Raw genomic sequence first — 57,994 nt, 5'->3', positions numbered from 1 at the left:
GATTTCTGGTTGGCTGAGGATGTCAATAATACGTCTATTGATGTGTTGGTAATAACCGACCACTTCACAAAACCATGTTTGTATGTTTGACTGAATCAAACTGCAAAGTCTGTTGCCCATGTTCTGTGGAACAATTTATTTTGTATATATGGGTTTCCAGGATGGATCCATTCAGACAAGAGTGCAAATTTGGAAAGTTCTCTGATTGTGTAAATGTAGAAATTGTCATGTGTTGCCAAATCTCATACCACGCCCCATCACCCTATAGGGTAACGTTCAGACTGAAAGGTTTAATCATACTCTTGGTGACGTGAAGGTCCTTGCCTCTGAGGTCGGTCTAAAGCTAATTGGCCACATATGCTGAACACACCGACCTACTAATACAATTGCACTAGGCATGAGACAACTGGCTACCCACCATTCTTTTTGATGTTTGTCCGTACCCCGAGATTGCCAGTGGATGTTTTGTTTGAGAGTGTAATTTGGATCGGGGACTGTTGCTGTTAGTTAATATGTCCATTCTGGGAAAGATTTAAGGGAGGCAATGTTACTTGCAGAACAAAATGCACGTCAGCAGCAGAAAAAACAGGCTGAATATTATAATCACAAGTGCAAGGGTCATTCATTGGAGTTGTATGATAGAGTCCTCTTGGCAAACAAATGGGAGAAGGGGAAAAGAAAATGATCAAATCGTTGGGAAAGCACAGTGTATATGGTGGTCAGTAAGAACTGTTCTTTCTGTTTATTTGTCACCCTGTTAATGCCTGTGGGATTTTTTTACCATTGCCTGTTTTGGATGATTCCGTGAATTCAGAGTGTGAACTGTGATTCATCACACACTGACTGTCAGAATAGTGAAACTGCAGAAACAAACTGTAACGTTTTCGCACACTCTTTGGTTTGGGTTTTTTTATGCTGGGGTGCCAGACAGGTTTTCTGTCATTAATTTAGTTCAGTACAAAAACGTACAAAGGTCTTGTGCAGTCTGTTTGTCTTTCACAAAACCCCTCACTTATTTGAGAAAAGATTTGCAATGCAATAATACCCCCCAAAAAAAACACTCTTAAATAGACCACTACTGCATTCAATATGACAAACAACTAGAATTCATTCAAATATGTATATTATTAAATGTCAACACAGTTTTAAGTGTCTCCAAAATGACTTTTTGAGTTGAATAGGAAAAAGAAAAACAAAAATTAATTCACAATTGTTCCCCACAAAGGCTACAAAAAATAAACAAAATAAGCTTCAAGTCACAAGATCAGCAGTAATTCCAACAGTTTAGTTCATGTAGTTCAATAGTTCACATAGTCATATAAATACATTTCCCCGATCAAAGAAATCAGTCAAAAAGTCAAAAGTCAAGTCACTTGAAAACAGTCATCCAGAACTGGCCTAGTAGTGTACTCACGACTCCGTTTTCCTTTAATAGTCTGGTCCACGTTTTTCTGAAACTTCCCAGACGTGAGTATACAGGCTGGAGGCTCCCAATCCGTCAATTCCGCCCAGATTTTCGAACTGCTCACTCGTACTGTTAGCCCTGCAGCGTCTCAACGACCATCCGCTAGTCACACCATAACGAGGATACAATGCTTTCCTTTTAATGATCCAGAGCGCGGTTGATTAGAACGCAGACGAAACACTTTAGCCACGGATAAAACAATGAATCGCGGGAGTCTTCGAGCGGAGCTCCGCGAGTAACACTCACTGCATTGCTTCCGGCAGTCACCTCAACTTCCTTGAGCAGCGCACGTCATCCAGATAAAGGTAACTGGCCTGTAATCAAAACGTCACCATCTTCGTCGCTATCTTATGACGACCACACATGAATATACTATATACCTTGTTTTGATTTTTATGGATAATGAACTCGGATTATTTTACAAATGAAAGATGACTGATAATCTGGGATGAATGAACATTTATTTGCTTATTATATGACTACATCGTCACACTCCCCCCTCTTTAAGAAAAGCCGGCCATTAGGGTAAGGCGTCAAATCAGATGTCTTCAATATTTTTCTGAGTAAATCCAAGAAACTCCTCCTCATCACTGTCCTCCTTAAAGATTTCTAGTAATAGATGTTGTTGTTGTCTTTCAAGTTCTCGTGCAGAGGGGAAGCAAGGTTTGAGCCTAGAGACATGTACCACTCTTAAGTCTTCTCCAGTGTCCTCCAGGACGATTTCATAGTTCAGAGGTCCTAATTTCTGGACTATCCTGTAGGGGCCTTGCCATTTTGGAGCAATTTTTGCTGAAAAAAACTTAATTGCCTTGGAATAAGGGTGAGTGCGCATCCAGACTCTATCCTTCTCCTCATACAACACTTCTCTCCGATTTTTGTCATAGTTACGTTTTTGACGTTGACGTGCTGAATGAAGTTTCTTCTCAACATACTCCTTCATTTGATTTAATTCTGCCAATTTGTCATAGCAAGAATCATCAGGAGACACATCTCGTGGTTGCAATAGCACATCCATGGGACCTCTGAGCGAGCGATTGAGGTTCAACTCTGCTGGTGTTACTCCTGTGGACTCATGGACGGCAGAATTAAGAGCAAATCTGAACTCTGGTAGGAGCTTGTCCCAATGTTTATGATTGTCACTGACGTACGAGGCCACCATCGTTTTGAGTGTACGGTTCACTCTTTCAGTGAGATTTGTCTGTGGATGGTAGGCAGTTGTCATTTTGCGTCCGATGTTCCATTTTTTACAGAGCTCCTGGAACACGGAGGAGACAAACTGTGATCCTTGATCAGACAAGATGTAATCTGGGACCCCCCATCGGGTAAGTATTTCTCTGATGAGTATCTGTGAGACAATTTCAGCTGTGGCCTTGCGTAGACTAAAAAGCTCAATCCAACGAGAATAGTAGTCCACAAAAACTATCAGAAAAACATTCCCAGAGGAGCTCCTGGGGAATGGCCCCATCAAATCCACTCCCAGCATTTCCCATGGACGTTGTACAATGGTTTGTTGCAAGAGGCCGGGAATTCGACGACATTCAGGCTTGTAACGTTGACAAATGGGACAGTTTTGTACAAACTCTTTGACATCTTGGTTCAAGTTAGGCCAGTACCCCAAAACTTGCAACCTTTTGAATGTTTTGAATCTGCCAAGATGACCAGCAAGAGGGTCTTCATGAAGAAACTGGAGTAATTGAGATCGGAGAGGTTTTGGTATGTAAACTTGGTACACAATTTTGTGTGGAAACTGGACAACTCTGTAGACTTTATCCTCTAATATGGAAAATTTGGTAGAGGAATTAACAGTGATTTCTCCTGATTCCACTATTTGTTCGTACAGATGGTGAATGTCTGGATCCGTCTGCTGTCCTTCCCAGATGTCATGATCGGTGATTGGCAGATCCTCTGTTTTCTCGGGTTTCCCCTTCGACTTCAGAGATAAAGCGGTGGAACAGGTTAGAAGGCCCGGTTCATTAATGTCAACAGGAGCTCGAGACAATGCATCAGGAACCGTATTATACTTCCCCTTCCTATACTCCACTGTGAAGTTGAATTCCTGGAGTCGAAGAGCCCACCGAATTAAACGAGTGTTAGGTTTCTGTGTTTTGAAGACCCACATCAAAGAAGAGTGATCAGTAACGACTGTGAAGAATTTTCCTTCCAAGTAGTACCTCCATTTTTCGAGGGCCCACACGACTGCCAAACATTCTTGCTCGGTGGTCGTGTAATTTCTTTCTGCCGGATTTAAGGTACGACTGGCAAATGCCAGGACTTCCTCAGTGCCCAGTCCTGTTTGCTGCACGAGAACAGCTCCTAAGCCGACCTCACTTGCATCAGTGTAGATGACAAATGGTAGATTCAGATTAGGATGTCCCAACACAGGTGGAGACACAAGGAGCTGTTTCAGAGCTTGGAAGGAAGTTTGACATTGCGAAGTCCAAAGGAATTTGACACCTTTCCTTTTTAAGGCATTCAGGGGTTCAGCCACTTGCGAGAAGTGTGGTACAAACCTATGATACCAACCAGCCATGCCTAAAAATCTCTGGACTTCCTTTATGTTCTTTGGCACAGGAAAATCTTGGACTGCTCTGGTTTTCTCTGGATCTGCCTTGATACCTGTATCAGACACAATATGGCCAAGAAACTTCAGAGAAGTACGGAAGAAATGTGTTTTCTTCATATTAACAGTCAGGTTTGCCTCTTTCAATTTATCCAAAACAGCCTGGATGTCCTGGAAGTGCTGTTCCATTGATGAAGAGTATATAATTATATCATCTAAGTAGACAAAACAGTTCTTTCGCTGTAGCTCTCCCAGGACTCTCTCCATCAACCGCTGGAAGGTCGCTGGTGCATTTTTGAGGCCAAAAGCCATGACCTTGAAATTAAATAACCCCTGATTGCAAATGAAGGCAGTTTTATCTCGACTTTCCTCTTCCATTTGAACCTGCCAATATCCACTGTTGAGATCCAGGGTGGAAAAAACAACAGCACCACTCAAGGACTCAAGAATTTCCTGGATTGTAGGAAGTGGATAGGCATCTGATTGAGAGACTGAATTTACCTTTCGGTAGTCCACGCAGAAACGGTAACCACCCGTTTTCTTGGGAATCAATACCACCGGAGAAGACCATGCTGAGGAGGAAGGCTCGATGACATCAGCAGCTAACATCTCATCAATCAGCTGTTTGATGACCTTCTGTTTCGTAGGAGAAACACGATAAGGCTTTTGTCTTATAGGAACATCTTGGGTAACATAAACTCTGTGTGTCAAAACACTTGTTTTACCCAAAACCTCTGTGCAGACATCAGAATTCTGTTTGAGTTGGCTCAGAAAACGTTCCTTTCCTCTCTCATCTAGGCAGGTGTTTTGGCACACTACATGCAGAGGGTTTGGTTCTTCCTTTGAGGTACCAGGGGGAAGCGCAGAAAAAAGAGCAAGAGGGGAAGAATTATGCCATTCATGGAAGTGAGCTTCATTTTTCAGAAAAGAATATTTTTGATCAGGATGAAACCAATAGACATTATTCCGGATGTCTATTTGCAGCCCACTGAAGAAAAGATAGTCTAAACCCAACACAACAGGAAAGGCAAGCATTTGTGGGGCTAGGACAACCACTGGTAAGGGAACAGTTAATGTTTGTACGGCAATTTGTACTTCACCCCATCCTAATGGTTGCCGGGCTCCTCCATCAGCCAGATAAATGGGACCCTCAGTCCAGGGTCTGAGCTGTTGAGTGTGATAACCCATGGTTGCCCACAATTTCTCATTTAACAGTGTATATGACGATCCTGTGTCAACCAAAGCTTGGCCTTGCCAAGAGTCAATATTTACAGGAACAATCAACTGCTGAGGTAGAGATGTGGAGAAAGGATGAGCAGGTGAGTATACAGACTCCATATGAGTGACAGTGCTAACAGTTGGATGATTATCATGGTTACCTTTAACAGGATTTGGACCAAGCTGACCTTTATAGTTTTTATTCTTAACAGGCCCACCCTGAGGACAAGAATTCGGAGCGTGAGGTCCTTTACACCGCCAACAGAAGGGAGATTTAGTGGAGTCCTGTGATACTGAAGCTGGTACAGGGTTAGCCAACTGACTTGGAGCAGGATTACTTATTTTAAGTTTCCAAGGTTTTCTCCGTTGTTCATACTGCAATTGGTTTTCCTTGTCTTTTTCCAACTGTTGCCCAAGACGGACTAGACCATCAACAGAAGTAACTCCATTACTTCGAAGTTGACTTGCCATCTGAGGATTGATGTTCTTCAAGATCAACTTAATAACTTCATCCTCTTCAATTTGTGGCTTCCATCGTTTGCACAGAGCTCGGTACATGTAAGCAAAATCTCTTATGCTCTCACCTTCCTGCTGTACACGTGTTCTTACTCTCTCCGCTAACTCATCCTCGTAATCTTCTGACAAGAAGGCAGCAAGAAACTTTGTTTCAAACTCCTGCCAAGTGTTTGTCTCAAGTCGAGCAACATCCCACCAGTCTCTAGCAGTACCATGGAGCACATTCCTGAGGGTTGCTATTATTTCTTCATCAGAAAGAGGGTGGAGAGCCATGAAATCATAACATTTCTCCAGAAAGATCAAAGGATCATCACAGTCTTCTAGTCGGCCAAAGCATGGAAACTGGATTTTCACAGGCTGTTTACCCAAAAAACGTCCTCTACCTTCAACAGTGGTAACCACTTCACTTGTGGAATTAGGCTCAGAGTCACCCAGACCACATTGAAATGTTGAATGGAGTCGCTGTAATCTGGTACTCACCACCGGCATTTCCACAACAGTAGAAGCAGATGGTGACGTAATTGTTGGTACAGAAACATTGGCCTTTACTGAACTCAGCTGTGATGACTTGAGAGCTTCAATGTCTTTAGCTAATTGATGAAAATGTTGTGTGCACTGGTGGAGTTCATTCTGTAAATTACTATTTGAACCTGTCTGAGCAAGAAAGGTATTCATTTGTTGAGTGTATTGATCAGTAGTCTTTTGAATGAGATCCAGAGTATTAGCCATTGGTTCCATGACTGTATTGAAATCCTTCAATACCTCTGCATGATGATTCTTTAGTTGCCAATGCAGCATGTTATTAAACTCTTTCCTGAAATACTCAAACTGATTACTCATAAGCTGTTTTATTTCGGTTGTTTGTTTCACGGATGCAGTATCCACATGCAAGGTGAAAGTATCCATAGTGTTTTTCAGCTCTCCAACCTCAGTAAACAAGGTGTCTTTTAGACTCTGGTATTGTGTTCTGGTCATTTCACTCAATTGCTGAAGAGTCAGAGTGTCCATAAATCCAGTTAATCCTAAGGAGGGCTGAGATGAAGGTGATATTGGGGGTCTGAGATCAAAACTTCCTGTTAAGTCCATATCTAGCAGAGTGTGTTGAGATGAAATGACCTGAAAACCTTCCAAGGTGCTGCTAGGGAGGGTGCTAGAAGGAAAGGATTGAGTTCCATCTTCTTGATCTAAAGCCATAACATCCATAAGATCCCCCTTAAAAGTCTTAGTTGGGGTTTGGTTTCGATCTCCCTCCATTTCATGGCAAGACCTGCTTGGAGATGCAGCCATTTTGATTGAAGAATTGGTGTTGGTAATAGTCGTTTGAAATAAAGAAGGTCTGATTTGAGTGCATTTTCCTTCTCACAAGTGTTTAATATTTGTGTCCCATCTGGGGTGCCATTTTTATGTAACGTTTTCGCACACTCTTTGGTTTGGGTTTTTTTATGCTGGGGTGCCAGACAGGTTTTCTGTCATTAATTTAGTTCAGTACAAAAACGTACAAAGGTCTTGTGCAGTCTGTTTGTCTTTCACAAAACCCCTCACTTATTTGAGAAAAGATTTGCAATGCAATAATACCCCCCAAAAAAAAACACTCTTAAATAGACCACTACTGCATTCAATATGACAAACAACTAGAATTCATTCAAATATGTATATTATTAAATGTCAACACAGTTTTAAGTGTCTCCAAAATGACTTTTTGAGTTGAATAGGAAAAAGAAAAACAAAAATTAATTCACAATTGTTCCCCACAAAGGCTACAAAAAATAAACAAAATAAGCTTCAAGTCACAAGATCAGCAGTAATTCCAACAGTTTAGTTCATGTAGTTCAATAGTTCACATAGTCATATAAATACATTTCCCCGATCAAAGAAATCAGTCAAAAAGTCAAAAGTCAAGTCACTTGAAAACAGTCATCCAGAACTGGCCTAGTAGTGTACTCACGACTCCGTTTTCCTTTAATAGTCTGGTCCACGTTTTTCTGAAACTTCCCAGACGTGAGTATACAGGCTGGAGGCTCCCAATCCGTCAATTCCGCCCAGATTTTCGAACTGCTCACTCGTACTGTTAGCCCTGCAGCGTCTCAACGACCATCCGCTAGTCACACCATAACGAGGATACAATGCTTTCCTTTTAATGATCCAGAGCGCGGTTGATTAGAACGCAGACGAAACACTTTAGCCACGGATAAAACAATGAATCGCGGGAGTCTTCGAGCGGAGCTCCGCGAGTAACACTCACTGCATTGCTTCCGGCAGTCACCTCAACTTCCTTGAGCAGCGTACGTCATCCAGATAAAGGTAACTGGCCTGTAATCAAAACGTCACCATCTTCGTCGCTATCTTATGACGACCACACATGAATATACTATATACCTTGTTTTGATTTTTATGGATAATGAACTCGGATTATTTTACAAATGAAAGATGACTGATAATCTGGGATGAATGAACATTTATTTGCTTATTATATGACTACATCGTCACAAAACGTCTCAATGGATTGCTGATTTAGATGAAGTTGCAGGAGATACCTCTGAGTTCATCTCAGCATACAGAGATAGAGAGTGATTGCTAGTGTATGTCATAATTGGGACTATGTATATGTGACCCGTCACGGAAACCAGGGACACAAGTCGGCAGCACATCTTTCGAGCAAAATGAGAAAGAAGCGTTATTTTTTTTAAAATTGGTGATTTTCGTTTTTTTTGCAGAATCTGTTAGTTGAGATCACGAAGAAGCCTCTCCATGTTTAAGATAGCAGTATTGGTATATTTAAAAGCGTACATTTTGAGGTTGAAATCGGCTTGTTTTTCGGAGATTCTAGCACGCAGTAGGGGCGTGTCATTGTCGGTGTGTATTTCCATACTGAATAAGCCGGCGTGGCTACTTATTATGCAGCGCTCTGGCCGGCTCTATCTGATTTCAAAATTCAATGAAGATGGACGCCAATAACATTACGATGTCCAGCAATCGATTTAAATAGTAGGTTACATGGGGTTTAATTGGTCGTTTATTGAGATGTAGCCTAATACATGTTGTCAGTGCCAATAAATAGATCCGCCAACTAAATCAACGTGTATCTTAATGGTCCAGTGGTAGAGCTTTCGCCAGCCGTGTCAGAGGATCTGAGTTTGAATCCGCCCTTGTATAGGTTTTTTTTTTTCTTGTATAGTTTTTTCCTCTCATCAAAACGATTATGTTCATCTGTGGTTGTATATCAAGCAGGGACACGCAAACATTTGCATTATGTTTTGTGATTTCAACAGAACGAATAGAGAGTATCCGCAACGCAACGGATTGAGGCGCGTGTCGAGTGAAGACAATGCGGTGTGTGCGTGAGCCACACGAGAAAACACTGTATCTGCGCCACTGATCGCAGCGGCAACGAGCACTTTGATCACTTGATTTAAAAAAACACATTTCAGTGTTAGTATCTTATTTAAAAAACGAACGAAATGAATGCTCTGCCAGTTAACTGGAGATGTTTTATTTATTTGTAGAATTGGTACATTCATGTCGCGAGATGTTTTAAAAAGTGGTGGGAACATGTCCCATCCGTCCCACCCGCAAATTACGCCTATGCCTATTTCCATGGTTTATTGCTTATTATTTATCATTAGCAAAAGTTTGTTTCATGTTACACGAGTGGGCTACACCGAAGAAAATTCCTAGTCTGTGAAACCTTTCAATGACAATGGCAATAAAATCTATTCTGATTCTGATTCATACTTGGATTCATAGCCTACTCATACTATATATATATCACTATATATATATATCACATAGCACATCCTGTTTTTGATTTGAACATTATATATATCACTATATATATATATATCACATAGCACATCCTGTTTTTGATTTGAACATTGTCTAGAGTTTATCTTATTTTTTATTCAGTGTACATAAGAGTTGCCTATACAGTTTTATCGGTAGATGCTAAGAGACATTTATTTATATATTACCTGTTTGCAAACCTATATTTTTTTTTCTATGATGGCACATTTTCCTGACCTTTTTGCTCCCTCCTGTGCTTTACAGCTTTACAGGGGGGAGCTTTACAGGGGGTATGGCTTATCTAAATGAGATGTAAATGAGCCCTATTGTCACTCCCAGCTGGAGAGAGATGTGAGAACTGCACAATCTTTAGAGGGGTTTTCTCCCCTTTGAGCTTTTTTGAGTGCCTACCTTTAAATGGCCATAACTTCTCCAAATATTATTAGATTTCCTTGTGTTACACATCGTTGGAAAGCTTGGAGACTACACTTTCAGAATCTGTGAATAACTCAAAATGCACCAGAACCGACTTGTGTCCCTACTTTCCGTGACTGGTCACATATGGCATGGTTTTTCAAATGGTAGATTGTGTCATGGGTCCGTGTGTGTCACCAGTTCTTCTCTGTTTGTTATGGCCCTGTCTTGTAGCACTGTGCACACAGTCTTCTGTCTGTGTGTCCGCTGTGTGTGCGGAGCGTACGGGAACCACCATACAGAGAACCATACAGTGTCACATGAACTGTTTCTATTGTTCCCAAAGTTTTCTAAATCACTTTACTCACGTTTGTCACTGCAACTGAGTCCTCCGTTTATCTGAGCTACCAGACAGATTGGGGATTAGCTACCCTTGATTTATCTGAATATTTAACAAGTTTGCTTTAAATATGTATAACCTAAGATGGTTTATATGAAATGACATCACTGATATGTCAAGATGTTGGTCTGTCCAATAATCTAGTGTAAAACAGTGGGGGTGGATGTGTTGTGTGTATGTTGTTACACTAGGTTATTGGAAGAACTGTTAACTAATGATATTATTTTAATTTGTTTTGGAAGAAAGTACAATCGAGTAATCTATGGTCATGTGACCATAAGCAAAATATGTTGTTATTTTAATTTCTTTATATATATATTTGTATTTTCCGTGTTATTGTCTTTGTTTTACCCTTTTTATAAATGTGTTAATCTGTATAAAATGTTAAGGAAGCACCATTACGTAAGTTACGTTGTGTAAGCGTGAGGCTAAAGCTGATGGTATTTCCGGGCGCCCTCTTTCTTGCGCGGGATGTCATGGTGATGAGAGGCACAGATCAGAGTTTCTCCTTGTTAGAAGTGTCTGATGGAGTCTGTTATATTTTGATACAGAAACTGAAAGAAGCCGACAGTAAATCACATCACAACTGCATCATCGTGTGGAATCTCTTTTATTAAGAAGAAAATACAACGCAGACGGAAACCCACTACACTAGGAGTGAAGAACCTGCTTTACAGATTTGAAGACACGTGTTTTTCACACATCACACATCACTCAAACACAGAACCAGGAAACAGGAAACTCTTCTGTTCAGAGAAACTGAAACTGAAGTGAAGTTGAGCTGGTGTGTGTTTGCGTCTCTGTATTCAAGCAGTAAAATGGCAGAAGTCAGCATTTTTCAGAATGAGTTCCAGTGCTCAGAGTGTCTGGATCTCCTGAAGGATCCAGTGACCATTCCCTGTGGACACAGTTTCTGTGAGATCTGTATTACAGGCTGCTGGGATCAGGAGGATCAAATGAGAGTCTACTGGGATCAGGAGGATCAGATGAGAGTCTACAGCTGCCCTCAGTGCAGACAGACCTTCAGTCCAAGACCTGCTTCAGCTAAAAACACCATGCTGGCTGAAGTGGTGGAGAAACTGAAGACTAAACTTCCTGCTGACTGTTACGCTGGAGCTGGAGATGTGCAGTGTGACGTCTGTACTGGAAGAAAACGCAAAGCCGTCAAGTCCTGTCTGGGGTGTCTGAACTCTTACTGTCAAAGTCACCTTGAAGAACATGAGAGCTTCTTTAAAAGAAAGAGACACAATCTGACTGATGCCACTGGACGACTGCAGGAGATGATCTGCCAAACACATGATAAACTCCTTGAGGTTTTCTGCCGCACTGATCAGAAGTTTATATGTCTGCTGTGTACGATGGATGAACATAAAAACCACGACACTGTATCGGCTGCAGCGCAGAGGACAGAGAAACAGGTATGAACTATAAAGTAGACACTGATGAAATAACGCTTACTCTATTTATATTGGCACCCATATGATCAGGTAACATCATTCACACTGCAGACGTCAGCAGAAGTGAACAGAAGCTGCAAGTGGACTTTCACTGCTGAGTGTGTTTGTGCTCCGCACTGAACTTAACAGAAAATATGGTGAAAATTGCACCGTAAACACATTATCAACACAAACTGTTGTAAAACGGGCTTTGATGAAGCAACATAAAATAATAGAAAATATTCAGATTGTTTGACAAAATATATCTCTGTCAACAATAACACAAATTAAATGCAGCAAAAGACAAACACTTTTCAGACCAGCAACTGTACAAGGCATGACTTGGCTGGGAAAATAGGATCTGTCAGGGCAGGACACAAGGGGAACATTTGACGATGATCTGGCACAGGACTGCAAACACAAGGAGAATAAATAGGAAGCAAACAAGGCGATTAGGGAAAACAGGTGGGGCAAATGAACCAATGATCAGTTCCCTTACGAAAAAGAAGTTTATTCAAGTGTGCTATTAGTATACTTCTTTTAAACAAAAAAATAAAAATAAGAAAGTATACTTTCAGTCTACTTTTTATGTACTTCTCAGAAATATACTTCAAATTCCACTTAAGTATACTTGACTTATACTGACAGAAAAGTGTAAGTATATTTGGCCTGTACTTGTTGATTGAGATATACTTATATGTATAATTAAGTATTCTAGGTATTCTTGGCTTGTACTTGTGTTTACTATTTTGATTTTTTTTTTAAACATAATATTACACACTGTCTTATAAATTAACATGGTCAAGTTTATATAGTAACAAGCTTTCGGGTGGAATAGCTTATAGAGATAAATAAAATAAGCATGGAACTGAACCTGATCTGGTAATATATATACTTTTCAAAAATATACTTTATGTACTTCTCAGAAATATACTTAATTACACTTAAGTGTACTTGACTTATACTGAGAGAAAAGTCCAAGTATATTTGGCCTTTACTTGTACTCAATGTTTTGATCGAGATATACTTAAAAGTATAATTAAGTATTCAAAGTATACTTGGCTTGTAGTTGCGTTAACTCTTTTGATCGTGTAGCCTATTAAATATGCTTTTTTTATATAGTTTTTCATACACAGTTTTATGAAACTTACATTGTTTGAAAATATTGATATAAAACAGATATGTTTCTAATTCTGTGTATCTGAATTTTTGTGTAGGCTAGTCCACTGGTTGTGCACATAGGAATTTACTTTAATTCTACTTTTTCCCACCATTGGCTGAATTTTCCAGCGTAGCCCATGAAGAGAAAACAACGGTGAAGGACTCGATCTACTCCATCTGTGTTTTGATCACGTTTCTGAATCTGATCAAGGCGTAGTCTTTGACAAAAATTTGATTTTCTCATCTTTTTCGTTTAAAATGTTGCCTTTCTTTATGAAACTTACCAACATTCAAGTGTTGATAAAAAAAGGATGCATGAAGCTAATAAAATGTTTTTAAAATTAAAGTACAGTTAAAGGTATTTTTCAAGTATAAAAAAATAACATTTGAACATAGTAGTATAGGCCTACTGCAAGTGCAAAAATGCTATATATAAATAGTAAACTATAAATATAAAGTTAAGTTCACTTAAAAGAAAACTTGTAGTATAAAACTACTAAACTAGAAGTTTACTGAGTATGCTACAAGTATTAAAATAGTGAACTACTAGTATACCCATAAGTTCACTTGCAGTACAAATGAGAAACGTAATTATGACCTAGTTGTGCACTTAAAGTTTACTACTGTTATACTTATAGTACACTTAAACATATACTTTTGTTATGTACTGAAAGTGGGCCAATTTAGTCCCAAGCGGTATTAAAATAGTACACTTACAAGTTTACTACTAGTACATATTGCCATTAGTATACTTACTTCATAATGTATACTTAAACATGTACTTGAACATTACTTAAGTATATTTCATAAAATGAACATGAAGTATACTTCTTTATCGTAAGGGTTAATAAAATGGGCAGGAAAAACACTATCCACATAGCCTGGTAAGCCAGACCTACATCAAGATGTTAGGTCTGGCAACTCACCATAGACACGGCTCAATCCGAGGGGCGGGATAAACGGTGGTCTTTCAAATTCCCTCTTGAAACTTGAAACCGCATGCTTATACACAACAAGACAGAGCGCATGAGAACGAGCGAATGCTCATCCTGTGAACTCACAACAGAATACAAGAGCATGAATGTCTGAATCACGACACAACCGAAACCAGACTAGACATGAGTGCTGGAATCCGACCATCATGATTAGAATATTACACAGACAAGAGACCGTATGCTCACACAAAGAAAGACAAGACAATACAGGAGTGTCAGGACTCTGGCACAAAACCAAGAATAAACTAGACCAAAGTGACAGAACTCTGACAGATATAGTGACAGCAGTATAAACTGACATCTCTGTTATTGATCTGTGGTGCAGAAGCAGCTGAAGGAGACGCAGAGGTCGTTCCAGCAGAGGATCCAGCAGAGAGAGAAAGATCTTCAGCAGCTGAGAGAGGCTGTGGCGTCTCATAAGGTGAGTCTGGAGAAGAAGAGAAGTTTGAGAAGTCTCAGTCAGGACTCACTGAAGCTCACTGTGTGATTGTGATGTGTGTGTAACAGCGCTCTGCACAGACAGCAGTGGAGGACAGTGAGAGGATCTTCACTAAGCTCATCCGCTCCATTAAGAGAAGCCGCTCTGAGGCGACACAGCGGATCAGAGATCAGGAAAATACTGCAGTGAGTCGAGCTGAAGAACGACTGGAGCGACTGGAGCAGGAGATCAATGATCTGAGGAGGAGAGACGCTGAGCTGGAGCAGCTTTCACACACACAGGATCACATCCATTTCCTGCAGGTAACAGAGATCTAGAAGAACAGGATCATAGTGGACTTGAGCAAGAGACTCACAGAGAAACATTTCATGAGAGCAGAATGAGCTGTTGACTGAAGTGTTGTGTTATATAATCTTAAGGTAGATTCTCATCTGATTATCTTGCTTTAAAATAGACAATACTTTTAGAAGTATTACTTACAGAGATACTTGCTCTGGAAATCTCTTAGGAAACATGTCCTGAGCTCTTTCTTCTGGGAGATATATTTAGCTGCCAAACTCCACTAGTGCAAAGAACAGTTCAAAACTCCCAGAACATATAAACTTTTTGGTAACACTTTATTTTGATAGTCCACTTTAGACATTCTACTAATTATAAGTATCTTTGCAACTACATGTAGCAATACGTGGCCGTCTAGTAGTGACTACGCCACCCCGAATTACCGGGGAAATAATCTAATAAATAGGACACAAGTCCGTTTACTCAGGAGAGGCAAGAGACGTGAGTTCACATTGAAACAAGCCATTTTTATTAAAGAAAGCAATTAAACAAATAACACAATCAATTGTGTCATTTCATAATCAAAAAGGCAACCAAAACAAAAAAAGAATATGATCACTGCAGGGGCTGAGACCACAGAGAAGCAGGCTAGCTATAGCTGCATATGGCAATCAAACACACCTTGAAGAATCACTCCACTACAAAATAGTGATAAAAAGTCACACCACACTTATAACCCCTACTTAGGGTGAAGGCCTGCAGCTAAAACCACCAGCCTGCCTCCAGGAAAACCCAGCTCCTGCAGAATACAGAAAAGAAATAAATATAGAAATGATTAGAGATAAACCAAATCACAATGAAACAAATAATGAAAACAAAAATCAAATTATAAGATAAATGGTCATCTATAATAAAGACAAAGAAAATAAATATAAACCATTCGAACGGTCACAACACAAAAATCACACAATCAGTCCAACCTACACAAATGATGGAACCAGTTTGGTAGGCTAATTATCACTCCATGTAATAAATCACAGTTATTTAACAGTGATGATCATGCGGCTAAGGACTTTTAACAAAACCAGCCACATTCATACGACATAAACAAAAAAACACAAAATTATGAGACCAAATAAAGTAGGCCTAATCCTTCTGGCCCACTTGAGCCCGAAAGAACAAATAAATTGCCTGAGCAACAGGTAAAGTGGAGTCCAACAGTAATATTCGGCTTCCACAAAGCAGCAAACGTGGCTCAATAAAGCATGGATTGCTGACAGCAAGTTGTTAAAGTAGCTGCTCAGCCTGGCTTTAACACGGGCAAAAGAGAACTCCTAAACACAAATATTCATTAACTATCTAATTAAAAACAGTTGCAGATTAAAAGAAACGATCGTAAATGTACTCACCCTGATTCAATTTCGGCGCGCGCACACACACAATTACAGGCACACGGAAATCATATGACAGTCATCTGATGTTAGCGAGTCAATAAACAGCTGATACTCTGACGCAGCTATGAGGAGACGTCACACCAATGGGAGACCGAAGGCACGCCACACTAAAACGCATTGCAGGTCGCTCAAACAAACGTACTACACAAAAAGTTAAAAACTAACATTAGAACTTACCACGATGTGGGTGTCGCCACGAGAACGCGCACAGCCTCGATGGCCGAGTGTCACACTAAACAGATACAGATAAAGGCACAATGAAACATCACTTAATACTAACATCAAAACAATCGGCTGCACGGCTGACACACATTCCGCGGTCTCTTGGAATGAATGACAAAGGGGTGGGCTTTCAATGACGTATCCCAAGGGGGCATCCAAAGAGTCTATATACCCCAAGGGGCAGAACCCTATTGGCCATATATGTAATGAGGGTGACGTGGCAACGAGTCACTCACTTCACCACATACATATAAACTAAGAGTCATTAGAGTATTAGTAGACTGAATGCTTAATATCTGCTAACACTTTATTGTGATGGTCCCCCAACAGATATTCTACTGACTTAGTAACTTGGCAACTACAAGTCATTTTATTCTACTAACCCGAGTCTATTGACAGTCTACTATTGTCTACTAATACTCTCAGGGCTCTCAAATCTCACGCATGAGACACGCATTTCAACCAGTTCACACGCCACACCTTGTATTTCTCATGCTGAGAAGTAAGGGATAACTTGTCCCGCTATACAATTAATGGACGAGGCGCAGGCAAACGGAGGGAAGTTCTCTGCCAAGTTCATAGCTGCTGTCTCGAGTTATACAGAGTTATATGCCACCTACCAGCCAATCAGAAATTAGAATTTGTTGTGTGGGTAAATTACATGTTCCTGCTGAAAGCACGTTCGTTACTAGGCAACACCCGCACACACATGGAGTGGAAGTTGGAAGAGCAAGATCTGATGAACGTGGTTTGCGGCAGGTAACATTAACCACTTCATTTTGTTTTTTTTTTGCATTTTGATTTTACTATTCCTGGATGTTGAGGACTATAGCTCTAAAACTCTCCAACTGCTTTTAAAGGTGTCATCAGATGCAAAATTCACTTTTATATGGTGTTTGCATAGAAATGTGTCTTTGCAGTGTGTGGACACAACCACCATACAATGAAAAAAAATCCATAAATCCTAAACACTCTCAATAATCAGGCCGTTTGGATTTTCTGAGCAATATGGTGTCATATTGGTCATGCTCCGCCCACGACCACTGACGGACTGTCCTGTATTAGCATATTTATGCCCTCAGCCATTTCTATAGACCTTATGCACCAGAGAAACAACTGCGTAGCCATCTGTAGAATATTGTCTTTAAACTCCTTTTTATTGCGGTCGCTCTGTATATTTCTATGGCATCGCTGTCGAGGAGTAATTCACTGGTGATGTGGATTTACTTATTGTAGAGTCAATGGCAGGTTGCCAAGGCAGCACTTTACGTGTCTTGTGTTGACACGCCCCATGGCAGTTGCTCATTATCATTTAAAGAGACATGGTCGAAGCGGGTCGCTGTGAACAGAGCTGTTTTTGAGGAGGTTAAAAGGGTGTTGTTTTACACAACCATTGAGGAATTTTAACCAAAGTATGTTACAAACTTTACATGAAGACCCTAAAGAATCATACCAACTTGTGGAAAATGGGCATCCGATTTAATGGTGAACGGTTTGAGCAGATTTGGAAGGCAGATTTGGAAGGCTGTCTGTGTTCTCCATGGTGGGTTTGAACAAAACCAAAACTAGTAACAGTTTGGCTCTGGATGGAACGCTATCATCCATCATGACTGTGAAAATGGCTGGCTTTGAGCCACAGTGCTTTAAGTGGGAGCCCCCTACCCCTGTCATCAAGGCATCAAAATGTGCAACAAACACTTATAAGACAAAACACCATTCATAAGCTAAATGTGTACACTCACACAAACACACAGACAAACACTTTGAAGAACTGCTGTTCAGTTGGCTCGTTTGGGGCCAAATTTATTTGTATTTTTATTTTTTGATAAATTTGTATTTTTGAAATATATGAACTGCTAGCAAAAATTTTAGCGAATTTGGTGTGGCCGAGGGGCCGCTGCTGCAAATAATTGGGTGGCTCCTCCCCAAACAGATCTCACTCCAAACCTTTGATAAAACTTGAGAGCCCTGTGCTCTAATGAGAGTTAGTTGACATGTAGTTGCAAAGTTACTTATAGTTAGTAGAGTGTCTGAAGTGGACTATCGAAATAAACTTTTTTAAACCAAATTTTCCCTTCTGATTTCTTACATCATGGTAAAATTGATGGTACCAATTTTGAGTAATGTTCACCAAAGTTGCTTCAGGTGATCTTCAAATCTGATGGATATGCAGTTTTGATAATTGTTTGACCGTTCCATTGAGGATCACACCCATGAGAATCTCCATCTAGATCGCATGGTACACTACCCAGATGTCTCCCTGCGCGCCTTATATCACGCAAGGGACAGACAGAGGCGTGCTATTCTCTGAGTGTGTGGAGTTGCCCATACACAAAAGAAATATATTTGAAATATATTTTCAGGATATATTTTGGAATATATGCAAATATTTAAAATTGGCCCAATAAATATATTTCATACTTATATTTCATATATTTTTGTTATATTTCAGAATATATTTCAATGTATTTGGAATATATGCAACATATATTTTTGACACTTTTGGGGACCCATACAGAAAAAAATACATTGAAATATAAGTATGAAATATATTTATTGGGCCAATTTCAAATGTTTGCATATATTCCAAAATATACTCTGAAAATATATTTCAAATATATATCTTTTGTGTATGGGTGTTACTCTCTAGCTGTGGTTCCCCCTTCACAGTGGGTGAAGAGGAGGAGGATCCCTAATACGGTGGTCCCGGTGCTAGCACTCATTGACCTACATATTCTGGAATGGACTCCCACCCATGCTCCCACCCTTGATGTCTCTTCTTCTCCACCGGTCCCATCAGGCATAATGGACTTTCTGGTTCCGAATAATTCCTTCCTCTGCTGGTCCCACTCAGCCTCCTGGCTCCTTTGTGTCCGCTGATCCCATCCAGCCTCTAAACTCCTGCGTTCCAACCATGGAGGTCATCCAAAGTCCTGTCGTCTTTGCAAGTTCTTTCCGACTCCTCGGCTCATCCTTTTCTGCCGGCTTCATCCAGCTTCCATTTTCCAGGATGCACCACTGACTGTGCCAAAGTCCTGCACGGGTTCCGACGGGTGACCCACAAATTTTGCTCAAACGGGTGAAAAATATCCAACTGTGTCGGATACTGGTGCGGGTCGGACACGGGCTAAACACAGGTCTAAACAATCACGTGCAAACGTAAAAAGATATGCATATTTTTAGGAACACATCTACAAAAATATGCCTGTATTTTAATCCACATCAGTTTATTTGTGCCCACGCCCTCCCAGGAGTCTCTATACCTACTTTCACTTTTAAAAATTCCTCATAACCGCACATGCGATCTTGCTTGCAGTCGTCAAGATGCTGAGGAGTTGAAGAAAAGAATAGCTAGTGGAGATTATAAAGTTGTCGACAATACGTCATCAAAAATCAAGTCCAGTGTGAGGGAGAGATTTGGAGTTATCTGAAGAAAACAATATTGTGAAAGGCTTTGCTGCATGCATTTTTGTGTTGGACAGCTGTAAATGTGGAACTTCATCACTGAGGAAGCACGCAATAAACATTTTTGTAAGTGTGTCTATAATGTGATAGTCTAAACCAGTGGTTCTCAACTCCAGTCCTCGGGACCCGCTGCTTTGCACATTTTGTATGTCTCCCTTATTTAACACACCTGAACCAGATCATCAGCTCGTTAGGAGAGACTCCATGAACTGAACTGAGTGTGTCAGATAAGAGAGACATACAAAATGTGCAGAGCAACGGATCCCGAGGACTGGAGTTGAGAACCACTAATCTAAACTGATTTTATTTCGGTTGCGGGTCGGGTGGTCGATTCTATTTTAAGCGGGTCGGGTACGGATTTTAATTAGTGCTGCTGTCGGAAAATGGGTCGGATGCGGTTTTAAGCACTGCGGATACGGGCGGGTGCGGATTTACAAATTCGGACCCGTGCAGGATTTATTGATTTTTTTGTGATGGTTGTTCTTGAGTCTCTTGTTTGACTGTTAAACTGCCCAACGTTCTTCAGAAATATTTTGAACAGCATCTGTATATTACATATTTGAACCCTTTCCAACAGTGATAGTGTGAAAAGATGGATATCTAAATCATACAGAGGACGATTGAGGGACTCAAACACAACTATCAAAAACTTTTTGAATTTGAAGATCAAGGTAAATTGTACTTAATTTGTTTTCTGGGAAACATGCAAGTATCTTCTGTTGCTTCTGAAGGGCAGTACTAAATGAAAAAAATTTATATTTAAACAAAAGTTTAAAAAACAAAACGAAAATTATAACATTTTCATCCTGTTCAAAAGTTTTCACCCCCACATATAAGGATGCCGTTGCCACGACTTATTACCACATTCCCACAAGTTAATATGACTTTCCCACAAATTAATAACTCAAAATTGATTGATGTATCATGAAGTTGTAAGACAAACATGCATTCTGCTGAAGCATTATTTTTAAGAAGCATTATTTATTTGATTTCAAGTGAATAAACATTTATGAATGACTTACAGTCAGGAGATTATTTCATGATTTACAATTTTTTAAAGATAATTTAAATCACATTTGTAAATCATTAGCATGCCACTTATTAATAATCTAAAAATGTATAGTCATGTTTTGTACATTATTAGTTCATCAATAACTAAAAACTTACAACTGAACATTATTGTAAAGTGTTAGCAGATAAGGTTATGATTATTTAAAATATTTCATATAAGACAGATGTATAGTTGGTGTATTACTGACATTTAGATTTTATTTCCACATGTCAATGGATCACTTTATTTGGTTTCTGGACAATTTTTTTTATTTTTTTTATGTGGTTATAACCAACCCAACATGTTATTTTGCTGATGCTGTCATTCATTTTTTAAATATATAATTTCAATATACACTAAACATTTGGATTCATGATCGCAGTCTTTCTAATAACGTTTAAAAATGATATCTTTATTATGCTAATATGTGTCTTATGCTTAAATGTTCTTAGCATATGGTGATTTTCTGCTAAAATGCAGTGTCATTATGTTACCGTGTTAACTATTTCACCAGTGTCTAGAAACAGCCCTCAATTACCCCTTTTCCACCAAAAAAAGAACTGGTTCGGAACTTGTGCTGGTTCAAAGTTGGTTCAACTTGCGAACCTTCTCAGAACCTGTTTGTTTTTCCACTGATAGAGAGCCCAGCAAACAACGTTGTTACGTCACTGTGTACGTTGCCATACGTCTTAGCTTTCCCAGAAACGCTTTCGCCAACTTCAAGCATAACAATTACAATGGTGGACTACATCGTCTATCTGCAGATGTGTTTCCTGGCTTTGCGATCCTATATTGGGGTCAGAAGAAGACGTTTAGAACACATTTTTGCTGCTCGTCTGGATTACTATAGACGGAGGTTACGTTCGAGAAGAAGTTCGACAATAACCACCCACCCAGCCCCCAGTGTAAGCATGAGGTGGTAAAAGATCGGTTCTAGTCAGCAAAGAGTTGGTGCCGCTTTGGAACCAATTTTCCTGGCCGAGAACCGGTTCTTTGGCTGTCGAAACACAAAGAACTGGTTCGCGAGTAGGCACCGGCTCCGTACCGGCACCAGCAATGCCTTGGTGGAAAAGGGGTAAATGTGACACCACTGATGCGCTTGATCTATTACATTTATGTTATTGGTAGATGCTTTATCATCCAAATAATTTCCTAGAAAGTTCACATATAGTGTAAATGGCAAACGCCAGAATTTGTAGCTCTAATGTCATACAATGAATATGAGAAGGGCTGGATTGAGGAGAGTTACTAAAGATCAACAGGAGCCGCACAAATATGACTGTAGTGAAGGTTATTGATGAATTGTGGAGGTGATGTGCTCTGATTTCTGTTTTCTGTAGAGTTTCCAGTCTCTCTCAGCTCCTCCTGAATCTACAGACGTAAATGACAATCCCTTCAGTTCTCCCTCCTCTTTTGATGGCATGAGAGAATCTGTCCTTCAGATGAGAGACAAACTGGAGTATTTCTGCAAAGAGGAGCTGAAGAAGATCTCTAACAGAGGTAAAGTCCAGGAGATTCTGCTTAGAAATGATCCTCCGTCATCTCATATCATGTAGAAGATCATATTAGAAATGTCTTAGGAACAGAAGCAGGGATCATTTTCTCTCGACATGATAATCACACTCTTCACGTCTGTTGATTTCCACAGTCACTTCCACCAACATTGTTCCCAAGACCAGGAACGACTTCCTACAATGTAAGTCACTAAGAAAACAAGCAGAAAAACTCACTGAGTGTGTTCATGTTCTTCCCGTAGAAGGTGAAAGAAAACATGACAGAAAAGTTTTAGAGTTGATCATCTAATGATGATTTGCACAGGATATCTGGTAAACTGCACTGAGACACTGCTGATATATTGAAAATGAAGAGTTCAGATACACTGAAAAAAAAAATAACACTGAGTAACACTTTATTTTAAGGGTCCATAATTATGCGGTAGTTAACTAAGCATTAACACACCCATAGTTAATGGTTAACTTTACATAAATTAAAGGCACATTTGCCATTATTTATGAGGTAATTAAGCTTTTAAAAAAACAGCAATTAATAATGAACTGAACACATATTAAGGGCACATTAGCATTATTTCCAACTTATCAAACATTTGAAGGATAAATAAGCAGAAATAAGCCAATAATTAATGGTTAACTAAAATGCACAGTAAATGCCTTCTAGGTTCGTGTTCATTCTGATAATTTGTTTTTGTCTTCAAAATGGAAATGGAAAAATGAAGAAATCGTTCATTTATCACATATTCAAAACTTCTCATGAACATAAATAAACAAATCTAGCTTCGTTTAAAAAAACCAAAATGTATAGTTTTCATCACACTTTGTTCTAATCTTCCAAATGGAAACACTATTATTTTGTTGCATGAAGCTGAATAAGAGCTGATGACAGCACAGCTTTATGTTTGGTTGACAAATCAGCGGAAAGGGGCATTTTATTCCCGCCTATGTAGAGATCAAATATTCAAGCTGTTTATCCATTTTGGTTTTATTGTCATCTGATACAGTTGTATTACAGAGTTTATTGCATCTACATGTAATGTCTTTCGCATCTACAGCCACACTAATAAATGGCTCGACACAAACCGTACTGAGGCAGAGCCTTAACAGAGCTTTCTTCTGTACACACACATTTGCGTGCCGTGAAATTAGTTTATCGTATTAAATATTAATTGACGTTGCATCTGCTCTCATAACTACCCCTAGTCTACATATTTGGCACACCACCAGTTCTATTTGGCTGACCAACTCTTGAAATCTGTGTGTCTTCAAACAAATCTGTTGAGTGAGTGATTCACCAGCCATACAGCCTTTTATTACTGAATGAATCAGCGTTTCGAGAGAATCGATTCCGCTGCCACCTACTGGTGATATTTCATAATCGTTTCATCTTGTAATTTATTTCATATTTCTGTATTCAAAACGTTGTTTAAAACATAAAAAATGTATATCATTGTGTTATGCTTTTGCAGTTGCTGTGTAGCTCTGAGCAGCATTAAACTGTGTACATACATCTAAAAGCAACTTCAGATGCTGCTTTTATGCCACCTCTGCAGCACAAGATGCCTTTGGTTGAAACAGCCTATAGTGTCAAACTCAAATTTTATTGACTAAATTTAAGAATTTAAATTTAAAGATGTCATGGTCCTACATATTGAATAAGATTAGAAACAAATCGAGGTATCTAGGCTTAATTCATTTCAGACAGTAATAGATTACAATAAATATAAAAAATACTCTTTATCTCTGGCTTTAAAGTGTTATTTCATAGTCTACCCTTGAATCGATTCTGCTCTGCGCTTCACTACAATGTAGCTTATGCATTCTCTCTGTGCTGTCCAGTGCGTCGCGCAGATTTGGCATTCAGATTTTGAGAGTTGGTCAGCTAAATAAGTAGGATAATAAGTGTACCAAATATGTAGGCTAGGGGTAGTTGTGAGAGCAGATGTCACGTAAATTAATATTTAATACGATAAATGAGTATTTCACGGCACGCAAATGTATGTGAACACAGAAGAAAGCTCTGTCTAGGATCTGCCCCATTACGGTTTGTGGTGAGCCATTTATTAGTGTGGATGTTTGATGAGAGAGAGATTAAATGTAGTTGCAATAAACATCTCGGTTTACGACTATACCTGCGACCTGAGACGCTTATAGGGAACGTCTCAGCGTGACTGGTATCTGAAGCAACTGTCAAATCATGGCAATCGTATTGGCCAACGACAGCCTATGACATCATACTAGTGCGACCAGGAAGGGGCGCCTAGAGAACGTCATCCTCTTATCATTTGAGGGGACTGTGCAGGCAGTCTGGAGGCATGGCAATGAGATGCAGTGTCTCGTTCCATGTTCTCAGGGAACAAGGGTTACAGTTGTAACTCGAGACGTTCCCTTGCAAAAGGGAACTTGCACTGCATCCTGAGACGCTTATGTTGATCGAAATACCCACACAGCCATGCTGAGGGGAGTGCATGCCAAAACAATGACTGACACAAAACATACCAACTGAGACTAAGCACAATAATGGCAGTTTCAAGCAGAAGTGCCAAAAGCACTCACCCCTTCTGGTCACACACTAGACTGTCAGTGACAATACTCCGTATGGCCACTGCCCCGAGCTATCATGCCACAATGAGCTCAGTAAAGGGTGTCTTCAGCTTAGAGAGACTCTCTAGAGAGAGAGAGAGAGAGAGAGAGCGAGAGAGAGAGAGAGAGAGAGAGAGAGGGAGAGACGGGGGGAGAGGGAGAGACGGGGGGGGGGGGGGGGGGGGTCTGGGGGTGACATGAGAAAAAAACTCAAGGGTGGAGACCTGAACAATTACTCCACTCCAGTTCCAAGACAGGTTGCTGGAGGAGGTAAGCTCTGGAGGAGTAGAGGCATCAGCAAGAAGAGATTCCATGGAAGAGGCCTAACCACTCAACCCTGTGACTCGATGGTCAAAATCAAGGAGCTTTCACAGGAGAGTCTGCTCTTAAGGCTGCAGGCTACAGGTGTTTTACCATTCGTTGTACAACTGTGGACCTATTTTCCAAACGCCTCACACCCGTACATTCTTCCGTTGAGAGCTTGAATAATAGACACTCCTACAGAAAGAATACAAACAACCCCACTTCCGGCAGAGTAATAGCGTACCTCACAGCACATCCAATACAAGTCAATGGAGTTGGACAAAAACTACGATAAAACCTGTTGGAAAGCATCTTTTGCAGCGATTTTTGAGCATATCAGTGAACACCCCTGACCACTCGGTGAGTTTCACGTCTTTGTAAACGAAAGTTTAATGCGTTTTAGGAAGGATTGTTCCAGTGCACCTATACACCCATTCTGGAGGGGGAGGGGGGGGAAGCGAAAGAAACCTAAAATTCTCGGGACAGCAGCATGTGTCAAAATTTTAATCTTAACCGTTCTATTTCATCAGAAACGATCTGTAAACAGGGCTTTAAGTGTAAAATACCGAACTTGTCCTTTTTCAAAATAAAAAAAAGTTACACATAGGTCCATAGTAGACAAAAAAAAAAAAAAGTCATAAAAATGTTAAGCTTGGGAGCAAAGACTTAAGTTTGGTCTTACTTTAAAGAAGACCCTTGGCAGATTATTGTTGAAGTGAAAAAAGTGAGAAAAAAAAGTACAAAATAAATAAATAAATAAAGTTATAGAGGTTTAAGTTTTATGAAAATGATTTATGAACATTATGAACATTATTTTATATAAAATATATATTTTATGAAACATGCTGAAAACTCTAAAACTAATAGAAATTCAAAGCCATAAGTCTAAACAAGTTGTGTTCCAAATGTGAATGATATTAGCCTAGAAATCTAGACGCACCCTAGCGGCAGCAACATTTATTTTGCAGCCAGTGTGGTCTAGCAACTCTCCGTAGACTTTCGAGCTGGAAAAACCAAACTCAGGTCAGGCCAATCACGTTGTGTATGGAATAGGCGGGGTGGGCTTAACATTATGACGACAGAGTTGCGAAGGTTCCCTGCTACTTGAAAACAAAGAATGGCTGCTGCTGCTGGCAAACAGTGGTCTTTCGAATCGGCTTTGGCCGCGTCTCTGGAGGACTTGGAGTTAAGCTTTTCTTTGAGAAAAGAGCAAAGAACTAGCCTGGGTTTCCCCATACTGCCTTGAGCAGCGCGATTTTATTCACGCTGCAAGGTAGTCTGGATACCATGGACAAATTTTTCCCCTGAAATAGGGAACCAATCACAGAACGGGGAGGGAGCAGGAAGACGATGACGAAGTATATGCGACACACCGAAGCAGTTTGTTTATCTATGGATCCAACATGACAGACGTAAAAATATATGCATATTTTTAGGAACACATCTACAAAAATACGCCTGTATTTCAAGTTGATAAAATAATTTAAAATCCACATCAGTTTATTTGTGCCGACGCGCCACGCCCTCCCAGGATCTATAACGTTACCTAGGCTACTTCCACTTTTAAAAATGCATCACAACCGGCGCGCGCGCGATCTGCTTGCAGTCGTCAATATGGATGCTGAGGAGTTGAAGAAAAGAATAGCTAGTGGAGATTGTAAAGTTGTCGACAATACGTCATCAAAAATCAAGTCTAGTGTGTGGGAGAAATTTGGAGTTATCTGAAGAAAATATTGTGAAAGGCTTTGCTGCAAACATTTTCGTGTTGGATAGCCGCAAATGTGGAACTTCGTCCCTGAGGAAGCACGCAGATAACTGGTAACAAAGCAGCTATATCGAACGGTATTTTTCATATTTAACACTGTTAAGTATGTGTGGTGTGCAGGGTGTGTTTGAACCCAAAATTGTCAGATGTAGGCTAGACGAAATTGCGTGGCATAACAGTTAACGTTAGTGGTGTAGCCGCGTCTGTTCGATTTTTGTGGTAACGTTAGCCATGTTCTTCATGTATCGGCCTTTTGACAGCTTCGGCTGAAGTTGTCCTTGTGTTAATTGTCGTGTAATAACTTCTGTATGACCTGGCAATAAAAATGTTTGTAAGTGTGTCTATAATGTGATAGTCTAAACTGATTTTATTTCGGGTGCGAGTCGGGTGTCGGTTCTATTTTAAGCGGGTCGGTGCAGATTTTTATTAGTGCTGCTGTTGGAAAACGGGTCGGGTGCGGATTTACAAAATCGGACCCGTGCAGGACTCTCTGGTGTACACATAAATCTGACCCATCGTCTTCTTCGTTGAATATCTGTCGCTCTACATACGTCATCTGGTATAATTTGAAATGATTGGCTATGAGCTATGTACAGGCGCATTTGATAGACATTCGTAGCGCCCAATAAACGGCTCTGGGCATTCGTAAACCACGCCTCAAATACGAGAAAATGAACATGTAGTTTCCAGACCACGTCTCAAAGAGAAAGTGGTCTGACGTTAGCCAGGCTAGCAAAGAACGGCACTTAAGTGATTTTTAAAAAAGGACGATGTGTTCGGAGTTTTGCCGTCTGGATACGGCAAAAGTTTAACCCTCTGGGGACCAAAAACGCGCCAGCGCGTTTTGCTCGTTTTTTTTTTTAACAATGTAAAATAAACACTAATGCTCTGTTAATTTTGATCTTTCATTTTCGTGTAATACATCAATCAATCCTGTTCAGTTTCTATTTTTTTCTGTATACTCACAATAAAAATAAAGTGTTTTGCTTTTTGACAAATAAAGAAAAATTAACATGATGCAATTTCTGCACTCTCTCTGTCAGTAAACTCCCATTTAAAACGCATTCGAAAATGATCTATAACTCCGCGAAAATTCAGTCAAACAGACAAACAAACCCACGGGCATAAAGCTTGAGATCGCATCTTTTAAATGAAGTAATTTATATAAAAAACAAATATTCTCAGCTTCTGTAATCTGTATTAAAAGAGAACGATTCCAGTCGAGCTCATTCAAAAGTAATGTGACCACGCCCCGGAGAGCACGTGCTATTCAAACGCAAATTCTGAGAACCATTTCAGACCTGTGAAACGCCCACATCAGCTGTAAACAAAGCGCTGCGAGTGAGGCATAATATAGCCTACCTTATGGAGAAAAGTTTCCTCAGAACAGTGCTGATATGAGGAGCAATAGATCCCGCTGAGGAGTGAGGTAGGCTGTTATCTTTTCTCAAGTGTTAATATACCAACAAGCCTTCTTTGTTGCTCTGATTGGTTGTAGCGCTATCCTATTGCGTGCAGAGGGATTTTGAGAGACAACGGTTTATCCCGCCCCTCGGATTGAGCCGTGCAAATGGTGAGTTGCCAGACCTAACATCTTGATGTAGGCTAGGATGATATCTCAAAAAAATTGCTTTCGGTAAAATTTTGTTTGGGCGCAGTAACAGATTTTCCCCATTAGATGCCAGCATAACTCCACTGGTGCACACAGTGGTTGGTTTTTAGATTTGCACTCGAGTTTTTCACTCTCAAATATTACACACTCAGACATCCACCCACACCCACACAATTATCGCTGCATAATTTATCCAATTGGCTCTATAATATGACGAAGCAGAAACCAGGAATAAAGCAAGTATTTGCTTTATATGACAAACCTGAGTAAATGGCACCATCTGGTAAAAAATAGTAAAAATTTACATTTTGAAGCCCAACAGAATGAAAGTCTCTTAACAAAGATTGCATCATTTTATTGTTAAATGGCCCTGGGATTAAACATTTCAGTTTTAATGGGTTTCAATGCAGACATTTTTGTCCAAAAGGTGCTGAGAGGAACTGTTTTGTGCACCTAGTGCAAAAAACAATTTGTTAAAGGAAATGGGGTTGAAATAGTCAAATTCCAATTGAAATACACACCTGAGCAATTTTATGCAGTTAGCATAAAAACATAGCCTGGCAAGCCAGACCTACATCAAGATGTTAGGTCTGGCAACTCACCATAGACACGGCTCAATCCGAGGGGCGGGATAAACGGTGGTCTTTCAAATTCCCTCGGCACGCAATTGGACAGCGCTTCAACCAACCAGAGCGTTTTCCCAACAGCGGAGCTAACGTTAGTTGATAGATTCAACTTTTGAATCTGGCCGGCAAAACTACGAACACATCTACCTTTTTTTAAGAATGACTTAAGTGTTGCTCTTTGCTCTTTTCTCAAAGAAAAACTTAACTCCAAGTCCTCCAGAGTCGCGGCCAAAGCCGATTCGAAAGACTGTTCTCCAGCAGAAGCCGCCATTCTTTGTTTTTAAGTAGCAGGGAACCGTCACAACTCTGTCGTCATTATGTTAAGACCTGCCAACTCTATACACGATCTGATTGGCCTGACCCAATTTAGGTTTTTGCAGCTCAAAAGTCAATGGAGAGTTGCTAGACTACTCTGGCTGCAAAATAAATGTTGCTGCCGCTAGCGTGCGTCTAGATTTCTAGGCTAATAAAAACAGGCATAGTTATCAAAAAACAAAACTGAAAAAGTAAAAAATGTCCATAAGGATGCACAAGGGCTAGTATCAGGAGGAGTCAGCTCAACCTAGGCAGTTAGAGGAGGCCACAGGGTCTGCAACTCGCATTATTAGCCTAATGCAGAAGGCGGGCCCTGGCTGGGTGACTCCCACAGTGAGAGGAGGCGTACCAGGATCATTAGCTGCCTCTCTTGGGCTGGAGAGGCCTACTCTGAGCTACTGCAGGCTAGTAGGTGGAGATGCTACAGGAAAAAACGCCTCTGTCTAAGAGACGCAATTAGAGTGCCGATCACACACGCATTCATGACCTCCGGAGCTCAGTGGAGCGATGGCTTCAATATAGCGACTCTCTAAGCAAGAGGAGGCCAACTCACTCAATACAGGGGAACTGACCACCTGGAGCTCATTGGAGTGGTGGCTTCAGCATAATGACTCTCTTAAAGGAACACACCGACTTTTTGGGACTTTAGCTTATTCACCGTATCCCCCAGAGTTAGGTAAGTCCATACATACCCTTTTCATCTCCGTGCGTGCTGTAACTCTGTCTAACGCACCCACCGCTAGCCTAGCTTAGCACAAAGACTGGAGATAAACGGCTCCAGCTAGCATACTGCTTAGAGCCCTGCACGGGGCAAAAAATCCAGCCCTAACCAAGACCTGGCCTGTGGTGTTCAAGCCCTAATAAATTTTTCAGCCCGAACCCGACCCGAGACCAACATCAATATCACTTAAAGCCCTCTCTGACGCACGCTCTCTGATGCGCGCTGTCTCTGCTAGACGCACACACATACACACACGCTACTAGGTAAAGTTTTATTATAAGCCTCAAACATAACTACCACCACCGACAATTATGCCCACAAATATTAATACAGACTGTCCATTACAGAGAAGCATAAGCATGCAGTAGAGAATATTATATAGCCAAATGTGATCCAGCAGTAAATTTACGGCCTACCTTTTTTGATGTTAAGTAATTTTACTGAAGAACAACTTTTCAAAGAACTCTTCGCCAACTGGCTAACGTTAAAGAATAATAAAAATATAATACATTTTTAAAAATCCGTTGAACTGAGTAGGCTCATTCACTGTTTATTCACGAGTGTTGTAAAGAAAAAGAATAGCATCCACTTTTGAAGGCTTCAGGCTCATTGTTTGTTGTGGTAATCAAATCAAAACTCTTTCAAAATGCAGCTTTTCCTGAAGTATTGGGAACTTTTAGTAACTCCCCACGCTCCAACTTCTCCCTGATGCTCTGCATGGTCAACTGTCACCTAATGCGTTACTCGCATAATCGCATATTGCATTGCATATAATATCAATATAACAATATTTAGGGCCCGAGCACCGATGGTGTGAGGACCCTCTTGGAATTGCTCTGTTTATTATTATTATTATTATTATTCTTCTCCGCATTGAATTGCATTTTTGAGGGCCTAAACATGCGCGAAAACTCACGAAACTTTGCACACGCGTCAGAACTGGCGAAAATTTACATCTGATATAGGTTTCAGAATTGGACGGGGCAAAATGGCTCGATAGCGCCACCTATAAAAGTTCAACGGAGTGCGCCTCCTGCAACGTTCCACGTACGTGCACGAAATTCGGTACATACGTGTAATGACCTAATACCTACAAAAAAGTCTCTTGGAGCATAGCCCTAAACACAACAGGAAGTCAGCCATTTTGAACTTCCTCTCAGATTTTTGTGCAGTTTTTGCCATTTTCAGGCCTCGTACTTTAACGAACTCCTCCTACAGTTTTAATCTGATCATCTTCAAATTTGGTGAGTGTAATCTTAAGGCCTTTGCGACGTTAAATTGCGAAGATCTTGAGTTTTCGTCGAAGGGCGGGTCCTCGGCGGCCTTACAAATTTCGATGTTTCGCCATGAAACAGGAAGTTGCTGTAACTCAGGCATGGAATGTCCAATCTCCCCCAAACTTCACACGTTTGATAAGAGTTCTGTCCTGAACACATGGCCATGCTCATATTCAGTTATAGTCATAGCGCCACCTGCTGGCAACAGGAAGTGACATGTTTAACACTGTTATGGACTCCTAATAACATATAAAAAAGTGCCAGCAAGTGCGAAACATGCTAACAACATACTAGAAGCATGCTAAAACATGCTAGCAAACTCTTAGCTAAGTGCTAAAGCATGCTATTATTGCAATTAAATAGGAATTTGCTGTAACTCAGGCATGGAATGTCCAATCTGCCCCAAACTTCACACTTTTGATAAGCGTTCTGTCCTGAACACATCTACATGATAATATTCAGTTATAGTAATAGCGCCACCTACTGGCAACAGGAAGTGTCATGTTTAACACGTTGATGCCATTCTAGCAACATGTTAAAAATGCCATTGAGGTCTAAACATGCTAGAAACATGTTAAAACATGCTAGCAATACTTAGCTAAGTGCTAAAGCATGCTAATTCAATGAAACAGGATGTTGTTGTTACTCAAGAAGGCAATGTCCAATATGCGCCAAACTTCACACTTTTAATAAACGTTCTGTCCTGAACACATGACCATGCTCATATTCAGTTACAGTCATAGTGCCACCTGCTGGCAACAGGAAGTGACATGTTAAACACTGTTGTGGACATATAAAAACATATAAAAAAAGTGCCAGCAAGTGCTAAACATGCTAACAACATACTAGAAACATGCTAAAACATGCTAGCAAACACTTAGCTAAGTGCTAAAGCATGCTATTGCTGCAATTAAATAGGAATTTGCTGTAACACAGGCATGGAATGTCCAATCTGCCCCAAACTTCACACGTTTGATAAGAGTCATGGCCTGAACACATCTACATGAGAATATTCAGTTATAGTAATAGCGCCACCTGCTGTCAACAGGAAGTGACATGTTTAACACTGTTGTGGTCTCCTAATAACATATATAAAAGAGCCAGCAAGTGCTAAACAGGTTAGCAACATACTAGAAACATGCTAGCAAACACTTAGCTAAGTGATAAAGCATGCTATTACTGCAATTAAATAGGAATTTGCTGTAACTCAGGCATGGAACGTCCAATCTGCCCCAAACTTCACATGTTTGATAAGAATCATGGCCTGAACGCATGCCTATGCTCAAATTCAGTTATAGTAATAGCGCCACCTACTGGCAACAGGAAGTGACATGTTTAACACGTTGATGCCGTTCTAGCAACATGTTAAAAATGCCATTGAGTTCTAAACATGCTAGAAACATATTAAAACATGCTAGCAATACTTAGCTAAGTGCTAAAGCATGCTAATTCAATGAAACAGGACTTTGTTGTTACTCAAGAAGGCAATGTACAATCTACCCCAAACGTCACACGTTTGATAAGAGTTATCTCTTGAACACATGTCCATGCTCATATTTAGTTATAGTCATAGCGCCACCTGCTGGCAACAGGAAGTGACGTTTAACACTGTTCTTGACTCCTAATAACATATAAAAAAATGCCAGTAGGTGCTAAACATCCTACCAACATACTAGAGACATGCTAAAACATAATAGCAAACACTTAGCTAAGTGCTAAAGAATGATATTACTGCAATTAAATATGAATTTGCTGTAACTCAGGCATGGAATGTCCAATCTGCCCCAAACTTCACACTTTTGATAAGCGTTCTGTCCTGAACACATGACCATGCTTATATTCAGTTACAGTCATAGCGCCACCTGCTGGCAACAGGAAGTGACATGTTTAACACTGTTGTGGACTCCTAATAACATATAAAAAAGTGCCAGCAAGTGTTAAACATGCTAACAACATACTAGAAACATGCTAAAACATGCTAGCAAACTCTTAGCCAAGTGCTAAAGCATGCTATTATTGCAATTAAATAGGAATTTGCTGTAACTCAGGCATGGAATGTCCAATCTGCCCCAAACTTCACACTTTTGATAAGAGTCATGGCCTGAACACATCTACATGAGAATGTTCAGTTATAGTAATAGCGCCACCAACTGGCAACAGGAAGTGACATGTTTAACACGTTGATGCCGTTCTAGCAACATGTTAAAACATGCTAACAATGCTTAGCTAAGTTCTAAAGAATGCTAATTCAATGAAACATGACTTTGTTGTTACTCAAGAAGGCAATGTCCAATTTGCACCAAACTTCACATGTTTGATAAGAGTTCTGTCCTGAACACACATCCATGCTCATATTCAGTTATAGTCATAACGCCACCTACTGGCAACAGAAACTGACATGGTTAACACAGTAATGCAGTACTAACCACATAATTATTGTGTACTAAGCATGCTAGAAACAGACTGAACATGCTAGCAACACTTAGCTGAGTCATGAAGCATGCTATTATCACCATTATACAAAACATTTTGTAACTGACTTTGACATACTCTTACTATATATACCTCCTTAAATGTACATTTCCCAACCATGCTCTGCCTTCCTAAAGCCACCGAGTGTTGATGGCACGGGTGCGAGGGCCCTTTCATCGCTGCTTGCAGCTTTAATTCATACAGTAGCCTGCGTTCTGCATGTATATTATGGGCACGATGAAAGGAGAGAAGCTAAATGAGCCCGAGTCCGACCAAAGCTGATCTGTAAAAAAAAACAAAAAATGGCCCGACTGCTCCCAATAAGTGACAAAATAACGCCAACATTTTCCTATTTACATGTTGTGCTTTGTATAGTCACAGCGTGTACAAATAACAAGGACACATGAGACACAGCCATCGTCTAACCGTACACATACTGGGAGCTATATTCTCTGGGGGCGAAGCACTGCTACTTGGGCGGAGTGATTTGCTCGCAGCACCTGAGAAGCCCCGTGGTGAGGAGCAGAGAGTTTGCTCAGAGTTGGAGTAAATCACTCCGCAGTAGTAGCAGTGCTTCGCCTTCTGAGAATAAAGCTCCCAGTATGTATACGGTTAGAAGATGGTTGTGTCTCATGTAACCTTGTTATTCGTACACGCTGTGACTATGCAAATCACAACATGTAAATAGGAAAATGTTGGCGTTATTTTGTCACTTATTGGGAGCAGTATGCTAGCTGGAGCCGTTTACCTCCAGTCTTTGTGCTAAGCTAGGCTAGCGGTGGGTGAGTCATACAGAGTTACAGCACGCACAGAGATGAAAAAGGTATGTATGGACTTATATAACTCTGGGGGATACGGTGAACAAGCTAAAGTCCCAAAAAGTCAGCGTGTTCCTTTAAGTAAGAGGAAGCCAGCTTCACTCACCACAGGGAAATTATCAAGGTGGCCTTACCACAGGCCTCTACTTGAAAACATCATCTACCTGGAACTTAGTGGAGTGGTGGCTTCAACATACTGACTCTCTAAATGAGAGGAAGCCAACACACTCACCACAAGGTGATAGTCAGGGTGGCCCTACGATAGGCCTACACTTAAGGCAGCATACGCCTGGAGCTCAGTGAAGCAGTGGCTTCAACATAATCATTCTCTATATGAGAGGATGCCAACACACTAACAACAGGGTGATTATCAAGGCGGCCCATGGAGGACTGCGCTTGACGTCATGATCTATCTGGAGCTCGGGGGAGCAGAGGCTTCAGCATAGTGCGCTTTACTCTCTTAGCGAGAGGAAATCCCTTCACTCAACCTGGTTTACCAAGGAGGCCTCTCTGAGCACCATACGCTAGAAATAGTGATCTTGCCTGGAGCTCAGTAGAGCGGTGGCTTATTTTCCAGAATAACTCTCTAACAAGAGGAAGCCCACTCACTCAAACAGAATGGAATCAAGGCATTCCTCTCCTAAGAGGGCCGGACACTTGCCATATCAATTATCTAGAGCTCAGAAAAGCGACGGCTTTAGTAAACTAACTCTCTAATTGAGAGGAAGCCGAGTTACTCACTACAGGTGATGTGTTCCGTTCTAATGCTACCCACCATATAAGAACCTCATAAACTACTCTTAGTTATAGAGGAGACATATAGTAAGGGTGTCACGATAACCTTCCCTAAAAAGTGAGAGCTCCAGGGCCAAAGTCAAATTGGCGCTTTTTAAGAAAAGTTTTTTTTTTTTTTATAAACATCCCCCTATTCCCCTTCTATAGGGAGCTGAGGTTGCTATAATCTTTCACAGTGGTGAAGTGACCTGCAAAGCTCAACTGTGACTTGAGAAGCAGAGGCCTTAATATAAAAGAGGCCTGCCATACTCTTACAGCCTGAAAGGGTACACTCACTACCAAGCCCGGCGCCGGGCCTTCAGACCAGTTCGAAATGATTTAACACAGTCATCATTGGCCCAGCCTCAGGCCTGATGTTCTGGGTGTCTGTGGAGGAAGAAGATCACAGGGGGGAGAGAAAAGGAAGAGGAGAGGGCCGATGTACAGACCCTCAGAGGGAAGGATCTTTCACTGGTGCTAGAAGCGCCTGTGCCTCTGAGAAGGAGGAGGAGGGGCCCGGGAGGCGACAAAACCGGGCTGGGCAAGGACCCCCTGGCTGCCTGGGCGCAGACTCTGATCAGCGAGGTATATATAATCTAAATGCAACAGCTCGTCATACTCGGGGCAGGAAGGTCGTGAGAGCTCAGGTGACTCGTCTTCCTCGCCCTCGACCAACATCTCCTGCTCTTCCTGGCATGGTGACAGTAGATCACTGTCCGCTGAGCCAGAGGATGCATTGGATGCTGCATCCTCACCCAGCAGAGCGCTCTTGTCGGCAGGAGAAGCACGTGAGAGATTTACTCCTCTCTCAAACTGAATATTTAATTGGCCACCACTCTGGTCACAACCTCCAGCAGCTCTTCAAAGGGGACTGAAGTGGCGAATCCTCAGATTCCCCTGCCTCGATGCCCAACACATCTAACTCCTCAGAGCCAGATAATTCGAGCATCGGGTCCTCATTTCGGGCGGAAGAAGCCGCGGGGAGCTGGCCGCTAAATGCTGAGAAAGGGCCAAAGCTGTCTCAACATCCTCAGCCAGCTCCATGTGTGATCCCTATGATTGTAAACACTGCGCTGCTGGTCACGACCACGGGGAGCACGAGCCTGGCCTGCTTCATGAAACAAAGCCAGGCGGGAGCGCAGCGTTCTGATGGGCAGCAAATCAGTTTGCACAGACAGCACCCTCAAGTACAGCTGTGCATGCTCCACTCCCAGGCACATAAGTCAAGTCAAGTCAAGTATATTTGTATAGCGCTTTTCACAATACAGATTGTATCAAAGCAGCTTCACAGTATAATACAACAATAATACAACAAGGTTTGTTTCTAGTGGAATTTATTGATTGATAAATTAAATTAAATATCCCCAAAATATCCCCAACTGAGCAAGCCAAAGGCAACAGTGGCAAGGAACCGAAAAAACTCCATCAGGTGACCTAATGGAGAAAAAAAAAACCTTGGGAGAACCCAGGCTCAGTCGGGGACCAGTTCTCCTCTGGCGTTTATGAACTAGAGACCGGAATTAACTGTAAGATTAAAAATATTATACGAATGCCTGGCTGAAGAGATGCGTCTTTAATCTAGTTTTAAACAACACAGAGCAAGTGTGTGTCACTTTCACCTGAATACTTTCTTTTGACTGGCCATACTTTTTCTCTTTGATAAGATATAATGGGACAGACAACACCAAATAAGACATACAAGGCAACACAGAACGCTTGCTGAAGAACAGAGGCTGACGCTGTTATGAACCGGCGTCCCTTTATAGTTCCACTACGCCATCACATGTGACGTCATGACACTACACCAATCGAGACTGGACTAGTTCCGTACGGGCTTCAGGCGCTGTCACGCTGGAGGCGTTCCCCAAAGTGTTGTCTTTCAACGCAGCGAGAGTTCCCTCGAAAGGAATCTCATCATTTGAAATTATTCTGTACACTCAAAAATGGTTTGTTCAATGAACTTATTTAAATTAAGAACAACTTTTCCACACAATTAGTTTAGGTCTGTACAACAAGACTAAAACAAGTTAATTTAAACAAATAATGTTTTATTGAACCAACCTAATAGATTTAAGTTCCTGCTGTAGATAATAACTAGCAAATGCTAAAGACACTTATGTTTATTGTAATTGTGTGTAACATACAGGATGAGGAAGTAAGAAGAGACTCGTCTCAGTGCTGGCATGAGTGCAGTTTTTGCTCATTGAGTGAAGCGACACACGTGATGTTTGTGATGTCGGCCTCCCACAGCCTGAACACAAACACTGACATAACTGAAACTCTTTTACATGTCAAACAGAACAGAACTGAACATTAAACACTAACAGGCATAACACATAAAATAGCACTTAATATCAACATTTACTCTCCTGATCAAGACCTATGCAAAGCATGCTGGGAACTAAAAATCCACTGTCCAGTTTAAGTTAATTCAACACTTGTTATTCAGAAAGTTCAAATGGATTAAGTAAACTTCAGTTTTACATATTCAAGTGGATTTTACACAATAAAATTATGTAAAAACAAAATGTTCAGTAATTGTATGTTTTTAACTCATTTTAATTGTTTAACAAGCACCAAACATTTTTTACAGTGTATATTAAAAGATCAGATTCATAATTTCTTATTCTGATATGTTTTATCTCCATCAGATTCCCATCAGCTCAATCTGGATCTGAACACAGCACATAAACTCCTCCATCTGTCTGAGAATAACAAAGTGATTAAATTCACTGACACTCTCACAGTCCAGCCGTATCCTGATCATCCAGACAGATTTGATGCATGTCCTCAGGTGTTGTGTAGAGAGAGTGTGTGTGGACGCTGTTACTGGGAGATTGAGTGGAGTGGGAGAAGTGTGTGTATATCAGTGTCATATAAGAGCATCAGCAGGAAGGGACGGCATAATAAGTGTCGGTTTGGATATAATGATCAGTCCTGGAGTTTATTCTGCTCTTACTCCAATTACTCATTCAGACACAATAGCATATGGACTGATCTCCCTGGAAAGTACATCAACAGTAGAATAGGAGTTTATGTGGATCACAGTGCAGGAACTCTGTCCTTCTACAGCGTCTTTGACACACTGAGGCTCATCCACACAGTCCAGACCACATTCACTCAGCCGCTCTATCCTGGGTTTAGGCTTAATTCTAGATCTTCATTGAAACTTATTGATGAATCAGAATAGACTGTAAAGAGATTCTACCCATAATCCTTTGAGCTGCATGTTAAATCAGTGACTGTCACATGCTGCCCAGCCAACATTTGTATGTGGGGCCAATGTGGGTTTGAAATGGGCTGAAAATGTTTATTGAAATTCCCCATCATATTATGCTATATTCTGAAATTCCAGAGACAATATTTAAAGAAGCAGATTTATGTCAGATTAAATAGTATCTCTTTACAGTTATATACCTAATTGTTAAAATACATACTTTTAACCTGTATTTGACCCAGTCTTTACTGAAAGCTTTGAACACTTGAACAGGAAATAAATTGGTGACAGTTAGAAGAATCAGCAACTACACATGTATCAGTACAGCTTACCCTGCAGACAGTCATGTGTGAATTCTAGACACTGTCCTCCATCTCTTGTCCCACTATTCTTATTCAGACTATTTTGTCATTTTAATATTAGGTAGTTTCTCACAATCAGATTCTCAGTCAATGATAGAATGGGCGACAAAATGATGCATAATTAAAGTATTTTAATTATTTTTTTATTGCTAATGATTTATGATTGCTTTTTTTGGAGGGGGAGGGTGGAGGGGGGGGGGTGATTGCTTTTAAAGTAAAAATATAAATTCTTTGTGTCTTTGGAAAATAATTGAGGTGATCACAGGTGTGGATAATTCTTAAATTTCCAGGATGGCTCGACTTAAGAGTCGCAGTTTTAATAAGTTAGAAACAAGTTAAAATGAGAATCCTGATTCTTTTAGTGTTTCAGACAGAGATCACGTTTCTGAACAGATAAATTAACAACATAACGTAATTTACTAGAGGTTCTGACAAATGTTCATTTCTGCAGTCGATTTAAAATGTTTAATCTGAATGAAAAAAAAAAATTGAATGAATGATTTAATGACTAAAATACGCGTTTCATTACTGGATGAATCAGCATTTTAGAACGAATCTCTAGATTGAATGATTAAAGTTTCAAGTGTCAAGTTTCTTTTGATTTACTCTATTTTGATTGCTAATGTAGACAGCGTTTATATCTGAACTATAAACTTTTATCTCAATACTTCTGTGATCATTTGAATTATGAGCTGATGTTGTTGTAATATTATTTAAGAATATAATAAATGACTGTTGTGTCAATCTAAAATGATCTTCCCACTCATCATTCTGTGAAGTGTTTGTTTCGACTCTCATCTGCAGATGCCTTGTTTTGGGCATCTGGGCATCGTTGTTTTACTGCTTGATTAATATAAGCAGCACGGCAAAGCTTTGTGTGCTCCTCGTCTCCTAATAAGGACCTGAAATATAAGTCTGCTTTTTAAAACAATGGAGGATGGTTAGTTTGTGACAACAGCAGGAAACTGCATATTTGTGCACATCAAAAGATTAAATCAGATTTGAAGCTTGTGACTTATAAATGCACATCAACCCAATGACTTAGCATTCATGTAAAAACTATGTTCAGATTCATCAATCAGAATGATTTCATTATGATCGAAACAAAAAATGTCCATGTAAATGTGACTAGTGACAGCGCCAACGCAGATATAAATGTTCACTGTGATCTCACTTGACAAAGGTTTAAGACAAATCGTTGTCATTTAGGAAAATATTGCGTGGGTATTTGAATCGAGATCAAAATCTTTCAACAATTGCAGCTCTAATTTCTGATAATATATGTGGCTCTGTATTTCTGATATGTAGAGAAACATTACACTTAATTCAGAATCCTAACTATGTAAATGTATGTGTAGTAAACTTAGCATAAAATAAATGTTTCAAATACATTTTAGTATTTTTTTTCAATAGGGTTTTCATGTGTTTGATGCTCAGAGGCTACAGCGTTAAATACGTGCTGATACGCTAATCGCGATTAGCATCTTACTATAATAAAAGGTGTGATGAAGCACACCTTTACAGTCAATGGTACACACAGCTGAAGGTTGTAGTATGTCCGTTATCTGTGTGTAAAAGTTACACAGAACATTTCTGGGGACCCCGCGTGTTTTGCTCGTTTCTTTTTTTAGCAATGTAAAATAAACACTAAATGCGCTGTTAATTTTGATCTTTCATTTTCGTGTAATACATCAATCGATCCTGTTCAGTTTCAAATTTTTTTCTGTATACTCACAATAAAAATAAAGTGTTTTGCTTTTTGCCAAATAAAGAAAAATTAACATGATGCGATTTCTGCACTCTCTCTGTCAGTAAACTCCCATTTGAAACGCGTTCGAAAATGATCTATAACTCCGCGAAAATTCAGTCAAACAGGCAAACAAACCCACGGGCATAAAGCTTGAGATCGCATCTTTTAAATGAAGTCATTTATATAAAAAACAAATATTCTCAGCTTGTGAAATCTGTATTAAAAGAGAACGATTCCATTCGAGCTCATTAGAACTCATTCAAAAGTAATGTGACCACGCCCCGGAGAGCGCACAAGATTTGTTTATCTACATTATAGCTTCCGCTACACCGTCACGTGACAAAATGACACGTACATGCTTCAGATGCAATTCTGCTGAAGACGTTCCCCAAAGTGTCGTCTTTCAAAGCAGACAAGACGTTTTCCATGGTTAACCGGTGTTCATAAATGTTAAACTAACCATAAATCATTAAAACTCACATCAAGAATAAATACATCAAGTTTACATTATTGTGTGTATTTTTGTATATATCGTATTTATTTTTAATATCTTTAACTAGACTGTCTAAGCACATTTTAACACAATGATCATGTGCGTTTAGCATCATCACCTGACCAATATAATGAGATGAATTCATTAAACAATACGTCTTCCTTGTTTTATATGACATAATATTCAACCACAGGTTTTTCTCGTTACTTTTCTGTCTGTAAAATTAGGTATTGGAAACAGCTATGTAACAACCTTGATAGCTACTCATCAAGTCAAGGTAATGTCATCACTAAATTGGACTAATTTGGATCGTCACTCTTTTAATAAGGGTATTTTGAGGCTTTGTGTCGGGGGAAAATAAGTTCAAGTAATTTGTGTAAGAACTGCAATCTTGTATTATTTCTGACCCTGTTTTTGTGTGAAGTAAATGTCGAGGAGTTGATTCCATCGACACCTGCGGTGGGAATAGGGAGTCGACTCCAAAAAAAACTGGAATCGAACACCCCTGTGGTCAGATGAAGCCTGATCATTGAAACATATACACAACTACACATGATTATTCAATTAACCCCGCTTATTCGTTATTATTGTTATATTGTCTCCAACTATGCTTCTGCTGGGCTTCAGTTTTCCATTCAAACACTCAGCGATGAAAACAGACCTTCTAATTGAAAAGTTATAAGTGATATTATTATTTTACTACACTTCAGCTTGTGATTCTTATCAAGAGGGGGTAATTCTTTAGGATTCTTTACCTAACCTAAGTCTCTGAGATCTTGACACCTTGCTCTTCTGGAGACTCCAGGTAGGTTGTAGTTCTGGAAAATGGTGGTGCTGAAGACTAAAGGGTTCCTGATGGTTTCACACTTAATTCTTCACCTTAATTCTTCATTCTTTTGCAGTTAACGTGTCTTTTCTTCTCCACCTGTTTTTGTCTGACCCTGCTGACCCAATGAGCATTTCACTGTCCAATGGTCATCCCTTAACTGCAATCTCTAGTATTGCATTAGTATTGTATCCTTCTCATGGGCATTTAATAATTTTTGACTTTTCAGTCGTAGTTAAATCTCTTTTTTGGCTTATTTTATCTGTAAAAGAAAACTTGCCTAATAATTCTGCACACCTGAAAATAAGGCGTTTTTCATTTCAAGCCTTCATGAACAATTATATATTGCTTATAAATGATTAAATACAAAATTAATTGTAGTTATTATGATTAATATGGTTTGGAATTGGTAAAATGTGCCTGGAAAAAAAATATGATCAGAAAATCAACGTGCCTAATAATTCTGCACGCACTGTACTTCCAAGGCTGCCAACAGGTGGCATCACTAAGCAGACTGTAGAAAAGAGTTTTATATCTGTTTATGTAAGAGATCCTATCTGGATACAGATATAATACAGGGAGTGTGCCTTACAAGCAGACGCCTTCAACAAAGGCGAGTAGCTCGTTTTATGACTTATCTGAGTATTTATAATATCTTCTGGTAGGCCCTCTATAAGGTAATTTATGTTTTTGATTTTTATTATTCAAAATGTATATGTCTCAGATCTGCCAGGTTCCTGCACCAACCAATCACGACACACTGCCAATCACAGTGCAGTGCACTTTTTTTAAGGATCTTATTATAAAGACCACCCATTGGCCCAACAACAGAATCCAACGGTATAATGTGTGTATGTCTTTTCAGCGCTTAATTTATTGAATTTAGTTTCAATATTACTTTAGCTCTTCGCTTAACCCTCTGAGGTTTTCTTCACATTGTAGCACTATAAACTTAAATTACTCCGTCATTTATGGTCATACAGAAAAAAGAAATATAAAAAAAGAATCTGTGATATTTCTACTTTTGTATGTGTCCACTTACAATCAAATCAAAATATTGTGCTTTTGTAAAATAAAGAAAATAAACAGGGTGTGCGTTCTGCCTCTCCGTCGCGGTGAACTTTTTTTTCTTGAGCATGTCTATAAACTGAAACAAAACTCAGCGAATACTTGTCACACATTTATGAGCCATATACCTTTATAAACATTTAAGTGTGTACTTTTAAATGATCGGATTCAAACTGAAAACAAATATTCACTGTTTAAGTAATTTGTATAAAACCAACAAGATGTCCAGCTTCTCAAACGCTTCCTAATTATTTTTTAATTTGAACACGCCCACTCGCGCAAAAGATATTCACATGCAAATCTCCGCATGGCTCATTAGGCCTACAGTACCTCAAAAACAAAACACCAAAACACTTCACAAGTCTCTGCTTTTCGTCGAGTTTGAAAGACGCGCCGTGAGCTTACATTGGAATTACCTAAGAAGAAGAACGCGATTTGAAGACAAGAAAGATGTAAGGTAAGAAATTACATATTATAAATATAAATATAAATATTACATATTTATTGTTGCATAAATGTCACGTTGCAGTTGAACTGTTGCTAGATATATGGTGAATATTATAATGTTTAGACCCGTGTTTACTGTTACTGTGTTTGTGGATATCTGCTCAAATGTAGATACGGTAACCATAATGTTTTATATTTGAGCGCGATCGCGTTTGAATGTATCATATTTTGGATCGCGATCGCGTTTGAAAAGCACCAAACGGCTTCATGTTTTTACTATTATCTCATTTCATATCATCATAACGAATGGAAACATTTGAAGTAACATGATAATCAATATATTTTTCTCTAGCTTAGTTGTTACTGAAATATTTTGGAAGATTTATAGGCTGCTATGGTTATTGTTATTATTATTTTATGCAGCACTGCGCATAGCCAATGCCTACAAGGCACAACAAACCTGGTGTTCATTATATTATGTATTGTTGGAAACATTTATGTGTGTGTGTGTGTGTGTGTGTATTCTGTGAATTTTAAAAAGCAATTTTTACCAGAAAAATCTAAAATGTATTCCCAAAATCGTGCAGGCCTATAGTTTCTCTTGATATCAGTATGTTCACTTTTTTTTTTTTTCTTTCAGGGCCCAGATGCCACTCCTGCTGACTTCAACATTCACATGAGTCTCTGTACATGAACATGGTAAAGTGAAAATCAAACACCTTGGAAATGAAAGGTATGTACAATGTTTTAAGGAATGGCACAAAGGTCTCTGTCTTTGGATAATTGTTTTCAATGAGTGCTTTTTTGTCATTTGTTTTGTATCTTTGGATTATGTTGTGTTGTAAATAAATCCAAAAAATCTAAAAGCCATTCTTTTTTGGCGGCAGTGGCTCAGTGGTTCATGTAGGTTGCTACAAACCGGAAGGTTGGTGGTTCAATCCCCGGTTCCACCTGACCAAGTGTCGAGGTGTCCTTGAGCAAGACACCTAACCCCAGCTGCTCCCGACGAGCTGGATCGCCTTGCATGGCTGACACCGCCGTCGGTGTATGAATGAATGGGTGAATGTGAGGCAATATTGTAAAGCGCTTTGGTGGCCATAGGTCTGTGAAAGCGCTATATAAATGCAGTCCATTTACCATTTACCATTTATTTTAAATCTCCTAATTCTTTGTGCAAGGTTGCTCAGAATGATAGGGCCTGATAGCTCCTAATAGGGCCGTTAAGGGAGGGTCTTTGTCTTTCTCAGGTGTGAAAACCTTACATATTAATGAGCTCCCGCATAAAGCTTTTTCACACAAAACACGTCGTAAAATTTTTAAATCAATATATTGTCTTATCTGAATGAGCAGTCAGGGTAATTTTCACATAGTTTAAGAGCAAATATTCTAGGCTACGTCATACAATTTTCAAAAGTCTTGTGAAGAAATAATCAGTATGGGTTTCATGACCTTATTTCAGTGAGAATTTTTTTTTGTATTTTTACAAACCATGCATAAATGTCATTATCTCAAAACAACAAACTTTTACACACATGCTGCTGATATATTATTGTAGCAGAGTTTGTGCTGAATACAGTGTAATTAGACTTTAGCCATGAAAATGTCACAAGTAACAGAAATAAGCACAAATGTCAGAGCATGTCAGAACACCACCAAGGCCCAGAAAACACCTCAGACCCCAGAGGGTTAACCTGACTCCAAATGATCATTACATTTAGATTGTGTTTCTTATTTGAAAATAATCCTAAATATTGATTATGATTTAATTTAGATCTTTGATCATTCTTGGTATCCCATATTTTCAATAATTCATTAATTATGGACCCGGTATCGCTTTGAGACGTCACTTTGCGAATGTGTGCTCATGATCACAAACTTAGCCAGTTCTGAAATAGTCAGAGGATGTAGTGCAAACTATTTTACCCTAAGCGGTCGCTCTATGCTTAATCATAACAAAAGGCGTCATTTTTTTTTAATAGTTGCGAGCTTGCACCGTGCTAAGTCAGTGACAGTCAGAAATCGGAAGGTCTCCTTAATGATGTGCCCCATGCTCCATTCATTAGTGCCTTCGGTTTGATCTATCCTGGAATAGTTTTGTGGAAACACCAGACTACACATTAATCTACTATGAATAATGATTTCAGAATAATACAGAATAATTCAAATATAACATTTTATTTGTCAGGTAAAAATGTATCATGCCAATTACACAAGTAAATGATTAAAAGCCAATTCAGAAATAATAAATACATGACATCAATTACTCAAAGATGACTCTAAAAGTAAGCAATGCATTTCTGACAGAGACAAACACTGGGGTGTGTGAGTGTGTTCCAAGTGTACGACTTGAGAAAACACTGACACAGCACTGCATGGGGGATGATCCTGGTTACAGGTTCCCAAAGACTGCTCTGTCACCTACCCTTAAATACCCAGACCAGAACAAAAGGCTTGTACAAATATTTTTTAGAGTTGTTTTAGGTCAGTTCATGTACCCCAATTTTAGTATTTTTACCCAGCTTCAAGTTTGCATGGCATGTGACATTTGTAACCTCATTATTTCGTGATTCTAGGGAAGATTTGTTTTACATTAACGTTACTTGTCTGTGCCAGTTGTATTTTTGACACAAAGTGTAACACAGACGCAAAGAGATGAAGATCTGCCCTCAGAAGTTATTGGTAAGTTTTAGTTGCTGTATGCATAAATAAATAGCTCACTGTTTAGTTTTTTCCCTAGGTGGATAGGTCTGCTATGCATTTGCTAATATGACTAACACGAAAATTCGGGAATAGCGCTTACCTACCTCCAAAGTGCGTTCATCCACCTCTAAATTGTGTTTATCCACCGCTAAATAGCCTATAGTTCCTAAGCAATTTTAAATTAAGCTTATGTCGTTTTAGTTTCATATTGTTCATTATTAAACCTAAGATGAAGTCTTTCATTTTGCGCTGCATTACAGTCAGTGTTGACCAATCTCTTGCGGGGTTGCCAGCAGGAAGCAGCAGACTGCATCAAGATTCATCAGTCACTAGCCCAAACTAGCCTACATGTCTCATGTAATGGTGAATGAATTGTAAAAATGGATATCCGGCAATTTTTTAAGCGCCGTCAAGACAGCAGCCCTCCTCCTGATGCCAGCAAACGGCCTCGGCTACAAGCCCAAAGTGAATGAGCTCGGAAAACAGTACTAAACTTCATGTTTTTGAGGTTAATTTGGTTCACAGTAGATTCATGCCACTGTCAAGTCACCTTTACCTTTTCCCATTAGCCAATGTTACAAGTTATTTTGATTAGAAATCATCACTCATACAGCAGCCATTTCCGGATTCTTGTGTTCGTATACATACAATATCCACGATCCGCCAGGGCTATTAGCCCAATGGTGCGCACATTTGGAGAAATAATGATTAATTATGACATGTATGACATGTTATTCATATTTCGTCATACAGAAAAACATTTCTATTCATTTTGCACTGATTTATGCGATCTGAAGAGCTCAAACAGCTAACAGTGCTAGAGATTACTCTCCTCTTCCTGATTCGCGCCAGCTATGACATCAGTGCGATATCATTAGTTTGTAAATCTGTCAATCATTTTACGTGAACTTTGCGACCATAAGGCTGTCCTTCTGCAATAACGCTGTCTGTGTATACTTCCTCATTCTGAGCTACGAGACAAACAAAACTAAACACATCTCTTCATCTGATTCAAGAAGCTAATAAATGCAGGATTCAAATATATCTGGTTTGTGTGTGTGATTTCTGTTCGATTTTGGTTATTTTATAGGAACAAAGAAGATGCATGATAGTAAAGATAGCCCCTAGCTTCATATAAAATGCTAAATATAACATATTTCAAAATCTTTTTTTTTGACTTGAAACCATTTTAAACCACGACCGGAATATGATACAAATACTCGAAGGTGTTTTAAGACCACAGGCTGTGAAGCAGAATTTTTTTTTGCCATTACAGGTAGCCTACATTATAATTGTTAATGAAGATTGATCATGCAACCATGATCATGCCAAAAAGTAGCCTTGGACTTACAGTATTTGTTCCTCAGGCTTCCCTAACGTGATTGGTGCCATAGACTGCACACACGTCCCCATCAAGGCCCCACCTGGCCCCAATGAAGGGGATTTTGTGAACCGAAAGGGATTTCACAGTGTAAATGTGCAGGTAAATTACTATTACGATTCTTAATATTCCAGATTAGAAATATATATATATATATATATAAAAATAAAAAAATAAAAAAGTATGCAGTTGACTGATTACAAATATTTTAGATGGTGTGTTTTAGATGGACTCCATGTTCCACATCACAAATGTTGAAGCCAAATGGCCTGGTTCTGAGCAGGACTCCAGGATTTTCAGAGAGTCACATTTATTCACATTATTTGAACGTGGTAAGGAAAAAAATAATTTCAAACTCACTGTATTATATAATTTTATTCTGAGCCTTACAAAACTGCATTTTTCCAGGTGCTTACGATGGGATCCTGCTAGGAGACAGGGGCTATGCCTGCAGGCAGTACTTCATGACGCCATTCCCTGACCCAAACCCCGGACCACAAACCCATTACAATGCAGCTCTAGCCAGGACAAGGGCACGCATTGAAATGACCTTTGGGCAACTAAAGGGAAGATTTCAGTGTCTGAAGGGTCTGAGGGTTGCACCTGACAGGGCCTGTGACATTATTGTTGCATGTGCCATACTCCACAATATTGCCACCATCAGAAAGAAGAGGACCCCTGTGGTGGAGGTGCAGCCTGATGATGACCTCCAGCCAGTGCACTTGGACCAACCTAGTGGCAGAACTGCACGGGACAGAATTGTGTAACACCAATTTTATTTATTTTTTTAAACACACACATAAACCTTCATTAAATTAATAATAGAAGACAAGACAACATGCTTAGTTCATTGAGACTTATTTCAATTATTGTTTCTCAAGAAAAGCCAGTGATGGTCCTCTTTTGCCTGCAATAAGATATATTGCTATCCAAGGTCAGCAATAATACTCTTTGTGAAAAATAGTGTTTTAGCACTTACTCCGAAGTTCCTTTTGAAGCAACTCAATCTCTAGTGCCAGTTTTTTCTTCTTTAAGGTGTCAAGTTCTATTTCTCCCCTTAATTTTTGTTTTTTAAGATCAAAATACTCAATTTTCTGTTGAAGATTCCGTTTATATAGGGTACGGATATAATAAATATTATAATAATAGAATCTTTATTGTCATTATACACGTATTGTACAACGAAATTGGATGCAATCTAATCAGTGCAACATTAAACAAAGTACAAATATAATATACAAATAAAATAAATAAATAAAATAAAAATAAAAATTCTAAAAAGAATAAAAGAATAAAACACATATCTCCCAAAAACACAACAGATCAATACACTTTATAATAAATGATACATCTCCTAATACCGTATTTCAAATTGTGTTTAGTGCTGCTATTGCTTTTGGATAAAAACTGTTTTTTAATCTATTTGTTCGTGTCTTCATTGTCCTGTAACGTCTCCCAGAGGGCAGCAATTCAAACAGGGAATGTCCGGGATGAGATGGATCCTTTAGTATGTTCTGTGCTTTTTTGAGGCAGCGCAAACTATAAAGATCCTTTAGGGAGGGGAGAGGGCAGCCAATAATCTTCTGGGCGGTGGTGACGACCCTCTGGAGTGCTTTCCTCTCTGTCTCTGTGCAGCTCGCGAACCACACACAGATACAATAAGTCAGTATGCTCTCTATGGAGCAGTGGTAGAAAGACATAAGCACTTTTTGGGTCAGATGGTTCTTCCTAAGAATCCTCAGGAAGTAAAGTCTCTGCTGTGCCTTCTTAACCAATACTGTGATGTTAGTGCTCCAGGTTAGGTCCTCCTCTATGTACACGCCCAAGAACCGGAAGTCCGGGACCCTCTCCACACATTCCCCGCTGATGAAAAGGGGCTGAACATCGGTTTTATTTTTCCTGTAGTCTATTATCAACTCCTTGGTTTTGGTGGTGTTGAGGACCAGGTTGTTATCCATGCACCACACAGACAGCCGCTCCACCTCATCTCGATAAGCGGACTCATCTCCCCCCGAGATGAGTCCCACTACGGTGGTATCATTCGCAAATTGAATGATACTATTCCTGGAGTGAGCAGGGGTACAGTCGTGGGTATACAGAGTGTAGAGCAGGGGGCTCAGCACACAGCCCTGTGGGGAGCCAGTGCTGAGACTGAGAGCTGATGAGATGTGGGGGCCTACTCTCACCCTCTGGGAGCGATCTGTCAGGAAATCCTTAATCCAGCAGCAGATTGAGAGAGGTAAACCCAGATTAACCAGTTTAGTAAACAGTCTGTGAGGAAGTATAGTGTTAAAAGCAGAGCTAAAGTCCACAAACAGCAGCCTAGCGTAGCTCCCCCGCTGCTCTAGATGAGTCAGAGCCGTGTGGAGATTTGTGGCTATGGCATCCTCTGTAGACCTATTTTCTCTGTAAGCAAACTGGTGTATGTCAAGCATGGGTGGGAGGTTAGAGATTATGTAAGACCGCACCAATTTCTCAAAGCACTTCATAATGATGGGAGTTAGTGCCACTGGACGGTAGTCATTCAGACTGCTGATGTTGGTCTTTTTTGGCAGTGGAACTATGGTAGAGGACTTCAGGCAGGCTGGGACGGTGGACTGGTATAGGGACCGGTTGACGATCTTGGTAAAGACCCCAGCCAGCTGGTCCGCACATTCCTTCAGCACCCGTCCCGATATGGCATCGGGTCCCGCAGCTTTCCTCGAATTCACCGCCCTCAGTGTGCGCCCCACCTCATGCTCCTCCACAATAAGGATGTGGCTGCTATAGACTGGAGAATGTAATATGGTTGCCTCCGGTTTCTCCGCCTCTAAGCGGGCGAAGAAGTGGTTCAGCTCCTCCGCCAGCGAAGCATCACTGACTGCAACTGTGCGGTTTCCGGGTTTGTAACTGGTAATGTGCTGGACCCCCTGCCACATCTGCGTTGTGTTATTGCTGTTGAAGTAGTCCTCAATCCTCCTTTTATAAGCAGCCTTGGCCTTCCTGATGCCTTTTTTCAGGTTGGCTCTGGCAGCGCTGTATTGTGTCCCATCACCAGACCTGAAAGCAGTGTTTCTGTCCTTGAGCAGACACCGGACTTCTTTCGTCATCCAGGGTTTCTGGTTAGGATATACGCGGTTACACTTGTCCACAGTGACAGTGTCCAGGCAGTGTTTAATATAGCACAATACATTTGTTGTGTATTCCTCCAGGTCCTGATGCTCAAAAATGTCCCAGTTCGTTCTCTCAAAACAGTCCTGCAGCTGATGAGAGGCACCTTCAGGCCATATTTTAACAGTCTTAGATGTGGTAAGAGCACTTTTCCTGAGTGGGGTGTATGCCGGAATTAAAAGCAGGGAAATATGGTCAGACTGGCCCAGGTGTGGAAGTGTTTTAACCCTGAACCCTTGTTTGATGTTAGAATAGGCCTTATCCAGTGTATTTATTCCTCTAGTAGGACACACCTTATGTGCTGATGGAATTTAGGAAGTACCATTTTTAAATCAGCATGGTTAAAGTCCCCCGCTATGATGTGAACAGCCTCAGGATACATGTTCTGTTGCCTGCTAATGGTGTTATGTAAATGTCCAAGAGCTGAGTTAGCAATGGCATCCGGTGGAATATACACGGCAGTTACTATGACAACAGTAAACTCCCGGGGAAGATATATGGGCCTGCATTTAACAGTCACAAACTCCAGATCCGGGGAGCAGTGACTGTCTACAGCAGGGGTGTCAAACTCAGTTCCTGGAGGGCCACAGCCCTGCAGAGTTTAGCTTCAACCCTAATTAAACACACCTGATCAGCTAATCCTTCAGGCTTATTTGAAAACTGCAGGTGCATTTGTGTTGAAGCAGGGTTGGAACAAAACTGTGTAGGGCTGTGGCCCTCCAGGAACTGAGTTTGACACCTGTGGTCTACAGTCTTAGTGTTAGTACACCAACCGCTGTTAACAAACAAGCATACCCCCCCACCTTTGTTCTTACCGGAGTCTCTGGTCCTGTCATGCCAGTGAACTATGCGGCCTGTGCCATTAAAAAAAAAAAAAAAAAAAAACCCACAAGCCTCATGCAACAGAAATAAAAAGTAGACTGCCCACCTCTGTATCACTTTGTGCAGTAGGCCTTTCCTCCTGCAACTCATATTGCAGTCAGAAATAATATGTACACACCTATAAATTAAATAAAGTTATTTATGCACTTACAAGTACTTCCTCCAAAGGACAGTCATCTGAGAGGGTTTCTTCACTGTCCTGTGCAAAAGAAAAATAGGTATTACAAAGTGTTGCACTTTCTTTCCTTTTGATGTAAAGTTAGAAAAAGTCCACTTACTGCACATATTTCAGCCACCACTTTCTTGGGAACAGGTAAAAGTGTTGGTGTATTATGTAAAACACAAAAGAGGAGAACTCAGTGGCATTACAATGAACTACACTAGGAAAAAATATGATCAATAACATATTGCAAAATATTTTTACATTAAGTTATGCAGTTTTCACCTTCACAAGTCAAAACAATTGACTCAATATTTATCTGTTGAAATGACTGTACCAGCCATTTGGATTATATACATACTAAATTTAATGCAGCAACAAATTATTTACAGTGTAGCAAGATGATTTAAAACTCAATTACCTGTAATTAAGGTGTTGCTGTTACTGGTCCCTGGCTTTAGGTCTAAGGAAGAGCTGCCCCCAGGGATGCTCTCCACAATGGGTCGGTTCATATCACCCCAGGGCCAGCTCTTCTGCTGGGGTATAATGTGGGGGTGCAGGACCACCACCTGTTTTTTTCTGATCCGCCTTTTTTTTGGTTGCTGTTATAAACAGACAAACACATCATTTAAAATGTTTTTGGTAAAAGAGACTAAACAGTAGAATTAGAAAGGATTACCAGTTTGAAGAATATTCTTGTACTTCACTTTTGCTTGTTCCCATGTTCTAGTGGGTCCTGAGGTGGCTCTGACATTAAACAATTATGAAATTATTAAAATACAAGAATATATACTGTAATAAGAGATATAACCATAACATGGAACACTTACGCATTTAATTTGTCTGCTACTTTTTGCCAGCCCTCTCTCCTGGCTTTTGCACACTTTGAGGTGTTCCCTGGCGTTTTAATTATTTTTTCAAACTCAGCATACCCTTCCAGTAATAATTCTTGCTCTGCTGCGGTGAAAAACTGAGCGCGCTCTTTGGCCATGGTGAGCTGCCAATAGCAGCGTTGCTGATCAATGTTTCTACTTTCGATACATATCCCCTTTTAACCCTCTGAGGTCTGAGCTGTTTTCTGGGCCCTGGAGGTGTTCTGACATGCTCTGACATTTGTGCTTATTTCTGTTACTTGTGACATTTTCATGGCTAAAGTCTGATTACACTGTATTCAGCACAAACTCTGCTACAATAATATATCAGCAGCATGTATATAAAAGTTTGTAGTTTTGAGATAATAACATTTATGCGTGGTTTGTGAAAAAACAAAAAAAAATTGTCACTGAAATAAGCTCATGAAACCCATACTGATTATTTCTTCATAAGACTTTTGAAAATTGTATCACGTAGCCCAGAATATTTGCTTCAAAACTATGTGAAAATCATCCTGAGAATTTCTCCTCATTCAGAGAAGACAATATATTGATTTAAAAATTTTACGACGTGTTTTGTGTGAGAAAGCTATATGCAAGAGGCGTGGACATCTCATTATTATGTAAGCTTTTCTCACCTGAGAAAGACAAAAGAAAATTACTCCTTTAGGAACAAAATTAGGAGCTATCAGGCCCTGCCATTCTGAGCAACCTTGCACAAAGAATGAGGAGATTTAAAAAAGAATGGCTTTTTGATTGTTTTTAATGTATTTCCAACACAACATAATGACAAAAAAAAACACATTATTTAACACACTGAACTAAAGACAGAGACTTGAACTGTCACACACCTTTGTGCCATTCCTGAAACATAGTAGGCTACATACCTTTCATTTCCATGGTGTTTGATTTTTCACTTTAGCATGTTCATGTATGGAGACTTATGTGAATGTTGAAGTCAGCAGGACTTATCAGTGGCATCTTGTTCCTCTAAAAACAACAACAACAACAAAACAGCTGTGAACATGCTGATATCAAGAGAAACTATGCTGCACAATTTGGGGAATATATTTTAGATTTTTCAGGTTAAAATAGCTTTTTAAAATGTACAGAATACACACACACATATACACTCACCTAAAGGATTATTAGGAACACCTGTTCAATTTCTCATTAATGCAATTATCTAATCAACCAATCACATGGCAGTTGCTTCAATGCATTTAGGGGTGTGGTGCTGGTCAAGACAATCTCCTGAACTCCAAACTGAATGTCAGAATGGGAAAGAAAGGTGATTTAAGCAATTTTGAGCGTGGCATGGTTGTTGGTGCCAGACGGGCCGGTCTGAGTATTTCACAATCTGCTCAGTTACTGGGATTTTCACGCACAACCATTTCTAGGGTTTACAAAGAATGGTGTGAAAAGGGAAAAACATCCAGTATGCGGCAGTCCTGTGGGCGAAAATGCCTTGTTGATGCTAGAGGTCAGAGGAGAATGGGCCGACTGATTCAAGCTGATAGAAGAGCAACTTTGACTGAAATAACCACTCGTTACAACCGAGGTATGCAGCAAAGCATTTGTGAAGCCACAACACGCACAACCTTGAGGCGGATGGGCTACAACAGCAGAAGACCCCACCGGGTACCACTCATCTCCACTACAAATAGGAAAAAGAGGCTACAATTTGCACAAGCTCACCAAAATTGGACAGTTGAAGACTGGAAAAATGTTGCCTGGTCTGATGAGTCTCGATTTCTGTTGAGACATTCAGATGGTAGAGTCAGAATTTGGCGTAAACAGAATGAGAACATGGATCCATCATGCCTTGTTACCACTGTGCAGGCTGGTGGTGGTGGTGTAATGGTGTGGGGGATGTTTTCTTGGCATACTTTAGGCCCCTTAGTGCCAATAGGGCATCGTTTAAATGCCACGGCCTACCTGAGCATTGTTTCTGACCATGTCCATCCCTTTATGACCACCATGTACCCATCCTCTGATGGCTACTTCCAGCAGGATAATGCACCATGTCACAAAGCTCAAATCATTTCAAATTGGTTTCTTGAACATGACAATGAGTTCACTGTACTAAAATGGCCCCCACAGTCACCAGATCTCAACCCAATAGAGCATCTTTGGGATGTGGTGGAACGGGAGCTTCGTGCCCTGGATGTGCATCCCACAAATCTCCATCAAATGCAAGATGTTATCCTATCAATATGGGCCAACATTTCTAAAGAATGCTTTCAGCACCTTGTTGAATCAATGCCACGTAGAATTAAGGCAGTTCTGAAGGCGAAAAGGGGTCAAACACAGTATTAGTATGGTGTTCCTAATAATCCTTTAGGTGAGTGTATATATATTAGCCTACTTTTACCATGCTGTGTTTTATTAGAATATAAAAACATCCTCGTGTTGAACACGTAGGCTATACAAGCACTGAAAGGTTGCCTGCCTATCATTCTAGTTCACATTTCATGTTTCTGTCTACATGTACATATATGACATTGGGCTTAGTTCATGTTTTTACTCCAAACTCATTTCATAACATACATTTTAATCTGGCATGACCAGTTTAACATGTCTTACCTTAAAAATCTTCTCATCTTCAAATCGCGTTCTTCTGAGGTAAATCCGAGGTAAATTCAAGGTAAACAGCACAGCACAGCACAGCTTACAGTTGTCCAAACCCGATGAAAGCAGAGAAGAGTAAGTTACGAAGTCTCTGCTTCTTTGTTTTGAGGTGATGAGGGCGTTTACAGGTCTGCGTTTCTCGGCATGGATCATTTGCATGTCAATCGCTCGTGCGCGCGTGGGTGTGGTCACATTATAGTTAATGAGGACGCGTTTGAGAAACTGTACATGCCGCTGCTTTCGTATGGATTACTTAAAAATAGAATATTTGTTTTTTATATAATTTACATACTTTAAAAATAGAGATTCCAAGCGTTGTATAGACATGCGTTTCAAGTCTGTGTGACAAACATTCGCTGAGTTACAGGTCATTTTCTGTCGCGTTTCAGAATGAGTTTCACATTGAGACAGACTTTCTCAATTTGTTTTCTTCTTTGTTTTACGAAAAACACAACATTTTGTTTTTATTATGAGTGTACACAAATAAAAGAAGACATTTAACAGTTTTGAATGATGTACAATACAAGTATGTAAAATCAAAATCAACAGAGTAATTTGCACTGATATAAAAAAAAAAACGAGCAGATCACGCCGGCGTGATTGCCGACCTCAGGGGGTTAAACCAGCGCATGAATGCGCAGTTATCTCAGATAACTCAATCCAGCTATACTAATCATATCCGGCAGGTGTGTTCGAAGAACGCAATTAGCCAGATCATGATTAGCACGATGAAATCATCTTGGATGTCTCGTTTGATCTCGGATGTTTTAAGCAACGTACGAAGAACCGACCCCAAGACCTCTTTTGAATTTGAGCATTTTATTATCTGTTACATGACTTTCCTGCACAAAAGCAACATCCACTTGTTTATGTCTCCTCAGATGCAGATTGAATCACTGCTGCTAGAAGAAACGATGCTGCCTGCATCGAATGGAAATTCCGCTGCTATTTTGTAGAAATTAGAAGGGTAGCTTTTTTAGTATCCAAAATGTCCTTTCTTAATCTTTTCTCACGTAACGGGATGTTCGCTGTCTAGGTAACGTAGGGGAACTCCCACTGCCAACGCCCCAAGTTCAGTCAGGCAAATTAAGAAAGATCACGGCTTTAGTCAACATGTAGGCCTATTTTAAAATAAACTAATATGTAGATTGTGTAAAAAAATGTGTTTTTATTTTTTAGTTAAAAATTTGTTAAAAATAAAAGAAAATAATCTGTAATACCATACATTAGCCACTAGATGTCTGTATAGCCCTTTACATAAATATATATTCAGGCCTGTGTTAATGTGTTAAAGCCAAATTCTTAATAAATAAAAGTTTTTTTGTAATTTTTTTTTTTAATATTTCTTCTTGCTTGACTTTATTTATATACGTGACCTTGAAGTAATCCAAAAGTAATCAGTTACATTACTTTCATATTATAGTACTTGGATTACGTTACTGAATACTTTTTTTATGAAGTAATTTGTAACTGTAACGGAATACATTTTTAAAGTAACCCTCCCAAGCCTGTGTATAATACAAATTAATCACACATTAATGTGTCGAGTGACTGCCCCCTATTGGGGAATGACATATTAAACCGTGATGCACATTTATTCAAATTTAACAAACTGCAGTTGAACATTTCAAACACCAAAACTACTTTCTGCAAAATTCTGTTGCTTAACAAAAAGTAACAAAATGTAAAAATCCCTACCCCAAACTTAACATTAGAAAAAATCAGAACAAGAAACAACAACAAAAAAACCGGTCATACCAAACATTGAGGGCCGTCTTCGCTCAAACACCTCGAGATTGCGGTCCGTGGAGTGCCAAATCAGCTATCCAGCCTTGTCTCGGCTGTCAAAACTGTTCCGAGACAGCACAGTTATCCTACTAATCTGCCCACCTGCCGCACCTGACGCATATGCTCCACTTTGGTGATCTTGCAAAGAATATTTGGTCCCGACACTCTTTTGCCCCGCAATGTTCTTTGATGAACTGCTTTGCATCCGCACTCAGTGTAAACACCTTATTCTTCCCTTGCCATGTGAAATGCAGTGAGGCTGGATATGCCAGCGTATATTTCACGTTGACGCCTCTCAGCATCCTCCACGAAGTGGTGAAATCCCTCCATTTTCTGGCCAACTTTCTTGACATGTCGGGGAAGAAGCCAATCCTACATCCCTCCCATTCGGTCATTCCTTTTTCTTTGGCCGCTTGTAATACTTTCTCCCTGGCTGACGAATGCAGAAACTTAATCAAAACTATTCTTGGGCGATGCGCCCTCTCAATCTCGAATTCTCCAGCGGATCAATACCCAATCCCTCTGATAAGATTTTACACAAGCACTTGATCAATCCACCTGCCTCCAGCCCTTCTTTCAGACCAATCATCCTTACGTTGTTGCATCGGTGTCATGATCCTGCCATCTAGTCTTTA

General features: G+C 39.9%; 1 protein-coding gene across 1 annotated transcript; it reads left to right on the top strand.

Moving 5' to 3' along the window:
- Window positions 1-10,810: 10,810 nt before the first annotated feature.
- Window positions 10,811-39,958, top strand: LOC307157257 (tripartite motif-containing protein 16-like). Its single transcript, XM_079869127.1, has 6 exons — window positions 10,811-11,771; window positions 14,271-14,366; window positions 14,453-14,686; window positions 22,196-22,355; window positions 22,504-22,551; window positions 38,284-39,958. Exons 1-6 carry the CDS (start codon window positions 11,172-11,174, stop codon window positions 38,820-38,822), a joined length of 1,677 nt encoding a protein of 558 aa, XP_079725253.1. The 5' UTR covers window positions 10,811-11,171; the 3' UTR covers window positions 38,823-39,958.
- The last annotated feature ends 18,036 nt before the right edge of the window (window positions 39,959-57,994 follow it).

This window comes from Squalius cephalus (genome assembly GCF_949319135.1).
Source record: "Squalius cephalus genome assembly, chromosome: 4".
NCBI classification, from domain to species: Eukaryota; Metazoa; Chordata; class Actinopteri; order Cypriniformes; family Leuciscidae; genus Squalius; species Squalius cephalus.
Note: the sequence above shows the minus strand (reverse complement) of the source record. Positions and strands in the feature narration are given on the sequence as shown.

Excerpts from the sequence above, each read along its gene's own strand:
- LOC307157257 (XM_079869127.1), top strand. The coding sequence starts at position 11,172 with ATGGCAGAAGTCAGCATTTTTCAGAATGAGTTCCAGTGCTCAGAGTGT. Across the intron at positions 14,367-14,452 it reads AGGCTGTGGCGTCTCATAAG|CGCTCTGCACAGACAGCAGT; the intron begins GTGAGTCTGGAG and ends TGTGTGTAACAG. Across the intron at positions 22,356-22,503 it reads GAAGAAGATCTCTAACAGAG|TCACTTCCACCAACATTGTT; the intron begins GTAAAGTCCAGG and ends TGATTTCCACAG.